The 72,089-nt window shown below is 35.0% G+C and overlaps 3 protein-coding genes across 5 annotated transcripts; 2 read left to right on the top strand and 1 right to left on the bottom strand.

Moving 5' to 3' along the window:
- The first annotated feature begins 10,525 nt into the window (after positions 1 to 10,525).
- LOC133301287 (zeaxanthin epoxidase, chloroplastic-like) lies at positions 10,526 to 15,272 on the top strand. Of its 3 annotated transcripts, none has more exons than XM_061500909.1 (10): positions 10,526 to 10,947; positions 11,737 to 11,899; positions 11,983 to 12,057; positions 12,155 to 12,255; positions 12,473 to 12,588; positions 12,667 to 12,878; positions 13,365 to 13,447; positions 14,192 to 14,306; positions 14,420 to 14,523; positions 15,085 to 15,272. In XM_061500909.1, the coding sequence occupies exons 1-10, from the start codon at positions 10,526 to 10,528 to the stop codon at positions 15,092 to 15,094; spliced, it is 1,401 nt and encodes a 466-aa protein (XP_061356893.1). In that variant the 3' UTR covers positions 15,095 to 15,272. The 3 variants fall into 3 exon arrangements, with proteins under 3 accessions (XP_061356893.1, XP_061356895.1, XP_061356894.1); XM_061500911.1 differs by having other exon boundaries at positions 10,528 to 10,947; positions 12,479 to 12,588; positions 14,417 to 14,523; XM_061500910.1 differs by having other exon boundaries at positions 10,528 to 10,947; positions 14,417 to 14,523.
- Positions 15,273 to 21,157: 5,885 nt separating this feature from the next.
- LOC133301280 (uncharacterized mitochondrial protein AtMg00810-like) lies at positions 21,158 to 22,424 on the top strand. Its single transcript, XM_061500899.1, has 2 exons — positions 21,158 to 21,427; positions 21,516 to 22,424. Exons 1-2 carry the CDS (start codon positions 21,158 to 21,160, stop codon positions 22,422 to 22,424), a joined length of 1,179 nt encoding a protein of 392 aa, XP_061356883.1.
- Positions 22,425 to 50,410: 27,986 nt separating this feature from the next.
- LOC133301277 (probable 2' cyclic ADP-D-ribose synthase BdTIR) lies at positions 50,411 to 51,485 on the bottom strand. The gene is made up of 3 exons (XM_061500895.1): positions 51,037 to 51,485; positions 50,528 to 50,585; positions 50,411 to 50,440 (listed from the first exon to the last, which is right to left on the bottom strand). The coding sequence occupies exons 1-3, from the start codon at positions 51,483 to 51,485 to the stop codon at positions 50,411 to 50,413; spliced, it is 537 nt and encodes a 178-aa protein (XP_061356879.1).
- Between the last annotated feature and the right edge of the window lie 20,604 nt (positions 51,486 to 72,089).

Here is a 72,089-nt window from a genome sequence, read left to right as displayed (position 1 = left end):
ATCATCATCCTTGTTATATCAGAATGATTGTGCTATTCACCAAGAAAATAAAACAAAAATGTTATCATTTTCAGCAGATAAAAGTAAATAGGAAATATATATTGGGGTACGATATTGTAACAATCAATTAGTGTTATTACCAACGTTACTACCAATCAATTTCACCGTTAGATCAATTATGTTGATTCAACGGTTATATACTTATTTTATTTCCATCGTTGTATGATTATGATTTCCCATATATAATATGAAAACATTAAATATGAAAAATCATAACCATACAAAGGTAAAAATAAATATAAAGTATTGAATATGAGAATCATAACTATATAAAGATAAAAATAAATATAATCATTGGATCAACATAATTGATCTAATAGTGAAATTTGATTGATAGTAACATTGATAATAATATTAATTGATTGTTACAATATCCATTTCCAGCATATATTTCCTTATACAAGCATCAACGGTAATTTATACCGACATTTACTAATAATTTATCAACAAGCAAAAATTGAACCCTATAATTGAGTCAATCTTTTATTTATTTATTTTTTTAGACAACCTTTATTTTTACTTTGCTATTGTGCCATTAAACTTTTTCTATTTTTTCCCTGACCCAATTTACTTTCAAAACAAATGATACCTATATGGTATAGTAGTTGGTCTTACTCGAACTGAGATTTTAGATTTTCAAAAGGAACCAATATATATCCAGCTAATCTAAATCATAAATTGATAATAATGGTTTATCATTTACATGAATACTCTGGCAAAACCATTGACCTAGGTTAAAAAGTTTAGTATTTTTCGATTTTTGATATTGCAGTTAAGAAATATTCAAATTAACTTGTCGCAACTCATTCATGCTTGAATTAAAAAATTCACAAAAATATTTTTTTATAACTTTAAGTATTTAAATAGAGAGAAAAATATTTCTGTTTTTGTTGTAAATTTTTTTTTGTCACACTCACATAAAAATAAATAAATTCCATTATTAGAAAAAAAAATTAATGGAAACCAAACCACTCACTTTTTATGTGAGTGTAATAAAAAAAAAAAATTCTGCAATAAAAACAAAAAGATTAAACTCTTATATTGAGAATGAAAGCTAAATAAATCTCTTTCGGTTACCTCAAATCCTCAATTAAAAGGTTGCGTCATTTTCACTTTTTATTTGGTCTGCAATATTAACACTTTTGAGAAACATTTTAGATATTGTTCTTATAGAACTTTATTTTTACACCTCAACATTAAGTATATCATGTATCCAAAAAAAAAAAAAAATCATTAAGTATATCATATTGGCTTTTTTACAAAAATAAATTTTGATATATTGACGATACATTTAAATTAATTTTTTCTAATTGATTAAACTCTGTGACTATTATATTATATAAAAGGGTTATGTTTGTATCATGTTACAGAAAACAAGAGTAATTTTCCTACAGACTAAGCAAATAAGAGAGAGAAAGTGAGATAAGAAAAGTAAAAAAAAAAAACTTGTGGGGCCCATGATTTCATTGTGTGTGCAAGTAATTACAGTAATTTTTCTGTAACATTATCTTTGCATTTCTCTATATAAAATTAGGGTAAAATATTTCTTCAGTCACCGGAGATAAAATTATTTCCAGTGAGTTCAAAATGACGTCGTTTTGGAACGAAAATCAATGTGTTTTTGTAATTATAATATATTGCAGGGTTATATTAGTCTTTGTGATTATAATTTTTTAATCTTATAACCCAAAACGACGTCGTTTTGAGCTCACTAAAGATAACTTTATCTCCGATAACTGGAAAAATACTTTTCCCATAAAAATAATTGGGGAAAATTACATTGAACCACCCTATATTTAGAGTCATTTTCAAAAAATCACCTTACATTTTCAATTCCAACAATTACCCCCTTCCACTATTAAATGATAACAATTAAACATATTTAATAAATTTAAGACAAAAATACCCTTATACATACCCCAACACCAACCCATTTGCTTTACGTCATCAATTTATTATCTTCTGCACGGGGCAGCATAAAGGCGCAATAGTGCAGCAAAATGGAATTAATGCAATTGATAACTATGCAAACTAGGGAGATGATAGAATATCTATTAATTTGTTTTACCGAAAGTAAACTCGATATGTTGCATCTTAGAGCTGAGGGCCTAAACTATTTCTTATACTTAATTAACGTTTCCTTTGACCCGAGCCTTTTCAATTAGAATGGGTGTTGGAACCCTGTCTCAAAGTAAGCCGTTGCAAATGTGGATATTTTTCTACAATGAAATAAACCAAAGAAAAGAACATACATTTACTCAAAATTCTAACATCGTGGTTTATTTTTAACCCTTTTAAATGAACACAAGAACCCTTTTCAAAATAAAGGGGCAAATTGAAGATTCACCAGGCTCGCCAACCTTATTCCAAACAAATTAATTGGGTCATTGTTTCAATTCCAAACTCATGCTGCATATATTTCCTTTAAATGCAGATTTCCTAAATGCAAATTAACCAGGTTTCTTTAAATCTTCATAACTGTACTGGTGATGGTGTAGGATAGGGATATTTTCGTCTTATTATTATTAAATATGTTTAATTGTTCTGATTTAATAGTATAATGGGGTTAATTATTTGGATTGAAAGTATCGGGTGGTACCCAATGGGTGCAGCTCAGTTGATAATTTGGCGCTGAGTTAGTGGGGTTGGATATGTGTTCGATTCTCGCTGAATGCATTCTTGGAGAAGGGGCTGAACCTTTAACCATCACTGTTCCCCCGCACTCCGGATTAGTCCTATAGCCGGCTCAAAGAGTCGAAGCTCGTGAGGATACCGGAGGGAGCCAACTCGTCTCAAAGAGATAATTAGGATTAGATAACTCCAACAAAAAAGTATCGGTGGTCTTTTGAAAATAATCATAACTATAAGGTGGTTTTATGGAATTTAGCCAAATAATTGTATTAGATTAAGGACAAAAATCTTTAAAGAAGATTTTTTTTCATAAAAGTATCATGCTTTTCTCCACTGTAAAACTGTCTCCTTTCCCTAATTATCCAAACTTTCACGCGGTTTAGCTATCCCAGTTTTAGTAATTGAACTTTTCTCACGTAATAAAATAAAAAAGTGTTGAATACCCACAAAAAAAAAAAAAAGTGTTGGGAATGGAAAGAATAAGTTAAGCATAGCAATATAGCATAAGGAAAAAAAATCATAAACCCAGTCCTTTAAGATTTTGAGTTGAGATTTGATTTTTTACCACTTTATTATGTGTTTGTTGCTTAGACCCATTTGATGTGTGAGCAAAGGCGTACCTGCGCTGCTGCCACTGTATGCAAGTGCAGACACAAATCTTAGGAAAAAAGAGAGAGTAAAGTACTTTTTGGGTCCTCAACAAAAAATTACGAGATCCAATTTAATTCTTTAGAAAAAAATCTATTCGTGGTCTCCTTGAAATTCAAAATAGACCCAAAAATCTCAAAGGGACCACTTATTTATATTCTTTTATTTTTTAATACATTTAAAACTTTTTTTTTTAAATTTTTTTTTTGAGGCCTGCCCTATATGTGCAGACATAAATTGTGGCCTTTGCCTATATTAGAGTCCGTACTCATCTAAGGTTAAATTGTGGTACCACAGCTGATTGGTTATTAATTACTATTCATGTTGTGGTGCTGTTCTTTTATAGTATTGTTAATGTATACTGAATTTGTTCTAGTATATGATATTATTTGTATGCTGTTCTTTTATAGTATTGTTAATGTATATTATTTGTATGTTAGTATACGATATATATTTGTATGTAGGGGTGAAAGTGGGCTGGGCTGAGCCAAGCTTTGCCCCGAAAAGTCCAAGCCTACGCCAAAATTTTTTAATTTGGCCTGGCCCAAGCCTAGTATAAGTCTAATTGTTAGCATGCCTTGGTCCGTTTATAAAAAACAAATGGCGTGTCCTATCCCATTAGCCTGTTAATTTTTAAATTCCTAGCAGAACCATAATCAACTTTACAAAATACTCAAATTCTGTTGCTAATCCAAAAATCATAATTTCAACGTCTAAACAGAATCATGAATCACAGTAAAACTCATACAATCTGCATTTAAAAGGTTATCAAACAACCTATCGTTCAATGATACCACTGCTGTAATTCTTGAAGAAGAATCCAGAAGGAAGAATAAAGAGGACAAACAGGAAAATTCAAAGCAAGTAGAGGCTCTGACAATGACGAGAGGAAGACCAATGGAACGTGGCTAGAGTGGGAGTCAAAACCAGAGTAGATCAAAGTCAAGAATAAGGAATAATGTAAAATGCTACTAATGTGAAAATAAATGGCACTTCAAGAAAGATTGTTAGAACAATAAGAAGAGTACAAAGAAGTCTAATGAAGCAAGTACTTCTCAAGGATGTGTTGCTAGTACCTCTGGTGAAGGAAAAATCTTATACGATGAAGTAACAATCAGTTCTAAAGGAGAAAAATAGCTCACTAATGTTTGGATAGTAGATTTCGGAGCAACATGGCACATGACTCCACGACGAGACTGATTTTTCTCTCATGAACCTATCTCTGAAGGATCTGTGTTCATGGAAAATGATCATGCCTTAGAAATTGTTGGAATTGGTATTATCAAGATAAAAATGTATGTTAGTACTGTTCGCACAATTCAAGGGCTTAAAGAAAAATCTAATGTTCTATTAGACAATTAGATGACCTCGGATGCAAGACACGTTAAAGGAAGGATCTTGAAGGTTGTGAAAGGAGCTCTTGTGGTGATGAAAGCAGAGAATATCATATCAAATCTTTTCATGCTTACGGCTGATATGTTGTGAGAAGCAGAAGAATTAGTAGCTTTAGCCAGCCTATAAGAATTAACAACAATGTGGCATCTCAAACTAGGCCACATGTCAGAACGAGGCTTGAAGATTCTTGCAGAACGTAACCTTCTTCACGGGCTCAAGTCAGTAAACTTACCTTTCTATGAGCAGGGTGGTACAAGTAAGCAAAGTATATTGAAGTTTTCTTAGTCAACTACTTGGAGCAAACACATATTAGACTTGATTCATTCTGATATGTGGGAGACACCAGAAATATTCGTAAGAGGAGTGAAATATTTTGTATCATTCATTGATGGTTACTATAGGAGATTATGGGTGTACTCAATAAAGAAGAAGTTAGATGTGTTCCAAACCTTCAAAGACTTCAAAGCACAAGTAGAACTTGAATCTGGGAAAAAGATCAAGTGCTTGAGGATAGACAACGGAGGAGAATATACACATGGTGAATTTTTTTCATATTGCATGCAAAATTGTATTAAAAGGCAATTCACAACTGCACATATCTCTCAGCAAAATGGTATAGCAGAGCAAATGAACATAAGTCTTCTTGAAAGAACAAGAGCTATGTTGAGAATCACAGGTTTAGCCAAGTCTTTTTGGGCAGAAGCAGTTAAGATCGCTTGTTACGTGATAAACCAGTTATTATCATCATCAACCGGTTAAAGACGCCAATGGAGATGTGGCATGGTAAGCCACCAAAATTTTCCTCTCTACATAATTTTGGATTTCCTACATATGCGATGTACAGCTCCCAAGATAGAACCAAACTGAATCTGAAATTGAAGAAATGTATATTGTTGGGCTATGCTAACGGTGTAAAGGGGTATCACTTGTGGGATCCCACTACCCGCAAGGTAGTAGTCAGTAGAAATGTACTATTTGTAGAAAATGAAATGCAAAGGGAACAAGAAAATGACAATACTTCTAAGGAGACTACTACTGTTGAGATAAATAAAAATAGCGGAAAAGATGATTCCTATGAAGCTGAAACAAAACACGAAGAACAAGAACCAACTTAGGCTGATGATACAGAAGTTTGACGATCAATGTACTAAATAAGAGTACCTTCATGGCACTTAGACTATGTTGTGGCAAGACATGTTGCATATTTCCTTCTTATAGAAAAAAGAGAACCGTCAATGTTTCATGAAGCCATGACTAATCCAGATTCTTCTATGTGGATAGAAGCAATGCAAGAAGAAATGGAAGCCTTACATAGAAACAAGACATAAGAACTTGTTTCTTTTCTTGAAGATCGAAGGTATATAAGATCAAAAGAGATGGCAACGATCAAGTGGAACGTTATTGTGCAAGACTGGTGGTTAAATGGTATGCTCAAAAGGAAGGTATTGGTTTTAATGGGATATTTTTTTCGATTGTCAGAATTACCACTATTAGAGTAGTTCTATGTGTGCTACATTCAGTTTACATCTTGAGCAGTTAGATGTAAAATTTGTTTTTCTTCATGGAGAACTTGAAGAAGATATCTACATGTTTTAACCAGAAAGGTTTGAAGATAAAGGAAAAGAAAACTTGATTTTCCAGTTAACCAAATCTCTATACGGTCTAAAGCAGGCGCCAAGATGTTGGTACAAGATATTTGATTCCTTCATAGTTTTCCTTGGATACAATAGACTCTGTTTAGACTATTGTACGCATTACAAGAGGTTTGGTGATAATGATTACATCATTCTTTTATTGTATGTGGGTGACATGTTAGTGGTAAGCCCCAACAAAGGCTGGATCCAAGAATTGAACCACAATTGGCTAAGGAGTTCAATATGAAGGATTTAGGACCGACAAATAAGATTTAAGAGATGCAATTTTACCAAGACATAAAAGATAAGAAGATTTAGATTTCTCAAAAGAATTATCTGATGAAAATCTTGCGGTACTTCAACATGCAAGATTGTAAGTCAATTTCTACCCCACTTCCTATCAATTACAAATTATCATCAAGTATGTGTCCTAGCAATGAAGCGAAGATGATGGAAATATCTCGAGGATCGTATGCATCAACGGTGGGAAGTCTTATGTATGCAATTATCTGTACGAGATCAGATATTGCTCAAATAGTTGGTATGGTTAGTCGATTTATGGTAAATCTTGGTAAAGAGTATTGGAATGTTGTTAAGAGAACCCTAAGATACATAAAAGGAATCTCACATGCTACATTATGTTATGGAGGGTCAGATTTTACTGTTAGAGGATATTTAGACTTTGCAGGTGATCTTAATATAAGAAAATCTACTACAGTCTATGTGTTTACCCTTACAAGAGGAGCCATAAGTAAGTTATCCAAATTACAGACTGTGGTAGCTCTTTCTACTATAGAAGCTGAATAGATGGCAGCTACTCAAGCTTGCAAGGAAGCAATTTGGATTTAAAAGTTAATGGGAAAACTTGGGCACAAACAAAAGTCAATTATTGTGTATTGTGACAGTCAGAGTGTTTTGCACATTGCAAGAAATCTGGCCTTTCATTCAAGGATAAAGCACATAGGTATATAATACCACTTTGTCAGAGAAGTACTAGAGAAAAGGAGTGTGGATATGTAGAAGATACACACAAAAGAGAACCTAGTAGATGTCATGACAAAACCAATCAATGCTGACAAGTTCATATGATGTCGATTGTCCCGTGGTCTATAAAAAATGTAAGCAACATGGAACTGGCAAAAAAAAAAAAAGGAAAAAGATTTTGAAACCTCGCCAAAATAACTTTAAGTGAGAGCTTTAAGTGAGAGATTGACGTATAGAATGACATTTTTTTAAAGCCACTTTTGAGGCTGAAGTTTGTCAAACACTATTCATATGATGGAAAGTTAGAGTTGTTGTGAAAAAGTTGTTCTCCTATGCTGATTGCACACATAATTTGTGAAACTTTCTTGCATATAAATGGGCAACATTGCTCTACGTGTTATGCATCCCAAATCCCAAAGTTTAAGAGAGTGTTTTCTTAGCATCCTCATTTAGACAGAAAAACATCAAGTGTCCATAAGTGTTATTTTTGAATGATATACATTCTCCTAGTATAAAAGAGAGTGATATTAGTCTCTCCTTATATTTAGAAAGATTGTAATTTTTTTCACTTAGTGAAAATCTTCTTTGATCTTAATCATGAATTTTTTTAATTGAATTTTTGACATAAATTTTATATGTTACTTCAATTGATGTATTTGCTAATCTTTTGAATAGTGAAATTAAGATAAAATTAATTATACTGTTTGTGTCAAGGAAAATGAGTGATTATTTAATCACTCTGTAGCACGAAGAGACTCACATTAGTTTTCACTTATCTGACCAATTGATATGATTAATAATACCTAAAAATTTCAGTTTCTCTTCGCTCTATTTTAACTGCATGGTATCTGTCATTTAACATAAATTACTCTCAATTTTATGATATAGGATAAGTGGAAATCATATTGTCAATGGGGTGATTAGTGTCACACCTCCCACTCCATTGGCATTATTTTCCTTTAACATAACTTAATATTTCTAAAAGGAACCCAAATTTGACGTAAAAGAACAAGCAGCACGTATGTGCTTGAACCTATCCATTGTCCATTGTTTATTAAATGATAAGACCTGCACACGTCACTGTTCTCATTTTCAAGCCAGAAGGCAGAAATAAATAATAATGTTAAAACTCCACTATTCATGAAATGATGCGACATATAGGTGTCTCTGTCCTAGTTTGCGTGCTAGAAATTATGGGTGTTTATCAACCGATCCAAACCGATTCAAACCGCGGCGACCGAACCGAAAAACCGATAACCGAATAAACTGAAACCGAAAAACCGAAAAACCGAAAAAAAACCGCAAATTTCAATTGGATTGGATCGGTTTTTGGATGGGTTGATGAAAACCGATCCAATATATTAATTCTCCTCTACCTACTTGGGTCTTTCTCCAATCATAGCCCGAAAATTTCTAAACCCAAGACCCATTAACCCATTAACTAAACCCAAGAAAAAATCTAATCGCATCTCATTAACAAAATTTTATCTTTGTAGAGCTTCATATCTCCTTGTTCCAAAAAAAAAAACTATATTATAGTTTACTAATGCTTTTGTATTTTAAAAATTTTTTTTACAAAGTTAATATATAGAAAAGATATTATTTGCACAATAATCATGAAATAAATTTTAAGATTTTCAAAAAACCGAAAACCGATCCAATCCAAACCGAAAAAAATTGGATTGGATCGGATCGGATATAAAAAATAATTCAAACCGAATTGATGATTATATGATCAAATCGAAGGGATTGAATCAGATAATTTTTGCTTCTAAAATCGATCCAATCCAGACCGCGAACACCCCTACTAAAAATTATGATGGAATCTCAAAATATTCCGGTCTCTACGTGAGAAAGAGAAGAATTATATTTATAATTTTTTTTTAAGAATAGTATATTATGTGCTAAAATATATTATCTTTAATATATAATATAATCTATAAGAATTTATAAAAAAACTTTATAAATATAATTTTTTCTTGTCTGAAATAATAGTATAATTTTTACTATTCGTGAAACAATAGGACCTGCACGTGTCAATATTCCCATATGCAAAAGCCAAAAAAAATAGGGAATCATCCCTAAACAAGGAAGCAAATTCACCATATTTGTTTTGAATCCTCCATTAATACTCAACAAATTTTATTTTTCATTTGGTTTTTCGATTACTGTACGGAACTCATATTACCTCCTCAATTAATCTTTGCGTTAAATAAATTTATGTTTACTAATACTTTTAACTTTTTTATAAAGTCTTCAACAATGACTATTTTAAACCGCAAAGAAAATTATTCATGTAAAATTTTCTCAATATGAAAATTCAAGAATATCATTCAACTAGTGTTATAATTTAATGGGATTTTTATCATAATTTTAATTACTAAAAATCTTATTTTCTCAGAAAAAATTTAAAAATCTTTAAACCAAAAGTAAGTAATTGGGGTTCCGTGAGTTTAATGGGAATATAAAATGGGAAAAAAGTTTCTAATATTACTTTAGACAATTTTATCTAATATTTATCAAAATGATGTCGTTTTGGGGTTAAAAAATCAAAAAATTAGAATGATAAAGACTATTATAATCCTGAAATAAATTAAAATTATAAACACACCATGATTTTTGCCCCAAAACGACGTCGTTTCGATGAACATTAGACAAAGTTATCTAAAGTAACTTTAGAAAAAATAAACCCATATAAAATTTAGAGTATATAACCTTTTGTTTCTTACAAAAAAAAAAAATATTTCCACTTTAGTTTTTTCTAAAAAAAAATTAGTCAGTTAGTTCTTATAAAATTTAAAGTGAATTTATTTTAATTTTTTTGAAGGACTGAATATTTTTTAAATTTGTGAAGAATTACAATTTTAACTAAATGAATTCACTTATGAGATATCTCGAGACTAATTTTTTTTTTAAAAATCATATTTTTTTTAGAAAGCAAAAATGATATTTAGTCTAAAATTTATCCCCTCTCGTTGAAAAAGACCACTTGCAGCGCACTAATAGCAGAGTAAGAACTATTCTTTCGCCTTTTACTAAAAAAAAAAGCAGAGTAAGAACCTGGACAAGACACTTGCTGACTTAAGTCAATAAGTGATTGCAAATTCCACTATATCTGACAACATCAGGCATATGTTATTGGCTTCTTCTTCTTCAACATCCATTATTGGTCAATGGCTTCTGTGCAGATCCTGTGGTCATGTAGCCAGGTTAAGCATCCATGTTATATGAGATACCATCATGTGAAATCAGACAGGATCAGCAGGAAAAGCTATTCAGTTAGATTTGAAGGAGGGAAGGTTCCAAATTTAGAGGAAGGGGAAAGGAAGCTGAGAGTTTTAATAGCTGGAGGGGGCATTGGGGGGCTTGTTTTGGCTCTTGCTGCTAAGCATAGAGGGTATCAAGTGAATGTGTTTGAAAAGGATTTGAGTGCTGTTAGAGGGGAAGGTAGACACCGTGGCCCAATTCAACTCTTGAGTAGTGCTCTTGCTGTGTTGGAAGCCATTGACCAGAGTGTTGCAGAGCAGATTATGGAGGCTGGTTGTGTCACTGGCAATAGGATTAATGGCCTTGCTGATGGTTTATCTGGAGAGTGGTATGTTTGCTCTTTCTTGTCTCAAATTGGCTATATATATAAATAAGATTTTATAATTCTCATTCAACAACGTACGAATTAAAATTTTCCTTGATATCTTTCGATTTTCATGCTAACATGGATTTTACATATAATTTTTTCTAAACACATAAGTTCCATATATTTTTTATCTCTGCAACATAAGATTTTTATTCTCGTTCAATATGAAAATTATAAAACCATATATATATATATATATATATATATATATATATACACGAGAAAGTTATATTTATAAATCTTTTGTTTACAAATTATACATATTTATGGAAGTACACTAGATTACATTATATATTTTGCAGATTACTGGATATAATTTGCAAAAAAAAAGTTGTTAAAAAAAATTGTAACCAGATCATTCCTTATATATATTAATATAAATATCACCTCTAATATTAACCATTGATTCTTCTTATATTTAATGGTCTAACTATATGCAAGTGAATCAATCATAAAAATTTATCTCAATGTAATTTGATTATCCTTATATATATAGTGTTGAATGTGATTGAAGGAAACAATTGTGTAACTCAGTAACTCATATACTTGACATCAATTTTGGGGACTTATTAAGTTAATCAGCTTCCCCAAAACTTGTTGAAAAGATGTTTTGAGGTCTTGGATTCCTGCAAATTTCTGTATATTGCTCATGACCATCTTGGAAGGTGTAAGAATTTTGTTATACAAATTGCGGCTGAAGATTGAATCCCAGATAAATTTGATTGTCACTCTCTTTTGTTTTCTCTTCAGGTTCACTAAGTTTGATCTTTTGACTCCTGCTTCAAGTAAAGGGCTTCCTGCTACCCTAGTCATATGCAGAATGACACTGCAAGATATATTAGTCAATGCAATTGGTTCCAACATAGTTAGAAACAAATCTAAAGTAGTGGATTTTATTCAGGAACCTAGCAAGGTTTGAGTTTCTCTTTACAACTAATTTCTGGTTGCTTAAGAGAATAGTGTTCTAATTTTGAATCATTTTTCATTCACTATCAGGTCAGAGTGGTCCTTGAAAATGGGCAGCACTATGATGGTGATATTTTAATAGGGGCAGATGGAATATGGTCAGAAGTAAAATATACCATCCTTTCCTTCTAGTTTTATTTACAAATGAGTTCCTTTTTCTCCATGGTTTTGGCATTTAATCTCTTTTTGTTTATTTTCTTAGGTGCGTTCAAAACTCTTTGGGTGGCAGGAACCAAAGTACTCAGGATTCACATGCTATAGTGGATTAACAAACTATGTGCCCCCATATATCGATACTATTGGGTATGTACTTCACTCCTAATAACATTTTAGGACAGTCAAAGCCTCTATTGTTAAATAAAAAATGTACATTGGTCAACAAGGTTATAATACTTTGTCAAGAAATCAACATATCCAAAAAATTTAGCTTGAAAACCAAGAATTGCTTTTACCTCAAGTAAAAATGCTAAAAATGTTCCACTATTTTTAAGTTTTGCTAAATTGGTGTTCAAACTTGAAGGTATAGGGTGTTCTTGGGCTTGAACCAATACTTTGTTGCCTCAGATGTTGGCCATGGGAAGATGCAGTGGTATGCTTTCCATGGGGTACCCCATTCAAGTACCCCTTTCCCTGAAGGTATCTTTATACCTATATATCCATTTCTGATAAATTTGAAGGTAATTGAAACAAATAGATTTATATAAGTTACTGCAGGTAAGAAGAAGAGACTTTTGGATCTATTTGGTAACTGGTGCAATGAAGTGATCACACTCATATCAGAAACACCAGAGCATATGATTTTGCAGAGGGATATATATGATAGAGACATGATCAATGCTTGGGGAATTGGGAGAGTGACTTTGTTAGGTGATGCAGCACATCCAATGCAACCAAATCTTGGTCAGGGGGGATGTATGGCAATAGAGGTCGGTTATTTATAATTTTCAACTTCATAAATAAAAAGGTAGTTCATTGAATATCTTCAATCCTGGTAGCATTATTATATAGTACAACTTCATGGATAAGATTGAAATTATACCTAAAATGTTTATGCATTTTTTTTATTAATCTACCTTTATTTCGGAGCGAACCGGAGCATTGGTAAAGTTGTTCTTTCATGACTGAAAGGTTATGGGTTCGAATTCAGGAAACAACCTCTTTGCAATTATGCAAGGGTAAGGTTGCGTATAAGGATTACCTCCGCTCCACATTCGCTAGTCGGGTTTAACGAGGAGTGATTTTTGTTTTTTAATCTACCATTATTTCACTTTCATCCCTCTATGATACTTTAGCCATGCCAAAGTAGCTAAATAATTCAGGAATAAAATAAGAAAAGGAACCAAAAGTGTCACGTAGAGCTATTTTGAACAAATGGGAGAGATTATTACCAATTGTTGCAATCACATTTGCAGGATTGTTACCAACTGATACTTGAGCTTGACAAGGTTGCTAAACATGGTTCTGACGAGTCTGAGGTTATTTCAGCCCTTAGAAGGTATATTATTCGGAATATTTTTTTATTTATTTATTGGTTAACGTATCTTAATTTGTTATCTTCAGAGAAAATGGAATTTCCCTCTATATATTGTGAAATTTTTTTCATGTAACACGTTCTCTTTGCTCTTCAGTGAGCACCTAAATGTGTCATCAAAGAGTATATGATCACATACCATGTAGATAGAAAAGCTAATTTAAACCGTCTCTACGTCATGGCTAGGTCCAGATTACTCTTCCAATTTTAAATATGCTTATCTTTTCCTTAATTTTTACTTAACAAGGACAGAAAGCAATACTAGCATCTCTTGGAAATCTTTGAAAACAAAAACTTCTAGTTAGATATAATATAAATAGAGGCAGGATATTCTTACACCGGTGTAAGAGTTATAAGTCTTACACTCAATCTTGACCATTGATCCACTTGTATCCAATGACTCATATTACTAAAAAATTTGAGCCCTTAAATATAAGTGGGATTAACGGACAAGATTAAGAGTGTAACTTACACTGGTGTAAAATGATCCTATCCTAACCCATATAAATATGTTAGACATTTAATAAAACATTCATGAGTGTTGACTCAACACCTTTTAAGTTTTTGGAAAGTTGGTTTGGGACATGATAGTATAATGTGATATAGAGTTTGATCCGTGATGTTTTATTTTTTTTAATAAGAAAAAAGTTAAATTTTTTAGCACAAGATAAGTAATTTAGAGTTTAAAATTTGTTTGGCTTTTGTTAGATACGAGAAGAAGAGAATCCCACGAGTTAGGGTTTTCCACACAGCTAGCCGGATGGCATCAAAAATGCTAGTCAACTATCGACCTTATATTGAATTTAAATTTTGGCCTCTGTCGGTATGTTTTTCTTTCCACCTTCAATCTAGCTTAAATAGTGCAAAATCTTTACTTCCTTCTAGTCACAAAAAGAAGAAGAAAGATTGCAACACTTCGCGTTTATTCTTCAGCAGAATGTAACCAATATGAAGATAAAGCACCCTGGCATTCATGTAGCTCGAGCCCTTTTGAAGTTTACTTTTCCACAATTTGTTACTTGGATGATTGCAGGCCACGGGTGAGAGATAGATGTCTTGTACCTGAAAATTTAGTTATCATCACTATTATCTTTATGGTGTAGGATATGCTTACCACCAATTAAATTTACCATCTCTTACTATCAAATCTTAATCGTTGTTTTCTGCCACTCTGACGGTTATAATTTATTTGGAATTAATAATTAATTAATAAGTGTTATCTAATAAATTATAAACGTCAGATCGATAGAAATCAACGGTTAAGATTTGGTAATAAGAAGTGGTAAACTTCATTGGTGATAAGTGGATCTCTCCCTTATCTTTAAAGGATTTTGCATTCATCATTTAACATGACAAGAAAAAGTTTCCTACACACACAACATTCAACATTTTGTGAGGCACATATTTTTTGGAGCCAAAAAAAAAAAAAAAAACTACGGCACACAAAATGAATCTCTATAACATAACACAATCAATTCTCCTACAATATAACTTTTATAAAACCCATCTTTAAATACCAATTTGGCAGAATTTTCATTCAATGTTTTGCTCCTCTTGTTTTGCTTTTAAGTTTTGAATACTAATACTGGTCTCTTTTACAGGTTGTGGTGAACATATATATGTAACGCTTTGAAATAAAAATGCTTACCATTTTTTTTGGGGGTACGAAAAATGCTTACCATTTTAACATTGTGTGATTGTAGTTAAAGTAATCTTAGATTCTTTTCGTATACTCTCAATATTGTGACGAACAAATTAAAGTAATAAAGAAAAGAAAGTATAAAAGAAACATTGCAAGGGACATGGCAAACTTTCCCAAAGAGAAATAATAAGAAAAGAATACATTCACGTGTTTGGTTCATTTTATTTTATTTTATTTTATTTAAAATAACCATTTTACTACTTTTAAGAGTTTTTGAAAAAACAAAACAATTAATTTTTGGTTAAAATAAACATAGAGAATATTGCTAACATTTTTACAGGTAGAGTTGCATTAACAGGTTGTACATTACAACCTACATGGGTTAGGAGCAAGTATTTTACAAACAAGTTTATTACAAGCTTGTTTTATTTAACTTGTAGATTAAACGAGTTATGGCAAATGGGTTAATGATTGATTGGGCGTTAACATATTTAACAACTTTTGTTTTTGAAAAAAGAAAGTCAGTTGAGTGTGGCTTTCACCTATTCAAATTAAGCAGCCCAAATGCTTCTTAATACCCAAAAGAAATTTTTTGCATGATTTAAAAAAGAAAAAAAAAACACAACATTTGTCCGATGCAAGGCCAAGGTGAAGCGAACCTGAGCTATTATTTTTTGGCCCATTTCGTCAATCTGATTTGTCTTGTTTATCATCACTCGTCAGTGTCTTAAGGGACGTTTGGTATGCAGATTTTGTGTGGATTTTCAGGAATTGGGGGTGGGGAAAAAAACTTGCCAATGTTTGGTATGCAGATTTTAAAAATATTTTCAGCTATTTTTTTCTCATCATTTATTTTAACATTACACTTTTCAAAAGAAAAATACTGTACGACCCATCGTATATTTTTTTCCCCATCCCTTGGGAAACAATAAAGCAAATTGTTGGACGAAATTGCCCTGCCTTTGAGAAATAATTAAACAGATGATGTATTCAAACAAATGGATATTTTTGTTTACATTCAACATTTTCAGCAATATTTTACAATTAATATCAGTAAAATTAATTCAACTTTTTGAAAAAAGATTGGCTTAATTTTACTGATATTTTACAATTAATATCAGTAAAACAAATGGAAGTGTGCGAGTGAGGACAAAGCACACTGAAAAGTCTCGTGTTAGTGTGTGGGGACAGTCATTGATTCTTGCAAGTGGTCAGGCGTTACAAGTGGTATCAAAGCAGGGCATCTCTTCCAGTACGGTGTGGTTCGAGGACGAACCAGGCGGAAGCTGGTGGGCATGTAACATCCCAAGAGCTGGCAAGGGCAAAGAGTGATCGCCGGTGTGAAAGGGCACGAACAATAAGCGGCTCATGCCAAATCTTGCAACTTGGGGGTTCATGAATGAATCGAATCAACACTCGAAAGAGAGGGATTCCAGCGACTGTGCTGGTATGGGAACAAGATGCATCTACTTTTCGGTAGCCCGGATCAGAAGAACTCCACAGTTAAGCGTGCTTGACTTGGAGCAATTCTGGGATGGGTGATCTCCTGGGAAGTTTTCTCGGGAAGTGTGCGAGTGAGGACAAAGCACACTGAAAAGTCTCGTGTTAGTGTGTGGGGACAGTCATTGATTCTTGCAAGTGGCCGGGCGTTACACTTCCCATAAAGAATAACAGAGAAACATGATAATGTATAGGCCTTAAAATCTCATTACACAATGTTTCGGTTGTTAAGTTTGTCTTATACATGTCAAATACAATAATCGCTTGTGCTCGTATCTTTAAGCAGACATGTCATATTTATTCACCAAGGACAACATTGTTAATTTATAGAATTTCAGCATTGGTATGAAGCTGGCAAAAATACACTCTCTACCATGTAATATTTCACCATCTTTCTATCTACTATTAAATAAATTAGACCATATCTGACCGAATAATTACAGTTAAATGTACATGAAACAATATTCAATGCTTAAAACTAGACCATTTCAACAATATTGCATGAAAAAATAGCAACAAACCCACAAGTAGAACAAGAAAACTAGTTGCTATCTTTCATGTTTTGTGTCCTCATTCTGGTGCCCCATGATCCCCCTTTTTGTCCCATACGTCTACAAGACCTTTTCTTCAACTAAACCACTTGCTCGTACCACCTATTTCTCCATATGTCATCACTAACACACATTTTGATTCTCAACCCCAATTCAGAATCATACTTTGCTCGAAGCATAGGATTGGTCAAAGTCTTGTAAGCTACATTCAACTGAACAAACATGGCTGTTGACTCCTCTTTCATAGAAGGATCATAGCACACATCAGGATGATACTGAAGAGCCATTGATATGTAAGCTCTCTTTATTTCATCCATTGTAGCACTTCCGGGACTCAGACAACATCTTGTAGAACCTTTCATGTGTGGTCTCTTCCATGTACCCTTCAAAATGGACATACAGACAAAGACAAGTGAACAACAACCTGCTAATTAATTAATTTTTTTTTTTATAGAATCCATTACAAATAGCATCATATCAGACGTCCTTTGATCTCCAATGGGGTAAAAAAAACAAAGATTAAAACAAAAGATCATAAGATACTACTTGTCAAAAATGATTAGGCCATCAGACTTAACATAGAACACAAAATTAACTTATCAGAGCAAATCAGCAACATTTGGTGGAAGCTCCTCTACATTCACGTTGTAGAACTTCTGAATATCAGACAGCATTATAGCATCATCCAATAACTTTTTTCAAGGTTGATTGTTATGCTCCTGGCTTCTGGAAGCTATCAGCAGGGATAGTTGGCTCTGGATAGAGCCACCCATATGAACTTTGGCCATGTTGGTTCTCTTTTGCACTATTGACTATGGAGCTATTGTCATTAGTCAAATTCATCAGCACCTACAATGAGACAACATTAGTTAGTGCATAAATGTTTAGTGACTTCATCAGTGCTGCATGTGAAAAACCCTGATAGGAGCTTAAATGGAAAAAAATAAAAAATAAAACACAGGAACAGAGGGATATGGACATATCCTAGTTCTGCAGACAGGTCTATCAGATTACACGTTAAGAGATATAATAAACCATGTAAAGTTCTGCCCCAAGGCTGCTAGAGAACTAGAGTATGGTTTGGGTGTTTGTACTGATAGTGGTACATAGATGTCTCTCATGGAGGGTGAAGTATGTTGATATAGGGGTGTCCATAGTAGTCATGGTAGAGACCAAGGCACTAGTGGAGCTTCCCATGTATGTGCTAAATGGGGGAGTGTGTGTGTATGACAGCATATGAGAGGAGTGGGGAAGAAGAACCTTTCTCTCCATGTGTGAGAGGGGTATTTAGAGAGGAGAGTCCTCTCTTCATGGGGGCTTGAGCTGGTCAGCCCATGAGCTGTCTCATCAAGCTGCCCACTGTCAGTGTACAGGGGCAGCAGTGCAGGATGGGGAATGTCCCAGTGGTGAGCCTCTATGGCTTCTCATGGGTGCCCTCTAGAAGGTTCTAGAATGTGGGCTTTGACAGATTGGGCCCATCTGATGGGCCTAGTAAATAGCATCCGGAACAGGAGCCCCCCAGCTTGGTAGCTTGAAGGAGTCAAGGTGCCAAGATATATGGCAGCTTAGGCCGGATACCCGTAATGTGTAGTGTTCTAAGAAGGATATAATGTAACCGATCGATAATACGTCGGCCTTCATGAGTTGTTTATTTGTTGTCGTCGAGTATGAATTGTCTAACTGGCGATGCTTAAGTGCTTCAAGAGAGTCTTCTATTTGTGGCTTGCAATTGTGTTGAAGTTTGTTGTCTTCAAAGATGCGCCTTGTTATCGATGAAGGTCTTCAAATGTTGTTGAAGTAGTAATAATTTAATTGTAAGAATACGCTGGCGAGCTCATATTGATTCAAATAGCCTGAAGATGTTGACAACTGGAATAAGAATGTCTTGATGATCTAATAAAATAAAGTCGACAGGATTGCAGATCCGAACTTCGTGAGATAAATAAAGTAGTAGATGAGATCTTCTGGAGAGGATGATGTGTTCCAAAATAGAGAGTGATGATTCTCATGATAAATAAATATACTCCCTTCTTCAGAAATTAAACTTGCTGGTGACAAATAATGTCGTAGATAAGAATAATGCGTTCCAAGAGAGAAAGAGGTTGGTAGTCTTCATAAATGATAAATGTGTATATTCCTTTCTTTAACAACAAAGCTCGGCGATATGAATGCATAATAAGTAATGCCCAGTGACTTGGGTCTTTGATGTCCGGTTGCTCAAATATGTTGCTCCATGATCATGTTTAATAACTGAAATAAAGATGTCTTCCACGTTTGATAATAATGAAATAATGTGGTAGATGAAAGCTTCTGAGGAGGATAATTGCTCCAAGAGAGATGTGATGAAGATCCTGACGATAAATATATATGCTCATTTCTTCAGAAATAAAACTCGCTGATGACAAATAATGTAGCGGATGAAAGCTTCTCGAGAAGAGAATGTGTTCCAAAAGAGAAAGAGACTGAGATTCTTCATAGATGATAAATATGTATGTTTCTTTCTTTGACGACAAAGCACGGCGATACGAACATATAGTAAATAATGCCCAGTGACTTGGGTCTTTGATGTCCGGTTGCTCCAATTTAAATCCTGCAACAACTAGTATAATAGTGTATGAATGACGATAAAAATGTGCCTAGGTGGGGCGTTGGCCAGACGCCGACCATCTAGGACTTTTGCCGAGGGGTAGCACATCTCGGACTTTGTTTACCGGGGGTGAGAACCATCCTGGCCTTCATAATTAATTACCGGGGGTGAGAACCATCCCGGCCTTCATACGTTTTTGTCCCGGGCTACCGGTCTTCATTGTATACCGGGGGTGAGAACCATCCCGGCCTTCATACGTTTTGTCGACTCACATGAAATTTATAATCATATGAAATTAATACTGATGCGGTAGAGAGAAACATGTATATGCTAGTGAAGAGATATTGTTGCCTAGTGTTGAAAATAAAACCTGACCATGTGAGTCTCGCCGGACGCTTTGACATGTAAGTGCTGATCAGATAGCTTTGAGTATGTTAATGAATGTTGGCCTTCCTGATGGCGGAATGGAATGCTAGCCTCCCTGTTGGGCGGGATGAGAGCTTGGTCTCCATGTTGGGAGAGCTGAAATGCTGGTCTTCCTGTTGGGCGTGATGAAATGCTGGCCTCCCTGTTGGGCGTTATGAAATGCTGGCCTTCCTGTTGGGCGTGAGAACCATCCTGACATGCATAATTAGTTACCGGGGGTGAAAACTCTCCCGACCTTCATAATTAATTAACGGGGGTGAAAACCATCCCGACCTTCATAAATAATTACCGGGCGTGAGAACCATCCCAACCTTCATAAATATTTACCGAGCGTGAGAACTGTCCCGGCCTTCGCAAATAAATACCGGGCGTGAGAGCCGTCCCGGCCTTCAGAAATAATTACCGGGCGTAAGAGCCGTCCCGGCCTTCAGAATTAATTACCGGGGGGGAGAGCCATCCCGGCCTTCGTAAATAATTACCGAAGATGAGAGCCGCCCTGGCCTTCATAATTAAATACCGGGCGTGAGAGCCGCCCCGACCTTCTTAAATAAATATCGGGCGTGAGAGCCGTCTCGGCCTTCTTAAATAAATTCCGGGCGTTAGAGCCGTCTTGACCTTCATAAATAAATACCGGACGTGAAAGTCGTCCCGGTCTTCTTAAATAATTACCGGGGGTAAGAGCCCTCCCAGCCTTCGTAAATAATTACCGGCGTGAGAACCATCCCGACCTTCACAAATAATTAATTACCGGAGGTGAGAGCCCACCCGGCCTTCATAATTGGCAAGTCACTTCTCTACCTCATGGCAAACCAATTGTTGGTTGTAAATGGGTGTTTCGAGTAAAATACCATTCTGATGGTTCACTTGAACGTTTTAAGGCTAGACTTGTTGTCAAAGGTTTCAATCAACAAGAAGGTATAGATTTTTTTGAAACCTTTTCCCCTATTGCCAAAATCACCACTGTCCGAATGCTTCTTGCACTTGCTGCTTGTCATGGTTGGCATCTTACACAATTAGATGTCAACAATGCCTTTTTACATGGCGATTTGTTTGAGGAGGTCTACATGCAACTCCCACCTGGTTATTCTGGTAAGGGGGAGCTTCCTTCCAATGCTGTTTGCAAGCTCAACAAGTCCTTATATGGTTTGAAGCAAGCTTCTAGGCAATGGTTTGCCAAATTTTCTTCTACTCTGACATCTCTTGGTTTTGTTCAATCTCATGATGACAATTCCTTATTTGTTAAGAAGACCACTACCTTTTTTTATAGTAATATTAGTTTATGTTGATGACATTATCATTGCTTCTAATGATGTTCATGAGGTGCAGCTCCTTACTTCAATTCTGGACAGTAAGTTTAAACTCAAGAACTTGGGTGCTCTCAAGTATTTTCTTGGTTTGGAAATTGCACGGTCGCCCAAAGGAATTTCCCTCTGTCAGCGCAAATATACTCTCCAAATCCTTGAGGATACTGGTCTTCTTGGTTGTAAACCTCATTCCTCACCAATGGACGCTAATCTCAAATTATCTTTACATGAAGGTGACATGCTTCCTGATCCTACAATTTATAGAAGACTTATTGGTCAGCTTCTCTACTTGACCGTTTCTCGCCCAGACATCTATTTTGTGGTTAATCATCTCAGTCAATTCATGTCCTCTCCAAGAGTTCCTCACTTCCATGCTGCTCAACGTGTGTTAGCATATTTGAAGTCTACTGCTGGCCAAGGTCTATTTTTCTCCTCTGCCTCTAAGCTGCAGTTACATGCGTTTTGTGATTCTGACTGGGCCTCTTGTCCTGATAGTAGGAAGTCAGTGTTCGATTTTTGTATATTTCTTGGTGATTCCTTGATCTCCTGGAAATCCAAGAAACAACAAACGGTTTCTCGTTCTTCTGCTGAGGCGGAATACCGTGCTATGGCAGTGACCACTTGTGAGATATTGTGGTTATTCTCCTTGCTTCGAGATTTACATGCTCCTCACAATGGACCTGCTCACTTATTCTGTGACAGTAATGCAGCTCTCCATATTGCTGCTAACTCTGTTTTTCATGAGCGTACCAAGCACATTGACATTGATTGTCACTTGGTTCGTGAGAACATCATCAAAGGCACACTGCACACTTTTCATATTCCATCCTCTAGACAACTTGCTGATCTACTGACAAAAGCTTTTCATCATTCACATTTTCATGCTCTTCTCTCCAAGATGGGAGTTCTCAACATATACTCTCCATCTTGAGGGGGAGTATTAGAGTATTAGTATTTTCATTCCTTTATTGTATTTCTTTTTCCTTATTATTCTCCACGTCAACTGGTTTGTTGTAACAGCTAGTTTGTTGTAACAAACTTGCCTTGCTTTCCTTTCCCTTGATACTCTTGTATAAAGATGGTTACTGTTCAGATGAATAAACACACGAGAATATTTTCCAGTTATGGTTTTCTTTCTTCGTTCTTATTCTTCCTGTATCTTTACTAATAGCGACTTAAGCAAGTTTACAAGTCATATTATACCCCAAATAACATAGTATAAAAATGCATACCCATGTGAAGACAAAGTAAAAGACCCTCTGAGTTTATGACAGTGATGAAGAGCAAAGTAGAAAGAGAAGAGAATGCCATATCGTGAACACGTATGAGTGAGAAATCGTGGAGACAACTCGTACGAGTGAGAGGGAGCATAGGAAGAGAATTCACTGTGGAGACAACTCAAATGTGGTGTCAAACACAACGATGAACATTGGATAAGCAAAGGCAAGTTTTAGTCGAGCAAATTGATTTTGTTTCACACAATGCAAAGTTAGGGCACGATATATAAAGGGTATATTTGTCTGAAAAATGATGCAACATTTTCCCACCGTCCAGGATTCCTAAAATACCACAAGTTGGATGGCATTGTTGGTTGTCATTTTCATGTGTAATCTAAAATCCTGGGAATGTAATTTTTCCAAGAAAAGTTTTACTCCTCCTTGTACTAAACATGGAAAAATCATATTGCCAGTGTCACTTTTCCGGGAAAATAAAATTTTTCCATGAACCAAAACCTCCTAAAGGAACTAAGTCCATCCTGCATATAAATCATGGGCATCTTGCCTACTTGACTGACAAGCCAAGTAGACTTAGTAAGGAAAGAAACATCATTGCCGAGATCAGCACCTCAGGGCAACTTGAACTCCACATGAACCTAATGAATAAATGGAAACACCATCTTACCACTATATTTACCAGGGCTAGCCTAACTCTAGGCTTCTCACCTAAGAAATAGCTTGTGAAAGGTCATCATTCTCCATCAATGAGAATTGACACAGCCATTGAAAGGTGGCATGAAGCAAGGCACCATTCAACTATAAATACAGAGGCACTCAGCCCAGGTAAGATCATCTATCCTTGAATACTTGAACTACATTCAATACTGAACTGACTTAAACGTTAGAGTGCCTTCCAGGTACCCCTTCCAGTCTCCTTAAACTGCTTAGACATCAGGCTTTAAAATCAGTCATCTCGCTAAGTAGTATATCATCTTAGCAACCTTCTATTCATCAACATCCTTTACCTCCAACCATGTGTGATCAGGTCCAGCCCAATATCTGTTGGACTCATCATTGGCATCGTTTGTGGGGACGATAAATTTCGACTCCCACTCCATATAAATTAAAAACATGATTGATACCCGCAACGAGATGAAAAAATCTCAAAACACATCCAAGAATAAGAAATAGAGAGGCCAAACATCTCACAAGAGAACAACATCATCTATGTCTCCAACCTTTCCTCAGCAAAATATCCTGCCATCAATCCAATAGGTTGCTGCAACAAATCAACAAATCCTTGAGCTTCTCAGGCAAAAAAGCTAAAGGCTTGAGGAACAATAGAAAGAATTGTTAGAATTGAAAAGATTGCAATTTGATCATGAAAGAAATTCAAATATAGAGTGAAAATCCGATGAGAATGAAGAGCGAAATGAGAATGAAGAAGGAAATGAGAATGAAGAAAAAAATGAGAATGAGCAAAATGAAAATGAACAAGTGCATTCTCAAAATGATCCTGGTCCTTCACAAAAAAAGGAAAAGCAAAAAAAGAAAACCACCAACCTCACATTAGCCATGTCGCTAACCACTATATCGACCAAAATTCTCATTAGAATCCAAAGACAACTTCCATGGTGGCCCTTCCCTTCACATCACAAATCATGGACTTGCCAATCCCCAAAGATATTAAGATTACTACTGAAAACTATAATGGCAAGGGAGACCCACAGGAGCATCTGGAGCAATTCCAGACAAATATGATGGCTCAGGACATTCCTGATGCAGTAAGCTGCCTCCTTTTCACAACAACGTTTAAAAAAGTGGCTTTAAGAAGGTATTTTGCCTTGCCACCGAACTCCATCAATAATTGGGAGGATCTTGCTAATCAATTTTTGGTGAGATTTGGAATCAGCAATGCTCAATGCAAGTCGACCCGTGCATTGAAAATAGTTAAGAAGGGAGCTAGAGAATCCCTGCATGATTATGTGAACAAGTTTTTTGATGAAGTTCTCCTTGTTAAAGATCTTGATCCATAAATTTCTTTACATCTTGTTAAAAATGGTCTCCAGGATGGACCATCCTCCACATCTTTGGCCAAGCAAAGGCCAAAGACCATCGAAGAATTGCGCGAGATCTGAATTTTTTTTTAAGTTTAGAAGATTTCAATGATCTTGCGATGATCCAATCCAAACACTTATGACCAACGACTCTAAGCGAGACTTTAGGAGGAAGATTAAAGACATTAGAAAGTTTGGTGAATATACACCATTGAACACATCCAAATCTCGCATAATGAAAGAGGTTTTTCAAGCTGGCTTTGTTAATGTCGTCAGGCTAGCACCTATAAAGAAAAGGGACAATTTGGATAAAATCAAATTCTATGAATTCCATGAAGACGTAGGATTTTCCACTGAGGAATGCTATGATCTAAAAAATACCAATGAAGCTTTGATTCGTGAAGGCAAACTCAAAGAGTTTGTTGCTGATTGTGTAACACCCCGTGTTAACCCGGTTTGTTAACATGTCATCGTATTAAGCCACGCTTAATTAAAAATTGTGGAATATCTTTTTCTTTTCAATTATGACGTCATTATACTTAGCCAAGTTGATTACTTAATCATTTTCATAAAAACAACGCCTGTATATGTATTGCTAACACAACTAACTGAAATATCTCATAACATAGATTAACTGTGAGTATCTAAGTCACGGATCTACAACACGTAGTGCGGACAATATCTTGATACATTATTACAACTTCAAACCAAAAATAAGACATAATCAAGTCAACGTGGCATGGACAATCCCCATGCTCACCAAATAGACAGCATAATCAGTAGAGTCTCAACAAAGACAACATAACACTAGCAGACTAAAAGCATATCATTATCAGATATAATCCAGCATCCAAACATGTCAGCATATAAACAACAATATAAGCTAAGCTCCGGCCTCCTGCCGCTAGAGGTCTCAACCCCCGCATTACCTGAACCTGAAATGGTGCCCCAAACGTGGGGTGAGATCTCTAAACAGAAATCTCAGTAAGACAAGGGGTCCTCAAGGATCTTCCACCCCACGCTCACTTACATGTGCAATGTAAGTTCAAAAGAAGTAATTCAATATAATTTCCAAAATAAGTGCAATGCATCAGATAAACATGTCATGTGTATGAATAATATTCTACTGATCAGAGAAGTGCAAGAATACGTCTATTACCCACACAGTACCAGCCCATGCTATACTTGCCTACGGAATCACCCCATGGCTTACCGATAGGCAACACACCACATCTATATCATAAGAAATTGCACGTAAAAGTTTCATAACATTTCAATAATCAAAACATGAAAACAACATCATGCATATAAACCATCCCCCCATGGGACATGGTGGAACCAACAATGGCTAAACTGAGGACATGAAAGCTTACCTTGCAAGCTAACAATCCAATGGCAAGACTCCAATCAAAGCTCAAAGCCCAAACGCAGCAGATCACAATCTGATTTAGGACCAGCAAACATATCAATAAACATAGCTCATAAGCATAAACATAAAGACAACACCTTTCCTTTACGTTTTACGTCTTAAGGCTTCTCACCAAGCCATAAGCCCTTAATCACTTGATTCTGACTTAGTTCAATCATTACAGAAGTTCAACTTCATCAATCTAGGGTCCACAAACCCCCATTAGCCTACTGTATGAACAATGCAGCTACTGTTCTTCGAAATCCCAGAATATCCGGAAAAATGTCGGGGACATATCCGGATATACCATATCGGGATATGCATATCCGGATATCCACATTCGGATATCAGAAGACCCCATATCTGGATATCAATATCCGGATATCATATCCGGATATCCCATATCCGGATATCCGCGATAGAATGCAGTTCTGTATTTCGCGAGATATCCTTCCCAAAGGTGACTCATTTCATGATTCCAGAAGCTTAAACATGCATTTAATAGTGTGTTTAACATTACCCAACGTTAAGTTATGATCTTTAATCCATTACATGCATCAAGGCTTCATCTTTAACCACTAAACTCAAGATCAAAGGTTGGTGAAGCTTACCCAAGGTTCAAACAGCAACCATAGGTGCTCTTGGAGGTCACAAGTCAGCTCCAAGGTACTGACTTCAAGGGTGCATGAAAATGCACTTCAAAGTGGGTTCTTTCTTCACAAAGATGACCACTTGAAGCCCTCACCACCAAGACAAAGCTCCAACCACCAAACCAGCACTCTCCCTTCCCCAAAACAGAAGCACAAACTCAGTATGTGGCTGACTCAACCCTCCCAAACCACTCTACCAAGTGTTTACAAAGAAAGAAGGAGAAGAATCAAAGGAAAAGAGAAGACTTTGGAGGTTTTTCATGCAAAAACACTAAGGGAGAAGATGGCCAGCAAGAAGGCTCACTCCCAGCAGCCAACTCATGCATACAAGGCTGGAGGATCAGCCTAGGGTTGTGTGCAACCCTCAATTTATGGGCAGTTTAGAAATAAACACACAGTATTAACTTTAATTGCTACGCTTAGCATTTAATCCCAAACTCAGGATTCTGAACCTACTCAATTTTACAAGAATTATCATATTTTTCTTATATTTTTCGCAGCACCTTTCCGGTACGCGCTTTTCCATAGCCAGTATCAGTTCTGGCACCAGTTCTCGTTATTTTAACTTGAAACTTGTTTTACAAGTCCTAAATATTATTCTAAGAATATTCATGCACTTATTATATTTTTTCGGGATACTTTATCGGTACGCATTTATACCGAGTAGCAGAACCGATATCTGCACTTTTTGTCAGAAAAGCGACTTTCAACATTATAACTCACTTACCATAATTATTTAAGCCTCATAATAATTATTAGGGTCAATTATGGAATTATTTCCTGATTTCACATAATTAATTTCCTTAATTAACAGTGCAGGTTCTTACATTCACCCCACCTTTTTAGAATTTTGCTCTCAAAATTAGAAACATGCCTGTCTCGAAGCGCGGGATATTGTCGGAGAAGCTCATCCTCTCGCTCCTAGAATTCCCCTTCCGAAAATCGTCCCGTTCATCGTATTTTGACCATCGAAATGATCTTGCTCCTCAGCTATTTCTCGCCACGATCGAGAATCTTAGGTGGTACGACGGGAGATCTCAAGTCCTCCTGAACCTCTACAACATTCAGTTGCACCACGTACGAAGGATCCGTTACAAACTTGCGGAGTTGAGACACATGAAACACGTCGTGGGTGTTGGCCAAGTTCGGAGGCAAGGCAAACCGGTAGGCAACAGGTCCTACTCTACCACGTAACTGGTATGGCCCAAAGAATCGCGGGCTCAGTTTCCTCACTCTGAGTGCCCAAACAACATCGGTGACAGTGAAAGTTTCACAAACACGTGCTCACTCTTACTGAACTCCAGTGGACGATGCTTTACATCGTAGTAACTCTTCTGGCGGTTCTGCGCCGGCCTCAGCTTCTCTCTGATCATCTGAATCTGCTGGGTGGTAAATTGGACAAAGTCCAAGACAAACAACGCTTTATCTCCAACCTCAGACAAACAGGTAGGATTTCTGCACCTCCTACCAAACAGCGTCTTGCAGGGTTCCATGCCCAGGCTAGCAAGGAAAAACACAATTGCCCAGAAATTTAACCGATGACAGGTACCTATCCCATACTGAGCCCTTCCCCCAAGTGCAAACTCTCAGCATGTTCTCCATGACTTGGATGGTCCGCTCAGTCTGTCCAATAGTCTGAGGGTGATAGGCTGTACTCAGTCTCAACTGAGTTCCAAAAGCTCTCCGCAGTGCCTCCCAGAACCGAGATGTGAACTTCGGGTCCCTATCACTAAAGATACTCTCGGGCACCCCGTAAAGCCTCACGATCTCGCGAACACATAGTTAGGCCAACTGCTCTGAAGAAAAGCTCACCTTTACCAGAAGACAGTGGGCAGACTTTGACAATCTGTCCACGATGACCCAAAAGAGTCACAGCCAGCCTGAGACTTAGGCAATCCCACAACGAAGTCCATGGAAATACTTTCCCACTTCCACTGTGGTACCTCGAGAGGTTGAAGCTTACCAAACGGCTTCTGGTGTTCTATCTTCACCTTTTGACAAAACAAACACTTGGACACATACACAACTATGTCCTTCTTCATTCCTGGGCACCAGAAATTCTGCTTTAAGTCTTGATACATCTTTGTCGCACCAGGGTGGACAGTAAACTGGCCCTTATGGGCCTCTGCCATAACCTCTTCGGTCAAGAGACCTCGAGGAATCAAAATCCGCTTCTGAAACAACAGAAGTCCATCCTCATTCCTGGATATACCATCCTGATTCTTCACATAAACAAGGCACTCTCTCTGCACTTGCGGATCTTTGATCGTTTCCATTAGCTCGTTCTCGACTCTCACAGTCTCAATCTTGAGAAGTGCACCCCCAACAAAGAGGTCACAGACAAAACTCAAAGTTTCACAATGACATCAAAAACGTCATTCAATTCTCTGGGATCTCCAGTCACTCTCTCAATAGAGGTGACCTAACCCCACAACTCATGAATCCACACAAAACTCGAGTGAGTTTGGTCCTATTCCATGACTCTAACATCGACTAGTCTCACAATTTGATAAATCATTATTTTCAAAATAGATTCTTATTCATTTCTCAGTACGAAATCATATCATGTTCATTTCAACCCATACATGTTAGTTATCATGCTAATTCACATAGTAACATACCTTAGTTCACGTACACCTGCAAAATTGTCAATCTTAGTAACATAATAATTTGAATACTAAATGCAATAGTATACCTCAATCTCCATGGCCTCTGCAAAATCAAAAATCAATAACGGTGAAATAACATCGATACATTACCACGAATTATCATAATTACTTCATGTTCAATGTTGGGTGGTTTGCTGATGGTGGAAAAATATAAGTTCTGATAGGGGACGTTGTTCTGTTCTTGCAGAACACAGATTCGTCCCTCAGTTCCAACCCAAGTGCGCAGGTGCACGCATCAAGTAATAAAGGGAGTATTAATGCCCAAATTATCGTTCCCACGAGGATAGAGTGCTAATTATTGTTTTATCACTGTTTATAAAGAGTGAAAATGAGAAGAAAAGTTAGTAAATGAACTGTCTGGTCAAACGTTCCCTACTGTCTTGACAACGTTCCTCAGGAACAGTAGGTTCAACCTGATGGCAAACAGTTGCTCGCTGTGTTATGTATGTGATCCTTCCTGTTTAGAAGAAGGTGAGATAACAATCATTGGATTTTTTATAAGTACTAAATAAAATAAAATAAAATTACTAAAACAGAAACAACTATAATCAAGAGACAACATGGTGGTGGTTAAAACAGTTTAACAGAAGGAACGGATTCACTGCTTCACTCTTAAAGGGGCTGTTTTCTCTGCTCAAGACTTAACACCTTTTGGCTTTGTCCCAGTTTCTTTGCCTGCCAACTCTGATTCCTCAGCTCATGGTCTAGATGGCTCACAAGTTTTCATATTCCTATGGCTCCCTTGACTCCAACAGGTACTTAGTTCAGAACCTTAAAATGGACGAGTTGGCCCCTTATTCCTAAGATGACCAGTAGCGTTTTTGCCATGACATCTACCTTCCTCCGATGGCTAAGCTGTCTGAAATCCCTTCCTTATGAAAGTTCCTTTCTCAGTATGTACCCAATTTCCATTGGCGCACAATGAATATAGCTTACTTAGCCAAAGAAATACAAAAAGCGTCGGTAAAGAGTTTTGATAACAGTTCTTTAAGAGTTTCACAGTTTGCCCGTTCCACAAATAGTTTAGCTCATGGCTGATAGTTTAAACATTAGGATTTAAAGTCCTAACTCGCTGAAATGAATGTTGACTTAGGATTTAAAGTCCTAACTCGGTACCTACGGCCTAAACCTTAGGTAATAATGAGTGAAATTTGAAGACACGAAACCTATTCTAAAGGTTGAAACCTTAGATTATACACATAAGGCCTGAACCTTGGTCATGAAATTTCAATGAACGCTGGTTTTCAGGGTCCGAATCCATAAAACCAGTACCTAAGGCTTGAACCTTATGCTTTGAACAAAAGGAACAGATCATCTCGTATCCAGATTATCATGGCATCTCGCAAATAAACATAAAGACAAAAGGTATACCATACATTATAAAAACTAGAAATATCATACATGATGAAATGACTACCATATATAATGAAATCATATAGAAATAAATTGTACTGAAGCATGAAACCTTCAAATAGGTATAGACCATAATGTCAAAGAGGGAAAATAAGTACAAACCATGATATCAAAAAGGAAAAACGAAAAAAATGAAACAGACTAGATTGTCATAACAATTCTTCCCGCAACAGCACCCTCACCGACTGCATCAGTGCCATCTTCACCTCCCTTATCAATTATTGTGGTGTGCTTAAGAGCCGCAACTTATCATAGAGCAATATCTGTATCCATTGGGTTGTCCAACTCGTCAGGTCCACATCCTCGTCTACATATGTTATTTCATTACTACGCATCAAGACCCCATCTTGCAAAAAATGATTGTTGTGAAGATCGTGAAAATTAACTCTAGGATTGAATAGGTGAACTTGCTTAAGAATATTTTGGTAGGTATCCTTAGTCTGATTTGCACAGTTTTGTTGATACTTGGTGACATCCTTTGCCAAGTTTCCATCAGACTTTTTCAAAGATTCCATTGAAGCTTTAAGGCCAGTGACCTCCTTGGCAAGCTCGTCCTTGTCCTTCTGAACTTTCTTATGATTTTTCTTAAGTAAAGAAAAGGGCATTCTCTTTATCTCCGAATTGTTAACCGTATCAGACTCAAGTTTGGCCTTCTCTAAATTAGCATAAGCCACTTTTCCTTCATCCAAAATTGCTTGTAATGCAATACAACAAGATTTGCAGAAAGCAACAGCACCAACCATTGAAGCAGATTGCCTCACTCAGACATATATTTTCTCTACCTCATATTCCTTTTCTTCTGTAGTGAAATTTTCCAGCAAAAGACCCTAGTATTTACCTTTTTGAATCAAATTAGGTTGGGATTCCCCCCAGTTATCTCCCTATCTCGCGATGTTTGTAGGGGAGAGAGAAATGTAAACAATTAAAGGCTGAGGAGTTTTCTTCTTACTAATAGTTTTTTTTCCTCTTGAGTGGTTGAGGTTCTGAAATTGTTTGTTCAGATTTCGTGAAATGGTAAAATTGAACCGGATCTTGCCCAGGGGTAGGAGATGACACTATCGAAACGGTAGACTTAGACTGGCGAGATGCTTGAGATAAGATGAAACCTAGGTTACTGGTGCCTCCAGCCATGGGCTGTTGAATCTTCATCATCTCAACGTGCTTTTGTCTTTCTTTCATTTGGCCATCTACAAAAAGAAAAATGAATTGCATCAAACATGAGACAAATAGGAGAATTGAAGAAAGTGCGAGATGAAAGCAACTCAAAGTTCCTACCCATAAAAGTTTGGATATTTTCATAAAAGTATTCAGAAAAAATATTGGAAGGGTTAAATCCATGAGATGAAGTTTATTTTACGACCATGTAGCGAAATCTGGGACCAGTACAAAGGAAAAGTTGGGACTTGAGCATCATCAAGGAAAAATTGATGAAAATATTTTTTGTTAGAATCCTCGATGAGATAGATTTCAAAGCATTCCTCTTCCTACTCACAAATTTTGTTTGAAAAGGCATCGCAGAAGCAATATCGCGAGTTTATCTGGAAAGAGATCCAACTATTGCTAGAACCATACATATTAAATAAACAAAAGAATGAATTACTGAAGGATTGAGTTCATAAACATGACATAACATCTCGTACATGCGAATAAATCCCCAGGCATTTGGATGTAATAACAGAAATAACAAATGAGGAAAAAGGTAAATGAACACCTAATAACAGAAAGAATAAAGAATACATCATCAGAAAATGAATTGAACTCTCATCAGTGTGAGATGTTCATACATGCTCATCTAAAAGAGCAAGATAAATTCATCACTCATGGTTAGTGGCTTTGTCCTTAGTCATGTGGACAACTGCAGCAATTTCAACAACAGATTCAATGGAGTTGTATTTTGATACAGAGTTCAACACATCCTGATCTACCCAAGTGAGATTAGCCACATCTTGCACACAAAATTTGTTGAGCCCTTCTCTCTGGCAACTTTCTAGAGCGACCCATGACTGCCATGAGGGAGGAAAATGTGGAACTTGAATAAGATGAATCAGGAGAAGAAGAAGAAAAAATGTTAACTGGCATCTCGCTAACTTTACGTTTCTTGAACGGATATCCCACAAGATAAATGACATTCAAAGGCAGAGGACTAGGGCTGCTAGATACCCTGGGAGGTGCGGCTCGAGGAATAGACTTCAATTCTGAACCACTAGAAATGATAATGAGTTCCTTAGACTTAGAAGGAACAAAAGTGCTTGGTCCAGCTCTTTCCTGAATATTGCTCTGTTAGAATGGAGCTCTAGACATCCCTCGAGATCCATGACCTTGGTAAGATAAAGCTATAGGTCTTTTAGAGCCACGAGATGTTGAACCACCTTCATGACCCCTTAGTATGGGAGGAAAAGTCCCAAGCAGATGGGCTTGCTCCCAAGGAGATACTCATAGACGGAACTGGCCTAGATTCTGGGCTGGTGGAATCAGATCTCTCTACCATTCTAAAATAAGCAGAAAAGTGATGTTCAGAGGACATTTTTTACAAACAGTTGGAGTTCTACTCTAGAAACCCAAAAATGTGAAAAAAGAAAAGACAACCTGACACCCACTAGAAAAGATGAACAAAGCCAATGTAGGACGAAGGAATCCAAACTCAAGTCTAGACAAAAGCCTAGAAAAACCAACATGCAAAGTTTTTCCAGAAATGCAAACATGAAAAGTAACATAGATGAAAATAAAGAAAGCATACTTGTTATATATGAGAAAAACTTGAACTTTGAAATGTAAAGCAGATAGCTTAGTCACTACGAATGTGTCAAAAGAGGAAATCAGCAATGGAACAGGGATGACTGTGGGAAAAAATGAAGTTTTGTGTTTTCAGAGATGAAGAACGAGGAAGGAAAATGAAGTGGCAATGGGAAATGAATTGTTCCCTCCAAAAACCTTGAAAGATAAAAACTAGAAAAGAAACAGAGGGTTTTGGGTAAATAACTACAAAAGTGAAAAGAGCATTAAATGTGGCTAACAGATCAAAGTCACACAAACCGTTTCTTAAGCGGTGAAATAGATAATTAACAACGCCCACTCAAGTGCAAAAAAACAAATGTGGCATCACCTCGCCACAAGTGAACTTATATGAATGACAAAATACACATCTCGCATGGATATACATCTCGCTACTCACGCTTCCATCATAGGCAGCAAGCTGGGGAACTTTTGATATGGACCTAATATATGTGAGATGAAAGCCCAAGAACTATAAAACTTAACCCTAAAGGAACCAAGTTCATCTTGCGTATGAACCGTGGGCATCTCACCTACTTGGCTGACAAGCCAAAATGACTTAATAAGCAAGGAAACATCATTGCAAAGATCAGAAACTCAGTGAAAATTGACCTCCCATGAACCCAATGAATGTATAGCAACACTAACTTGCCACTACATCTACTAGGGCTAGCCTGAATCTAGGCTTCTCTCCAAATAAATAAACTATAAAAGGCCCACCATTCTCCATCAATGGGAATCGACACGGCCATTGAAATGCAGTATAAAGCAAGGCACCCTTCCACTATAAATACAGAGGCACTTAGCCCAGGAAAGATCAGCTATCCTTGAATACTTGAACTAAATTGAATATTGAACTAACTTGAGCATCAAAATGCCTTGTAGGTATCACCCCTCTAGTCTCCTCAAACTGCTCAGACATTAGGCTTTCAAATCAACCATGTCACCAAGCAATATATCATCTCGGTAACCCTCTCTTCAACAACACTTCTCTTCATCAACATCCTTTACCTCTAATCGCGTGTAATCAGGCCAGTCCAATATCTATTGGATTGAACAGGTGGTATTATAATATGCTTTTAATTTAAAAACAAATAGAGGAGCTCATAAGCAAATTATGGACATTGCTAGTACGCAATCACAAGCAAATCAATGTCAAATAATGATATTATTAGTGATAAGACTAAATCCTATTGTGATACTAGTTATAAACATAAATTCAGGATAAATTTTTGATTATTTTATGTAAACATATCTTAGATTTGGCATATTCATTGATTCTCTCAAGTAGTTCGTTGTCATTGCAAAAGTATATCTTTTGAACTTTCACTGCAAAATTTTTAATTTGTAAGAACAGACTACACATTAATAAAGTTAAAGACCACTTCACATAATTTACCGCTCCACGGAGTAAGACAAGAGTCAATAATGGTTAGAAAATGGGAATATTGCTTTATTTCATAAAGCAAATGACATAAGCCTGTTATAGACAAAATATAAAACCAAAAGAGAAAATGAAAAGACATGTGACACTAACAGACATATTACCCAAATAAAGATTCATTTCATCGCCAATAATAATTAATAATGATATCATTTAATTTTGTCGATAAAAACTCATCACAACACCTATTAAATTCTATAACTGAAATACCAGACAAAAAGACAACAAAAGTACTTACGAAGATTTCTTTCATTAATCATAGTTCTAGCAAGCTCTTCTAAGACTCTATTCTTCCTTTCAACCACCCCATTTTTTTGAGGTGTTCTATGAGAAGAGAGATTATGACTTTTCACAAAACTTTTCAAATTTGTGATTTTCAAATTCACCATCATTGTCACTCCTAATATGCACAATTTTCATACTCATCTCATTCATAATAAGCTTAGCTAACTTCTTAAATGCTTTGTATTCTTCATTCTTGTGTGGCAAGAATAATGTCCATGTAAACCTATAATAGTCATTAATGACCACAAGAGCATAGTAATTGCCACCAAAACTCATTGTCCTAGTGGGACCAAAGAAATCCATATGCAATAACTCAAGTGGCCTATAAGTAGAAACAACATTCTTACTCTTAAATGAAGTTTTAACTTGTTTCCCTTTTGGCAAACATCACACATTCTATCTTTTTCAAACTTGAGTTTAGGCAATCCAATAACTATTTCTTTTTAACTATCTTGTTTAGATTACTCATTCCTATATGATCTATGTGATGTGATCGTTTCAAATGTTTTCGCAACCTTTACGGTCGCTTCATCATATAAATTCATCGCAAATTTGTGACAAGATCGTTTAGAATGCTATCGCAAATTTGACAATGCAGTTGCGAAGGATTTGAGAAGGAGCTCTATCGCCGTTTGTAGGGGTGTGCATGGAGCGGTTCGGTTCGGTTATTGTCAAAAACCGAATCAAACCACTTTTAAACGGTTTGGATTTTAAACCGAACCACTTTTTAAAAAAAAAAACCGGTTTTTAATTTGTCCAAAGCGGTTTAAAAACGGTTTTAAAACCGGTTTGTGGTTCATAACCGGATTTGATTTAAAACCGATTTTAATTCAAAACTGGTTTTAAATCAAAACCGGTTATGAACCACAAACCGGTTATCAAGATTAAAACCGATCTTATAACAATTTTTTTTGAATGAATATTGGTATTAATAATGTTATTATATTAAAATCAAGTTATCGCAATGCAGACGAACACTGTTGGCTTTTAATGACTAAATTATTTTCATGCAAAATCATCCGTCTGAAGACTAATTTAATGTCACTATTCTTTTGAGAATCAAATTAATCTTTTAAAACATTATGAAAACTAAATTGCAGGAGTTTTTACTCTTAATTTAAAATAACAGTAGCTACTTGTGATATTCTTAATTGATGAGATAGAAGAGCTGAAGAAAACTGCGTCGTATTGTGGTATCAACAAAACAGAGTCATTGGAGAGTAACGATCACGTGAACGAGCACGAGCACTTTTCTTCTTTGCAGAGGTTCCAGGGGCTTGTGGAGGTTTCTGTGAGGTCCAATCTCATCAAAAGCTTGAAGAAAACGGCGTCGGATCATGGAACTGTTAACTTGAAGCACATTGAAGTTGCAGATTTGAAAAGAGATGTTGCAGAAGCTGAAAGGCCACGTCACTCGCGCTCTAACTCGGAGGAACTCTCTGATTCCACTGACTCAGTTCTAACCGTTTTCGTCAGATCTCGCGGGCCTCGAGTTCCCAACCCGCCACCGAGACCGTCTTCTTCTTCACCGCCGTCATCGTCGAGTGGTCTATAGTGTGATCATCACTAAAAATGGTTTAAACCAAAACAAATGAATATTCAATTATTTTTTGTGGATCAGTAACTAAACAGATGTAAAATATAAAAAATGGTTTTACATCAAACCAATTTTTAAAAAAAATCGGTTTTTTAAATGTGGTTCGATTTGGTTATGGATCGGATTGGATATTTTGGACATTTTGCACATCCCTAGCCGTTTGTGGCAGTATACAATGTCAATTCTCGATTTCCATTTCAACCATTTGAGACAGAAATGGACGACTTTGCAACGGTCTGATTATGTCGCAAGTTGCAACGAACCTATTTTTTCGTCGCAAATGAAAATTTGCAACAAAGGATTCATCGACAACCATTTTCCAATTACAAATTCGGTGACAAACCCAATTTGAAACGGAATTTTGCTCGTTTGAGATGGATGTTGCCCGTCGCAAATAAGCTATTGTTTAGTAGTGTTAGCTATGTTGGGTCTCATAGCTTCTCTAATTTTAATGATAACAAACAAGAGAAGCCAAGTTATCTAATTGTTTGTTTAGTTTTTGCATATTTACTGTAGAATTTCACGTGTGATTTGCTTGAAGGATTAAAGTCTCGGAAGAATAAGGATTGAATGAAGATATCATATATTTTATGTAGAAGAGATTTTGATTCCTCTCCACCGCCTTTAATTGCCAAAGTATTTAGGGATTGAATTAAAATTAGTTTTGATTTTCTATCCTGAACAATTAAATCATTTTTTAATTAGAAAAATCTTCTTTAATCAAATTTGTTTTTATTTAGAAAATTAATTTTTAACCAAATCCTTTTTGTTAAGATAAAGTTTTTTGATTCGGATAAGATAAAGTTGAAAAAAGAAAGAATTCTACTTTAACCAAAAAAATATAATAGCTTTGGTATTGATATAAATGGAAAAATTTGGAAATCAAAGGCCTAAGCTGGACCTGAATCTCTAATAGTGCAACTATGTACCTATTTGCTTATTGATTAGAAGCATGTAAGATAACTGAAAAATTATTCATTTATTATAGTTATTATTGGAGTAAGCAATAGGTGAGCAAGTATCTATTGATAATTGGGGACTTATACTTTTGGCTTAAAGTTAAACTAAAAGTGTGTAAGCAATTATCAAGGGTTTGACAAGGTGCAATTTACTATAGTAAATTGGGGTGCCTGAATCTACAAGTAGGGGTGAATTTTTGTATAAGGGTAGAATAACTTATACTCTTGTACTTTGTATTGAGTTTGACTCAGTATTAGTGGATTTGTCTCCCAATTGTATAGAGCTATCCGGTTTGGGATCATGGATTTTTTTCCTCTTTTTGAAAATTTTCCCATATAATTACAATATTATCTCTTTGTTATTTCCTTATGTGATAGGAGATAATTTTATTTTTTTTGATAACAAGGAGATAATTTTTATCTTCTACACATACATACAAATATGTGAGACCCAGTGGCGTAGCCACCTTAGTGGTAGGTGGAGCCTAGGCCCTATCTAAATTTTAATTTTTTTTACTTAATATGGATAGGTTATTATGGAAGATGGATTATTATGGATCTTGGCCCTAGCTAGGTCTTGGCCCTATCTAAAAATTAAAATATATTGAAGATGCATTATTATGCACCTTTTAATGATTGAAAACGTATATGTAACAACCCCCGGTACATCGCCCTTTATAGATTGAAAATGTATATTTTAACAGCCCACACTGCGCAACAATTCTTGCTACAAAAAAGAAAGGAAAGTGAAACTTCTCGGCCATTAAGCCATAATAATCATGTAAGGTCTATTCTTAAAAGGGTACCCTTCTTGTTTTCAAGCTTTTCTTCTTTTCAACGTTGTGTCTTCTTCATGCGTTTGCTGCCAACGCCATCGATATTCACTATTGTGGTTACTCTCCTTAACCCCTTTCATCTGTTTGTGTAGATATCTACTAAAGTTTTGATTTTCAATTTATTTTTGTTATCTAGTTGGTTGAATGTTGATCCTTTGATTGAGGATTTGAAAAGGTGTTTTAAAGTTTTAATCTTTCGCTAGAAAATTGTAGCTTTTGTTGATTAAATAATTGAGTTTCTATCCACAGAATATATTTTATTTTATTTTATTTATTGTTTTTTGGTTTATTACTTGTTATACTGTGGGAGAAAAGTGAGATTCTTTTATTTGGGATGCTTACCGGAAATGTTAGTGCAATTTTTATGTGTTTGTTTTGATATACAATCATTGACTATTGTTTATTTGAATTTTCAAAGTTATTTGACATTATTTAGTAAATAATTTGGATAAGTATGCTAAAATTCATGGTAAAGTTTTTTCCTAATAGATTTGTGTAATTATAATAAATATTTTGATAATTTGATGTCAAATTTTTTGGCCCCGACTAAAATTAAATCCCGGTTTCGCCACTGGGGAGACCCATATTTTCTCTTTCTTTCTCTTCTCCTCACACATTTTTATATATGTGGATCTCACATATTTTTATATATGTGTAGAAGCAGTGGCGGATCCAGAAAAATAACGAAGGGTAGGCACTCAATAAGGTCTGATCTTGAACGCGATTTACGAGCAGCTGTCAGCTGACTGGGTCTGGTTTAGATCTAGATCTATATTAGGTTTGGATAATGAAGATGGAGGAGAAAAAAAACTCACAGGAAAATAAATTAAAAGGAGAGAAATTAAAGGTGTAGGATATTGTAACAACCAACTAAGGTTATTTTACCAATCAATTTCACCGTTAGATCGATTATATTGATCCAACGGTTATATTTATTTGTATCTTTATAGGGTTATGATCCAAAAAACATTAAATATAGGAAATCATAACCATACAAATGTGAAAATAAATATAAAGTATTAAATATGGGGAATCATAACTACACAAATATGAAAATAAAAATAACCGTTGGATCAGCATAATCGATCTAACTGTAAAATTGATTGGTAGTAACTCTAATTGGTTGTTATAATATCCTACCCCAAAATTAAATTGGAAAAACTTGAATTTTAAAAAAAAACATTTATATTTTTAGATCATATTTAAGGGTGGGCACTTGCCCCCCTTCTCCCCTAACTGAATCTGCCTCTGTGTAGAAGATAAATTTATTTCCATGAGAAATATTAAACCCAAAAATGTATTATGATCAAACTTTGGGAATACTATAGACCAGCCTAGGTTCGGACTATTAATTTATGCCGGCAGGGTGAATACATTTTAAGACTGAGCAAACTTTTTTGCATACTATTACTACTAATTTATTAGTTAAATTCAGATGCAGATTACCAAATCCCACTCTTTTTAAAACCTAAATAAAACTTCAATCGACATGATGTGAAAAGAACGTCATTTGTTTTATGTACAAATGACGGCTGTTTCTTACTTTATTTTATGTACAAATCCAAAGCCAGCATATACCTCAGTGAACGGAATATCCAGCGGTAAGCCCGTAATAAATAAATGGATATTCATTTTAGGCCTAAATAATTATAAAAATATATTTTGAACCAAGTTACAATGATATACAGTGTTTAGTCCCGTTTACTGAAATCATTGTTAAAAAAATAATCCTAAATTTACCACATGCTCAGAAAGGTAGCAAAACTAATGATACATTATCTAAATTTGATTCTAAAAATTAAAAAATTAATTATAATTGTTATAACTAATTTTATAAATCAGGTCTTATCAAACATTTTTTTTCTAAAAATAAAAAATATTTTTGAAAATAGAATTCAAACAGATTCTATATTTTTTAACTTTCAAAATAAGAAAATACAAAAAATACTTATTTTTTTTTTTTATTTTTTTTATTTTTTTTGGTACATTGCCCGGAGGTATCCCCATTCAACCTTCTCCGGGCACCATGCCCTCGGGGTACGGCCCGTTTGGGCTAGCCCCTCATTGTAACAGTGGGTGCACTAAGCTTCGCAACCGGAGAAAGGACGAGACTAATCCCCCAACCGAAGATTTGTTGGCTTATCCTCTGGCCCCCAAAGATTTTCCAAGAAACTGCTTGAGGCAGGGTTTGATCCCTGCACCAAGCAATCCCTTGGGAGCTCAGCTGCCAACTGAGCTACCCTTGGGGGTTAAAAATACTTATTTTATTAACTATTGCTACAAAACAAAAATAGAACACAATCAAACAGAACTTCCATTCCATCTCCCTCAATTCAATTCTCTGGATTAAGAAAAATAGTTTCCCTCATCTATTCAGTTTATCGGGAAAACACTTTAAGCTTTGCGTCTTAAACTAAAATCCTTAAGTATAAATGAAGCTTAACTCCTTTCTCGTTTTTTCTCTCAAGCCTTAGCTTTTTTTTTTATAGCCAACATGGCGAGAGCTCCAAAAACAAAAACAAATAAAATAAACACAGAACACCAAAACAGAAACAGAAGCTACTGGATCGAGGTCGCAGTCTTCATACTCCAGTAAGATCAGCTAGATAAATAACGTGAATGCCAGGTGTGGATCTTCACAAAAAAGATATTGCACAGCCTCATCATGCTCCAAGATAAATTTGTCATCCAATCTGCACAAGCATTTCCTTCCCTGAACGTGTGATTGAAACTAATCGACCAATCTTTCTGAATCCATACTCGTATACGAGAAATCAACTGACTCTCACGAGCTGCTGCACCCTGGGAGGTGAGCACAATGATAACAAAAGTTGAATCACTTTCAATTATAATATTACATTGACAAGAATTCCAAGCTAATTCTAGCCCGCGAAGCACACCCCACAACTCTACTCTAAAAGAACTACAAATCCCAAGTCCATAAGCAAATCCTGTTAATGAAGACAGTGGGTGATATTAAATCACTAAAAGGCTTGAACCCATGAATAAACCAGAAGAGAGTAGATGATCAGAATTATCACTGTGCAATTAAAAATATTAAAAAAACAAACTTACTTGATATGTATGAAACAGACAAAATTAGAAGAACGAAAAAATGCAGTATCAGAGGAATAAAATCCGAGCCCACAGAACGTGTCTCCTTAAGACAATTTGCCCCCTCACTGATGCCCAAGGTTGATGGACACTTGTCTCGCAGGATAGAACGGATTTCGTCTGAAGAATGGTGGCACTACCAATCAACAGCCCAAACGAACACAACTGAATGCCAGAGGAAATCACACCGGAGTATGAAAAGGAACATGCAAAATCGGAAGGAGAAAAATTCCGGCAGAGTTTCGGTGCAGAAAAAATTGGATCCATTTTCTGAAGGTGTCAGTGTCTATTTATAGACAACGTAAAGTCACGTTCCAAAAGGCACCTATTCGACGACGAAACAACACATCCGTTGGACATAAAAAGACACATTCGTTCGACACGAAAAGACACATTTGTTCAACACGAAAAGACACCCATTCAAGGATGAAACAACATGTCCGTTAGGATGAAACAACACATCCTTTAGGATGAAAAGATACATCTGTTTGTCGACGAAAAGGCACACCTTTTCACTACCAAACTTCTCATTCATAACCAATAGATTGTCTACACAATTTATATATATATAAATTCCAACAATCCCCCACATGGATAAGAAGTCAAATCATCGTGACAAAAAATGCACAAGAGTATAAATGCAAAGAGTAATTTCCTGAGCGAGAAACAACTGCATCGAGATAGGTAGAGTTACCTTTGAACCTTCTCTAGTGAAAACCTATCGGATATACTCGGTCAATCGGTGGTCTAGGTCGACTTGAACCGTCAACCTTTAGTGTATACCTAGACAATAGGAGTCACACAATTGCTTCTCTAGCATTGTTGGTCCTTTGTTGCGCCCATTTTGGCCGTGGGACACCTGCCTGGTTCTGCGAGTGTTTTAGAGAATCGACCTTTGAAAAATTCTCATAGAAGCGGCCCTCACTTCACACTCACATATGTGATTTCTTATGATGTAACTCACTATACATCATCTGAACACAACAGATTAAGAAATCATTAAAAGCCTAAGTGCTTACCCTCATAAATACACTGTCTTGTCTTAGGAATGAGTATGAGTTTAAAAACTCCACAGTGTTTAAACAGTCGACCATCACTTAGTTGTCTCTTTGAACCTAGTTCATGGGATCTCCACTCTTCTAGGTAGAGTTACCGCAATGCTCAACAATTGATAGGCCTTAAACCCATTCCTTTCGACAAATTTTCAACCAACTCTCTAGGAATCCCTTTGGTTAACGGATCCGCTATGTTTTCCTTAGACTTAACATAGTCAATTGAAATGATTCCATTCGAGAGTAGTTGTCTTACGGTATCATGTCTACGACGTATGTGTCTAGACTTACCGTTATACATGACGTTCTTGGCCCTTCCAATAGCTGCTTGGCTATCACAATGTATGCATACAGATGGTACCGATCTTGGCAATTAGGAACATCCTCAATAAAATTACGAAGCCATTCGGCTTCTTCACCGGCCTTATCTAAAGCAATAAATTCTGCTTCCATGGTTGACCTTACAATGCAGGTTTGCTTGGACGATTTCCAAGACACAACACCTCCACCAAGGGTGAACACATATCCACTTGTGGATCTAGTGTCGTTAGAGCCGGTGATCCAATTTGCATCACAATACCCTTCTATAACCGCGGGGTATTTCTCGTAATGCAAAACATAATTCTGAGTATACTTCAAGTATCCCAAAACTCTTACCATAGCTTTACAATGATTCTCATTTGGATTACTGGTAAAGCGACTTAACAGACTTACTGCATAAGCAATATCAGGTCTGGTGCAGTTCATAACATACATAAGGCTTCCCAACACTTGAGCATATAGCTTTTGTGATGTAGCTTTACCAGTGTTCTTTAATAAACTCAGATTAGAATCTACAGGGTTCCTCACAGGAGTTATTTTCAAACTCTTGAATTTCTCAAGAACCTTAGCTACATAGTGAGCCTGTGATAAGGCCAACCCTGTAGATGTTCTATGGATTTTAATACCTAGGATAACGTCTGCTATCCCGTTATCTTTCATATCAAACTTACTTTTAAGTAATTGTTTAGTAGCATTAATCATTTGATTATTACTACCCATGATTAACATGTCGTCTACATAAAGACAAACAATGGCAAAACCATTTTCAGTATTTCGAACATAGACACATTTGTCACATTCATTAATTCGAAATCCATTTGACAACATAACTTTGTCAAATTTCTCATGCCATTGCTTTGGAGCTTGCTTTAACCCGTAAAGGGATTTTATTAAGCGACAAACTTTCCGTTCTTGTCCTGGAACAACAAAACCTTTAGGTTGTTTTAAATATATCTCTTCTTCCAGGTCGCCATTTAAGAAGGCGGTTTTAACATCCATTTGATGTATTTCTAATCAATTTAATGTAGCTACCGCGATCAACATCCTGATGGATGTGATCCTTGTAACAGGTGAATAAGTATCGAAATAGTCGAGACCTTCACGTTGCTTGTAGCCTTTTACTACAAGCCTAGCTTTATATTTATCAATAGTGCCATTTCCATTCACTTTCCTTTTGAACACCCACTTACTTCCTAAAGGCTTATTGCCAGGAGGAAGGTTTACCATTTCCCAAGTGTGGTTGGACAAGATAGACTCTATCTCACTATTGATAGCCTCTTCCCAGAATGGTCCTTCCGGGGACGTTATAGCTTCCTTATACGTCCAAGGCTCATTTTATAATTATGTCATAAAATCAGGTCCAAAGGATGTGGCGGTCCTTTGCCTCTTGCTACGTCTAGGTTCATCTTCTATATCCTCTACAGGATCAGTATCAGTTGTAGCATCTCGAGGTATCACAACCTGGTCATCATTATTACCATTTGATTCTTGTATTTTCTTATACGGAAATACGTCTTCAAAGAAAGTAACTTCCCTTGACTCAATAACCGTATTAACTTGTATGTCTGAGACATCAGATTTATAAACTAGAAACCGATAAGCACTACTATTAAGTGCATAACCGATGAATACACAATCCACGATTTTAGGTCTGATTTTTAACTTCTTAGGTTTAGGAACCGCAACCTTAGCCAAGCACCCCCACACTCTAAAATATTTCAGGGATGACTTCTTTCCTTTCCATATGTCGTATGGTATGCTCTTTGTCAAACACCCCCACACTTCAAGATAATTTAAGGTAGGCTCCCTACCTTTCCATATTTCATAGGGGGTGTTCTTAATTTTTCTTGTGGGGTACTTTATTGATTGTACACTTTATCATTAAAATGATTTTCCCCCACAAACCAGACGTCAACAACATCATTTCATTTAATGTCTGGTTCTTTCTCTCAGCAATACTATTGGATTCTGAAGCATAAGGAGCCATCTTTTGGTATGTAATACCAAACTTTAAACAAAATTTCTCGAAGGGGCATCATACTCTCCCCACTAGATTGCTCCTTATGCCTTTAATTTTCTTACTGAACATTACCATAAAATAATATACAATTATTATGTCATTGACAACATTTAAAGCCATCACATTGACTTTGATCATGCCATGACTAAGATAGCTCTTTCCACGTTCATATAATAAAGAATATTTCATTGGACATAAAACTTTTATATCCATCTTTAACACAGTGGAATTAAGAAAGAATTATCACTGGCTATCATAAAATCAAAATCGTTAAACATATATGGAGAGACTTTATGACTCTACAAAAATTGAATATATCTCACCATAAACTTCATGTTAACCATAAAATAATACACAACCAGCATATCATTTATGACATCCAAATCATAGGTAATTGAATCCAATGCAATACATAATTAATTTCCACATTTAAATCACATCTCAATTAATATAATTAATCACAATGCATTCATACACATAAACGAGTAATGACACTCATTAGTTGCTTCATATATATTCATTCAAAGAAATCGAGAGATTTCCCACGAAATAAATGTATTAATTCTCCAATGGATCATCATCACGATATCCATTCGATGCATCATTATCAACGTATTATAGATATTAAAACGCATCCATTTGTCCTCAGATTACTTGAATGACAACAAGCAATGCTAATTCACTTGACATATTCTAAAATGCCAAAAACTTAGTATACCACCTACAGTGGCGTGGTGGTTACATTCACATAAGAAATAAAATCACACTCCAATGGCCAAAAGGTTTCTAACCTTGGTTCCTCAAAAGATGATAGTACATCACACTTGCCACTAGGACACCCATAACGTTGGGTGTAATAATTATCACCTTTATAAATGATGTTTGTCCATATCCCAACATAGTTGGATTCATATCATGTAAGAAAACCCAATAACCGATTACATGATGGAGGCTACGTAATAACTGTCACAACTTAAATTTAAATAATGAAGTATCAAACCAAGATAAAACAAGGAAAATGCTCAAGCAGCAAGTTATAAAATAGATAGTTAATAAACTGCCATTTTTTTTTCCTTTAAATTCAAAAGATGCAATGTTTCAAAGAAACATTTTCAATCTGCAAGAGGTTGACACCAAATCAAGGTTTGAAATTTAATTTCCAATCATAAATTCAATGCCATAAATGCATTTACTATTTCGAAGTTGAGTTTGTCAAATCCGTAAATGTTACAGATGCCATGTATAAAAGAATAGAACCAGAATTTCCATTTTTTTTTTAAAAAGGCAACTTCCTTCGACCTTAAAGGTATTGAAACAGGCCATATAAACATATATATAAATTGCCAGCCATGCATGGAATTGATAACCGAGACTCATTCAATGGTTATTATTAACCGTAAACCTTCATAATATAATAATATATGCATAGAATTCTTCGGTTGCAATAAATTGCTCTGCACAAGCATTTAATAAAGTCACTTGGCTTTCATATATATAGATAGATATGAAAACCGTTTCATTGTTTACAGTACGAAAGAAAAAGAAAAAACAAAGATGCCTTAATACAAGGCATACGATAAAGTAGCATAACACTTCCATGGAGAGTAATTTCCATGCACAATAATCAAGGTTCGTAAATTTAATAAATAGAAATTGCACCGTATGAATTTCCGCAAAGCAAAATGTTAAACACAGATTAAATTCCACTTTTGTTACTCAAACAGAAATTTCGATTAATCACACAAATTAATCTTTTAATTACTCAGTAAATAATATTAACAGTATATTAAAGCAGAAATATAAAATATACTGATCACAGGTTCAAAACACCAAATTGTCTTAAGATTGTTAATGAAGACAGTGGGTGATATTAAATCACTAAGAGGCTTGAACCCATGAATAAACCAGAAAAGAGTAGATGATCAGAATTATCACTGTGCAATTAAAAATATTAAAAAAACAAACTTACTTGATATGTATGAAACAAACAAAATCAGAAGAATGAAAAAATGCAGTATCAGAGGAATAAAATCCGAGCCCACAGAACGTGTCTCCTTAAGACAATTTGCCCCCTCACTGATGCCCAAGGTTGATGGACACTTGTCTCCCAGGATAGAACGGATTTCGTCTGAAGAATGGTGGCACTACCAATCAACAGCCCAAACGAACACAACTGAATGCCAGAGGAAATCACACCGGAGTATGAAAAGGAACATGCAAAATCGGAAGGAGAAAAATTCCGGCAGAGTTTCGGTGTAGAAAAAATTGGATCCATTTTTTGAAGGTGTCAGTGTCTATTTATAGACAACGTAAAGTCACGTTCCAAAAGGCACCTATTCGACGACGAAACAACACATCCGTTGGACATAAAAAGACACATTCGTTAGACACGAAAAGACACATTCGTTCAACACGAAAAGACACCCATTCAAGGATGAAACAACATGTCCGTTAGGATGAAACAACACATCCTTTAGGATGAAAAGATACATCTGTTTGTCGACGAAAAGGCACACCTTTTCACTACCAAACTTCTTATTCATAACCAATAGATTGTCTACACAATTTATATATATATATAAATTCCAACAAATCCACCCCGCCATCTCCTTTGAGAATCTCTCATAACCCCACCACAAGCAGCTTATGCCAGGAGCTCCACGAGCAGCACCATCGGTGTTAACCTTAACAAATCCCAAAGAAGAAAATTGCCAAGAAATGTCAACATATATTTTTTTGCGTACAGCTGAATGCTCATTTTCTCTCCCCACAGCCATCTCAACATCATAAACAAGCTTCTGAATTAGAACCTCTCTCGACCTGAAAGGAGGGATACCAGTGCCATGCATCTTCTCATTTCTCCATTGTCACATTTTTCAGCAAGTCAAGAAAAACAAAGAATATCAGTTCCCACAATTATATTTTTTGAAAACCACTCATCCAAACCTTGATGATAAAAATCAGAATTTCCATCAATGGAAACCAGACTTAACCAAAGTTGTTTCGTCTCCAAACAGTCCCTCAAAGCATGCAACATTGTCTCACGTTCAGAGTTACAAATGGGGCTCATATCATTCCCCCATACCATTGAGAAACTTTATTCATAGTTAATAACCCATAATGAATCACTTCCCACATAAAAAATTTAACTTTGTGTGGCCCCTTTCATCCCTAGATATTTTTCCAAATTTTTGATTCATTTCCCCCCACACCTCTCAACTCACTAAGAGTATTATAAAGAGCCTTTACATAAACCACATTTTCACCTAAAAGATCCCACATCTTCCTGTCAGTGCCATCAAGACTATTCGGAGGCAAAGTATTCTTAAATACATTAATTATATTTTCTGGAAGCTCAAGCCTTAGCTTTAAATCCTTCATTCTGTGTCAGTGTCAGAGAAATTTAATATAATATTATTAATGTGACATTTACCTAAAATTTTAATCTTTTGAGTTTAATTGTTTTTTATATAATATCAAAGTCTTCCTAATCAAGTCGTCCTAAATTTGATCCTCCCCTAACAAAATCTCCGAGGACTCTTCCATTTTTTAGATCTATGCATCTCTTTATATTCTCCCTTTTAACGGTTCCTCAATTTGTGTCTAACTATGTTTCTTATATCTCTCTCCATATAATGTATGAGAATATAATGATGAGTGAAATGGATAAGAATATAACCATGAGCATACTTGGAAAGTTTTTATTTTTAGTTCTTCAAAATTATATGTAATGATTATTCAGGTATTAAGAATATAAGATTCTAATGCAAACAGTTTCCGATTCGTACGATTCTCTCTTAGTCGGTGACTCTAAATGGAAATCGATTTTTCGGAGTACTTAGAGCGTCACGAAGACGACTCATTTGTAACTCGCGGGTAGAATGTTCCAGCGTGCAAAGAGAATTAAATGAACAAAAAATATCATGACACTAATTACCTTCACGTCTACATGAACAAGAATCACGTACCAGTCACGTTAAGTTTTTGAATTCCTTCTCAATAAAATAAAGAGTCTGATGTTTATCATTCTAAATGACATAAGTTATGTCATTTTAGGAGAAAGATAGACACAGAAAATGGAATTATAGGAAAGAGAAAGTGAATGATTTTTTTAATTTAAATTTTAAATAAAAAAATAAAATTTTGTGTCTATCTTCTTAAAATGACGTAAGTTTATGTCATTTAAAATGACAAATATTTCCGCCATAAAATATACCCCTAAACATTAAAAGTTGAAGAACCGTTGTTGACTAAGTGGAATGCTCTAGAAGAGTCTGTTTCCGCACAAAGAGCACACCCATAATCCCAAACCAAAGGTAAACCAACCGTTGTAGAGTCTGTTTCCGCACAAACAGCATACCCCTAATCCCAAACCAAAGGTAAAAACCAGTTCTAAGGGCACAAAGTTAGTTTAAGTTCAGGTTTAGAGTCGAAATAAATTTAAACGGATCAAATTTAATTAGGTTGGTTCGATTTGATTTTGAAAAAAATTTCAGCAATTCCGAACCAAATCAAACTAATTGGATTTTTTGTGTGTGGATAAATCACAGGTATACTCCATAGAAGGCAATTCTGTTCAGGGCGGGTTCAGTATCAAAGTTTTAAATCCGACCCAAATATAATATATGCTTTCACCCCACCTGCTTAACTTTCATGCGCCAACTGAGCTACATCATTTGTATCAAACTAATTCGATTAATATCAAGTTAGTTCAGTTTGGGTTGTTAGATTAAAATAAAAATACAATTTTATTTTTGATTTTCAGTTTTGTCCTCACAAATCACAACATGATGTGAGACAGCTTTCAAACTAATTACAAAAATTGATATTACATGTTGGATTTGATTCCTTAGACTTTTTTTTTTGTAGATAATTATTTTAGATATTTTAACTTGTAGATCCCTCTACCCGCTAGAATTGATATAGTAATGAGTGGTTTGAGTAGAGTCTGCATAAAGTTATACTTTGGAACCTCAATACCAGTATTGTATCCAATAAAAAAAATAAAAAAATTTCTACATCCCACGTAAACACTCCTTTATTCATAGCAAATTAAGTTGCGTACCAATAATAACTAAAGACAACTCCAGATTCTAAATGAAATCAAACAGCCTTTTCTTCATGTATTGAAACCTAATAGAATCATTATATATTTTTATTCAGTTATAAGAAGTGACATGCAACATGGCGGTATCATCATAGATTCTCCTCGTCACCTACCTCCAGCAAGTTCATAAGGACTGCATCTGAAGCCTTCCTTAGCAGTTCCGACCAGTCCCTAAAACCATCAAAATCAACGTTCAGCTATAACTACATTATATATTCAAATATACTAACCAATATATATATATATATATATATATATATATATATATATGGGAAAAATATTGTAACAATTAATTAATGTTAGTACCAATCAATTTTCACTGTTAGATCGATTATGTTGATGGTTATATTTATTTTCATTTTTGTATGGTTATGATTCTCTATATTTAATACTTTATATTTATTTTTACCTTTGTATGGTTATGATTTCTCATATTTATTGCTTTCACATTAAATATGGAGAATCATAACCATACAAAAATAGAAATAAATACAACCGTTGGATCAACATAATCGATTTAACGATGAAATTGATTGGTAATAACATTGATAATAACAGTAATTGGTTGTTACAATATCTTAAAAAAAGAAAGAAAAAAGAAACAAAGAATCAAGAAATGCACCCTTTTGATGAGTCGAAGGTTAATCCAACAGTGTACTTAGTTTCCTCAAGTGCTGAGCTAAACCTCCGAAGCACGTTATGAGGATAACATGCACTGTCCTTAACCAGAAGCTCTGAGGGCTTGATGTCATAAAAGATTGGGACAACTCTTTTTTTGTACTCACTAAGAAGGGCAAGTTCATGGAGACAAAAGTATGAATCACAATAACCAGGTGAGAGGACAGCAACCCCAACCTTACACCCATGTATGGCCTCATCAATATGATCGAATAACCTATGCCCAGGTTTCATGTCAATGGTGTCCATGAAGGGTTTGACATCAAGGTTCACAAGATACTCATGAAGCAAAGGAGCAATTGTTTTTTGGCTATCAATCCTGCGATAGTTTATGAAAACATCGTACGCCGAATTGGCAATTTTAGAGAACCGGTTGGCTGAAAACCGCTGCATGGCTCTTATTTGCTGTTTTGTATATGGGTTTGAATTCTGTGTACTAACACTTTCTACTTCTATACATTTTGTCTATAAATATATAAAAAGGTATGCTTCTATAGTAGAATTTTCTATTAATTAATGACTAATTACACAAGTCTTGTTGTTTGTGGTGTCAGGTGTGGTCGTAATTAGTGGGAACTGTCTATGTTTTAGTTGACAAAAAGGCTACCCGGTCTATATATATATATATATCTATTTACGCGGAAAATTTACCAAACCGCGAACACTCTCATATTTAAATAATTTTGTAGGTCCTCCCCTCGGAAATTGGAAATTATATATTAGCTTTCTTTTTAGATTCTTTGCGTTAATTTATGAAAATATATTTATCATATTGTATGATATAATTTCATCTCATACAACACATGAAAAATAGGTGAGATTCATTTTTTCTTTCTCTCTTTTCTCTTTAGTGGGTCCCACCTACTTTTTTTGTGTTGCATGCTATAATTTGTTTTTCATGCTATATGATAATTAAACATATTTCCCTTAATTTATATACACTCTCATTTTGGATATTTAGTATAAAAATTAGGATATGTTATTCTTTTCATTTAATTATGAGGGAATCTTAATCTTGATTCTATAACTTAGGGTAAATACAGTCTCACTTTACAAGTGCGGGTATATTCTAAATTTTGTGATAATAGGTATACTATAGACTGATCACTCAAGAAATTTTGTTATAACTAATGGCCAAAAGACGTCGATAATGTGAATAAAGATTCGCTTGGATGAGTTTGAAAAAAATATTTTTAATACATTTATTAAAAAATATTCAAAAGCTAGAGTGATTTTGTGTTTGGATCAATTTTTAAAAAGCACTTTTAAGTATTAAGCAGTATTTTAGTTCTTTCAAAAATCAGAAATCGTGGTTTCCAAAAATTTTAAGTCATTGTGTACACAGTTATATGAAAAAAGAATGTCGAAATAATAGTTGAAGAATTTAAATAGATCTTACATCATACTACTATATATGCAATGTTATTAAACCCAGCTCGGTCGAGGTACTAAGTCACTGGTTCAACCAGTAGATCATTGGTTCAACTAGTGAGTGACTGGTTCAACTGCATGACCCGATAAGTATATACAAATCTATAATTTATATTAAAAATTATAAATATATTCAAATACCTATGAAAAAATAATACCAATTTTTAATATTTTAATATGAAACATAATAAATCACACATTATTATCCAACAAATGATCAAACAAACATATAATGCTTGTGATCCTGGTGCTTCGGGATCAGTAGAAGACATTTCTAGCTATAAATTAAATCAAAATTTCTTGCATAGTGCATAATCAAGATAATATTAGTGTTGTAGCTAGGTACATAAATTATGTAGGTCAGCAAGCAACAAATCATTCAAATATTTCAAAAGAAAATAAATTATTTGTGAATTTAAAAAAAAATAACATCCTTTATTTTATTTTTTTAGATTTTTTTTTTTTACGAACTGGGTCGGGTCACCAATTTTTACCAAAACCGGCCAGGTTGCACCGGTTAGCAACGGTTCTAATGCTTGGCTGATCCGCTGCTTCACCTGAACCGGTTATATAACCGGTTTACCAGTTTTCGGGTCAACCCAGCAGGGCCGATCCGGGTTTATCAACACTAATACAATGTATATAAAATCCAACCAATGGCAAATAAATATAATCGATATAGTAAAAAAAATAATTATTTGCATGTATAGTGTTCTTATCTGAGTCATCTGCTCAACCTCCTTATAATTAGGGTATGATGCAAGCGGAGTCTTCATAGACCATTGTTGCTAGTACTACGTTAATAATTGTAACTATTGTTGCATGGCAGCAAGAGAGCCAATAAACTGTGAGGGTGCCCTTCATTTGGGTTAGTGCTCTCTCTTCCCTCCTCACTGCATTTGCTCAATGTGTTGCTGCATTTGACCAAAGGAGAAACCATATTGTGACTGGATGCAAGAGACATTGGGTTAGAGAGTTCTATGTCATCGATTCCATATATAGGCCCTGGCTCTTGACTAATTAAGTCAATCGACAATTACACGAAGGATGCATGAATATTCAGGAATTAAAGTGTAATAGGTGAAGTCCCATGTTGGTTAAATATGGAATAAGTGAGGGTCTTATAAGTGGTAGGACATATGAATTCAAATCCTTAAGATTTTTGGTTGAGACTTGTTGTCGAAACCACTTTTTGTGGTAGATTATACTTTAGCTTATTGATGGTGATCTCCCCACCATAGACTTTCCTTACCCGCATAACAGTGGTATTAGATTCGAGTTCGGTTGGGCCAGTCATGAGTTTGGCTAGGGTGAGTATGTGGAGATGATGGTTGGTGCAGTTCGGTTTTGTTAATCTCCCCAGACCCATGTTGATAAGCCAAGTGTTGATTCATAGTGTAACCCCATAAATAATCAAACAAGTTTTTGCTTGAAGGGGAGCATATGTTGGGCTTGGAACTCATACTTGTTAGTGGTGAAATCTCACATTAGTTAGGAATGAACTAAATGTCCAGGACCATATAAGTGAAAGGATCCATGAACACAATGTCTTGAGGTTGAAGGTTGACACATGTTAAACCCACTTATTATGGAGGATTGTTTCTTAACCCATTGATGGTGGTCTCCCCACCATGATGCTCCCCTTTGCCATGTAACAATGGTATCAAAGTTAATCGTTTGGCTGGGCTAACTAGGTAAATTTGGCTGGGATGAGTATTTGAAGATAGTGATTGGTGTAGTTTGGGTTTTCAATCACTCCATACCCATGTTGCAAAGCCAAGTTTTTATTCATTGTCTAACTCCACAAATACTCTATTAACCTGTTAGAAATGTAGCTTTCATACTTCAGAAAGTGGTGAATTGAGTATGTCAAAGTTAGAAATGTCTCTATTCTTGTTTCTAAAATACATTCTTATACAAACTTTGATATATGAAAGACTTATCAATACATTCAGCCAACTCATGATACATACAACATCACAATTGTACAAATACTAGCATATATAAGAAATTAAAGAATAATTAAAGAGATATAATAAAAGAGCATTGTCGGATCCTAAGCGAGGGTGGCTCTCCCAAGACCATTTTTTCCATTCCCAGGGCTCAAACTCGAGACCTCTAGTAAGGGACCCAAGCCCCTTACCATCTGTGTCAATGGTGTTTGGTGTTAAGGATTTAAAAGATCGCAAACATAATTTATCGTGGTTCGTTCACCACGACTAGTAACCTATGTCCAGTTTGCACGTTGATAAAAAATGTCTTCCATTATTGGTTAAGCGTCATGGGTTCTTGATGCACCGCTACAACCTCCATGTTTTCGGTTATTTGGAAACTTTACAATCCACTAAGCTTCTTGGGTGCTTAATATCATCTCAACCATCAAGCTTCTCAGATGCTTGGCAACCTTACAATCTTTCCCAAATTTTCATATGCAATGGGTTACCTCACAATCTCTTAGAGTCTCACTACCCTTTAAATCAAGAATACAATGAGGAATGAGTTTGGAATTGAATAAACAATCTGAAAGTATGGATAATACAAATTGAATATGGGTGCATGCTTTTTTATAAAAAAATGGGCTTAAAGACTTTAAATGACTAAGAATGAGTTATGCAAGTGTAAAAGAAATAAATCTATCAAAAAAGGCTCAAATAATGATTCAATAGTGTCTGAGAAGGTTTAGAACTATTGGGGTGATTATTTATGAGTTTTCAACAAAATATAATCACTCATAGCTATTGGAACACTTTCTAAGCAGTGAATATAAAGAACAAACTCAACCCAAATTAGGTAAGGCAACATTAATAATTTTATATATCTCTAATACACACCCTCACACGAGAGCCCACTAGGCTTGATGGGTGGACAAATGCATAGGCCACCTATCTGTGCTAAGAAACTCCAGACGACTTAATTAATTATTAACTAAATGGGGGAGAAGGGAGTGAGGATCGAAACCGTGACACCGAAGCTCTGAATTGGTTCTTTACATGGTACCAAAGCCTCAGTGTCATTGGTTCGATTCTCACTACCCCCTATTTAATTAATAATTAATTAAGTATTGTGAAGTTTCTTAGCACGGATAGGAGGATCTGTGCATTTGTCCATCCTTCAAGCCTAGTAAGCTCTCGTGTTAAAGATATATAAAAACCATTAATGTAACCTCACCCATCAGCTTAAGCTTTTAAGTTGAATTAGTTCTTTTTGATCCTCACCGCCATTCATTTAGTTAATAATTAATTAAGTCTTGTGGAGTTTTTTAGTAAAGGTATGTGGGCATGTGCATTGTTCACCCTTCAAGCCCAGTGGGCTATTGTGTGGGGGACGTGTTAGAGATATATAAAATTAGTAGTATAGCCTCACCTAAAGCTTAACCCGGTGAGTTGAATTGGTTGCTTATCATGGTATAATAGTTAAGGTAACCACAAGGTCATGAGTTCGATCCTTACTGCTCCCTACTTTCTAGTGAAATTACAGCCCATTTGTTTTGCCTTCTCAAAAAAGTAACTTTTATCTCTTTCTTATTTTAGAAGTGTTTTTTACAAAAGTTAAAGCTATTTATATTTTTATAAAAATATTTAGTTTTTGAAAAAAAATATTTGGCTTATGACTTCTGCTTTTTTTAAAAGTTAAAATTTTTAGCTTCTAAAAAAGTAGGTTTTTGGCTTTTTTTGTGACTTCTACTTGTTTTAAAAGCAGACATCCAAACGAACTAAAAATGAGAAGAGTTTTTTTTCAAGGAAAAATAACTTTTGGAGAAAAAAGTCCATCCAAACGGGCCCTTAAGTCAGCACAAGGTAGAATTAAAAAAATGAATCTGTGGATTATCCATGCTTCAAGCCCAAAGGGGTCTTGCGTGAGGGGATGTACGTGTTAGAGAGATGTAATATAAAACTAAGTGTTTGAGTGCAGCTACATTAATAGTTTTATACTTCTTTAACACGCCTCCTTCACACTAGAGCTCACTCGGTTTGAAGGATGGACAATGCATAGGTCCACCTACCTGTGCTTAACAAACTCCACTATACTTAATTATTTAATAATTAATAAGGGCGGTGAAAATCGAACACGTAATACCGAGGCTCTAATACCATATAAAAAATTAATTCAACCCAAAAACTTGGTTGAATTAGTTCTTTACAGTGAATATCCGAATTTATATCGAGGCATATCTAGATATAACACCCCACATATTCGGTTATATGATAAGGTCATATTTTTATATTTCATTTCACATATCCGGATATATCATGATAAAAAGCATATTTTACTCCAAAAATGTATTCCTTTCCATTTAAATTTTTTTCTAACATTGTAGGCACATATAATTTACCCATAAAAAGTTAATAAGTTCAAAACATGTTAAACCACTTTCCATCTATTTTTGAAAGATTTGTCCAAGGATTTCATGCACTTTGAAAATATGTCATTTGAAAAACACTTTGAGCTTATTAAAAGCAATTCAACATATATCCTTACAATTAAATCTAAGTCCTAAATCACAATCAAATAAGGACCATGACTTAGCTATATACCTTGATATTTGGATCTCGAATCTTGTTGTAAACTTGATGTTGGACTTGTTGAATTTGACAATGCTTTGAAACTTTGTTGGACTTGACCACTCTTTTAGCATGGCTGGTGACATTAAACTTCTCTTTAGGATTGTCAATGGTTTATTGACTTTGATATTAGTTTTGCTTTTTAATTTTTTTTATTGCTCTTGATACATTGCTAGCTTTCTTTAAGGCTCATCCATGTTCTTGCTACTTTAAATTTAATTATCCTTCTTATGTGGCTCCATTATATATCTTCAATCTTAACACAAGATTGGTGCTTTTTGCTTTTAAGCAAAACTCTTCTCTTTTTTGTTATTGCCTCTTTATTATAATCAAAATATATCTTCTATCTACATAAGCTTCCACTTGAGGGAGAGCATATATTAGGCTTTAGACTCACATTGTAGGTGAAGAATGTTTAAAATTCAAGTGTGAGTGGTGAAGTCCCTCATTCATTAGGAATGGACTAAGAAATCAGGACCATATAAGTAGAAGCATCAATTAACTCAAAGCCTTAAGGTTTTTGATAAAATATGATGTCAAACTCACTTGTCTTGATAGATTCATCGCTTAACCCATTGATGATAGTCTTCCCAACATGCAGTACCCTTGGATCCGTAAAACATCACATAGGTCACATCCTACAATTATTTGCTATTACAAGCACCCTTTCCAACTGACCCAATCAGGGCTAAGGCTCTTAAAGCCTTTGCTGAAACTTTATCGAGATATATTGGTCATTGGTATTGTTAGACAAATGAATTATAGGTATTCATCAAGAAAGTACAAAAAGTTAACTTACATATAAGATATCTTAAACTATTGGTCAATCCATGTCTTATCCTACTTCATGTGGGTTGCCAAGGAGATCTCATTCACCATTAGAAATGTTTCAGTTTCTCGCATGAATAATATGTACATATCGTAAAATATAATGATATATTATACGAAATAACAACAAAGTTAAATTTGAGAAACACATAAGAGTTTTAAAATACCATCATCCCGATATGTTTAGTAATGCTGATAATCTGCCTGTTGGGGAGAGATGTCTTTCTCTTAAGTTCTATTCTTCCTGCCTTATGTTGAGACTTTTTGAAAGATAACAGAGACCTAATGATTAATAGCTCTAAGTTTTTTTCTGATCTAGTTATAGTGACTTTTCTTTAGCCTAACATATTTGAGTATTTCATAAAGATGTTTTGAGCCTTTATTGTCAAAATTATTCTAAATCTTATACTCATATTCATCCCCAACATATCAAGTAACATGAACTAGCATAAAAAAAGTAAAATGTTAAATAATAAAACATATATATCTCCATGGCTATAACTTAGGATATTCCAAATGACTCGGACATTAATGGATGTTAGGGGTATAAATGGCTGGACTTTGACCTTTATAAGCTAGGCTTATGTATAATATTTTGAACCTGACTTGCCATGTTAGCCTGATGGAGGCTAAATTATAGGCTTGACCTCGAAGACCTACTAGGTCTATTATAATTTAAATTACAGTAAATCAAAGATGGATTGTTTGAAAAATTAAAATACAAGAATAATCAGGAAAAACTCTTATGACTACCAATTAATCTTTTTAAAATACTTCTTAAATTAGGGAAAGATAGATCATCTATGTAAATTTGAGTATTCAACATAAAACATTAGAGATTATTTTAAATAACAAAAAATCCAACATGAACAATAGCAATGGTTGCACTTATAATCCTAGGCTATAGCTCAACACAGTTCTTGCAAATTTGATCAATGATAGCAAAATCTACAATTGCAAGTGACATCGAATTAATATCATACCAAACAAATAAAACTTATAAAACCATTTATAAATACAGGACGGCCAAACTATATAGACAAAAAAAAAAAAAAAAAAAAACCAACAAGGCACGTTTTGAGGAAGGTGTCATGTATAAGAAATGGATATAAAAAAATGTTATTTTATTTTAAAATTATAAATAAGTCGGCCTATAGGCTGGCGTTGAATTAATAATTATATAGTTGTTTCGCTGTCTCACAATAGATTAACAGCTTATTTATAATTATTTACTTGTCTGCTGGCGATTTATTTTCCAATTTGTCGGAAATGGTAGAAAAACCATAACTACATTGTGAGCGCACCGACACAACGTAACTGACTTTGCTGAGGTCTGCTGCATATTTTGGTAAGCGCACACACTACAATTTCGCAGCTTTTCGATTTGTCAAACAAATGAAGTTTATTTTTTTGGAAAAAAAACATCTGATGTCACTGCCTCCTCATGGGACAGACTCAAAAAATAAAATAAAAATCATTTATTTATTTTTTCTTTTAAAACATCGTTGGTCGCACTATATTTTTGTTTCAGCCGAAGAACGCAAAATTTTGCGGTCATAAGAGAGATACAAAGCCCTTATTCTTTATATATAAATACTTTTGAAATATTGAGGAAATATGATCCCTTAAACTCAAAGTGATGTGGAGAGCTTCTTGGTGAAATGATATATTTTTTTAATTGAAATAGTTCTAAATGTAACAAAAATTTTAGCACGTGATATATATCTTCTTTTATTGAAAAACAATAATATATATCCTTGTTATATATAAAAAAGCACAAAAATATATAAAATAAAAGTATAACGTTACTTATAATTTTAATAAGAAAATATACCACATAATTTTACGCATTATTAGAGCTTTGTACCTTACAAGGGTGTCTCATTGCCTCATCTTATCTATTTTTAGACCTCATAATTGTCTAAGGCTTTGTTTGAGAGTTTGGAGCAGTGTTTTAAAACTCGACTCTGACCGGCCGGGTCGACTCGGGACTCGGTGACCCGGTGGGTTCCCCGGTCCGAGCGGATAGTTGTGTAGATACAAGATATGCTTTGATGATAACAAAGTGGCAACAACAAAAAAGCAAGATCATTGGATCAAGAGCAACAAGGAATATTTAGAAGAGCAATAACAAGATCAAAGACAACTAACCATGGACATCATCTAAGAGAAGCTCAATATCATAATCATGGTGAAAAATTGTCAAAACCAACAAAGTGTCAAGCATTGTCATATCCAACAAGTCAAAGCATCAAGTTCAAGTAAAGATCCAAGACACAAGACATAAAGCTAAGTCTAAAATCATATTTAGAATATATCTCTATGACTTAGAATATATGTGAGGGTATATGATAGATTGCATTGCATGAGCTCAAAGTTTTTCTGAAAGTAAACATGTTTTTCAAATTGCATAATCATAACTTTTATATACTTGAAAGAAATTTGAAAAATCCATGAAAAATATTCTTGACATATTTTATAACTTAAAAAAATATTTATCAAGTCAAGGTATTTCACAAAAAATAGTTGGAAGCAAGCTATAACACATTTGAACTTAAAATTTATTGCTTAATTTTGTTGCTACATACCAGACACTTTTTCGTATCTAATATGATTGATTTGGATCTTGTGTTCTTCATAAAAGTTGTAGATCTCTCTTTTATCTTTCTAACGAGACCAAGATCACATCAATCCGACAAGTATAACTCAAATTATAGCCGAAATATGAAACAGTGTTCTTGCTGTCAAGTTGGGAATCGACTACCACTGCAATAGATCCCAACAGCTAGATTTTCAAAAGTGGTCCCAACGGCTATAAACAGCTATAAAATGGCTATTTTTTCAAATGAGATCCCAACGGCTATAAACGGCTAGTTTTCCAACGGCTAGTTTTCTAACGGCTAGTTTTCAATGAAAACACTATATATGCATTCACAATGACTCAAAAACATTGGGCATCATTCCTACACATATTAAACATATTTTGAGAGCTTCTACACTATCACTTGCATATTCTTTCATATCTTTCAAAGATCAAACATATTTGAGCTCATATCTGGAAAATTCATATACCCATAGTGCTTCAAGTTGTATATCCACACTTTGAGAGAGTACATTCATTTCTAAATATTTCTCTCCATGTATTCTTGAGTTGAAAGGGTTGTGAGACCCATTGTTTGAGAGGTGGCCAAATACCTAAGTAAATTTGGAGTGAATTGTAAGGTTGCCAAGTACCCGTAAACTTGGAGATTGAAAGGTATCTAAGAACCCGAAGTCTTGGAAGATTGTAAAGGTTTGTCAAACACCCATGAAGCTTGACCATTAGTGAAATAGGTTATCGAGCGGCTTCAGTTTGGACGTAGGTCACAAGTGGTGGTGACTGAACCAGGATATATTGTGTTTGCAATTCTCTAAACTCTAAACTCTTTATTTCTAGCACTTTAATTGCTTCTTTGATATCTTGTATGTGCTAGTATAAGTTCTATAATTGTGACATATTATATATTATGGACTGTCTGAATGTATTGATTAGCTTTGCACATATCAAAGTTTACTTGAAATGATTATTTAGAAACTAGAAGGGGGCTTTTGCGAAAATCTTGTAATATTCAATTCACCCCCCCTTGAGTATGGAAGCCACATTCCTAACAAGTTGGACCGTTTTTGCAGTCAACCCGGATTGGACCGGTTGACCCGGCCGAAACCCGACGACCCGGGTTAGATCAATTATTCCTTTTTTTTTGGTAATTTTTTTTTTGTTGATAAGAACTCTTGAATTAAATCATATTCATATTTTATGATGAATATGATTAAAAGCAAGGTGAAAATAACAAGGTATATTTCATGCATACTATTTGTTATCATGATAACGGTGACACTTTTTTCTTAGTGTATATTTCATGCATACTATTTGTTATCATGATAACGGTGACACTTTTTTCTTAGTGTATATTTCATGCATACTATTTGTTATCATGATTTAATTTAGCTGTATCATATCAATCACAAAAGGTACATTTAACTTATGTTGTAATTTTAATCCAATATTAAGATATGGTCTAGAGCTAGAAGCTTAGAAGTATATAATATTTGCTTTCATTGAAAATCAATTTATTTTTTGAAGCTCATTAATAGTCTTCTTATGTGAATTTTTATTAATATAAGTAATATTTTTATATTTTTAATATGTGAACAGTAAATCCGGTTGAACCAGTGACCCAATGACCCATTACCTCGACCGATTTGATGACCGTTCCGAGTTTTAAAACACTGGTTTGGAGGAAAAGAAAATGAAGAGGATCCAAGGGGAAGAAAGGAAAGGAAATTGAAGGGTATTCTTTTCCCTTGTTTGAGGGGGCTTTGGTACAAGGTATTTTCCAGGATTCCCGGGAAATTAAATTTTTCTAAATTTTTAATTTTCGGATATTATCGTAAACTGAATGTTTTAATCATATTTTTGAAAATCGAGATTCCCGGATAAACAAAAATTTCTCCTCTACCAAACGCTCAGTTAAAAAAATGGTAAGAAAGATAATTTTACAATTTTACCCTTTTTTAAAAATTAATATATTTAATATATTTTACAAATTAAATTAAATTTAAAATTTCTAACCAAAATTATTTATGTATTTTTCACATTACTAAAAAAGATCATATTTTCGATGAAATCTCTACGTTGCAAACGACGAATCTTCTGTCAAAAAATTATTTTTTCGTCCGAATACTTTTCGTCGAAAAGCGACTGAGTTTTTATCTGATGAAATTTTTTACAGAAATAAATTTTATGTTGAAATGTTCGACGAAATTTAGTTTTCGTGTAAAAATTTGACAAAAATAATTTCTTAAATATTTTTGACGGAAAAAAGAATTCCGTCAAAAAATTTAACATCATGTTTTTTCTCCACGATGGAATTGTGTTCTATTGAAAATTTTGAGGGAAATTTTTTTGTCAAAAATTTTGAGGGAAATGTTTTGATCGAATTTAGATTCTTTAAAGAATTTTTACGAAAAAAAATTTTCGTCAAAAATTATAGACGAAAATATATTCCGTTGAAAATTTTGATAGAAGTATTTTTTATCGAAAATTTTGACTGAAATGTTTTTCGTCGAAATTTTTTGACGAAATTTAAATTCGTTCAAGAAATTTGACAAAATTATTTTTCCATTAAATTTTTTTAGAGAAATAGTTTTCGTCAAAAAATTTTATGCAAAATTTTTCGTAGAATTTTTTTGATGGAAATGTGTTTCGTAAAAATTTTGACGAATATATTATTTTGTCAAATATTTCGAGGGAAATGTTTTCACGGAATTTAGATTCCGTAAATAATTTTGACAAAAAAATATTTTCGACTAAATTTTTTACATAAATATTTTTCGTCAAAAATATTTATAGAAATGTTTTTCATCGAAAATTTTCGCTAAAAATGTGTTTAATTGAAAATTTTGAAGGAAATATTTTTTGTAAAAAATTTTGACGGAATTGATTTGCGTCTAAAATTTTCTATGGAAATGTGTTTCATCGAAATTTTTGACAAAAATATTTTTCGTGGAAAAGTTGGACGAAAATATTTCAATTGAAAGTTTCGACCGAATTTAGATTCTGTCACGAATTTTGACTGAATTTTTTTCCGCGAAAAATTTGTGCCAGTAATTATGGCCAAATCTTGTTCCGTCTCTAATTTCACCTTTAGTTTCGATGTAAAATATTTTACATCTCTATTTTCAACATAATATGAATTTTTTCAAAAATTTCTTCACTATTTTTAAAGAAATATTTTCCGTCGATAAATTCTGTCGGTATTTGAGAATTTTCTTATATTGTCACATTTAAAAATGATTCACCTTTACGTAATTTTCATATTTTAATGCTAAGGGTAGATAAGTGATTTCAAATACTTTCCCCTCAAATCCCCAAATTGGGAAAACTTTAATTTTAAGGGTGAGAAGAGTTTTGGAGAATTTTGCAAAAATCCCCAATTTCCTTCCCCCATTTTTTAAACTTACAAACAAGAGAAGAGATTTATAAAACCCTCCCTTTCCTCCTAAAACTAACTCCCAAACAAAGCCTAAGGAACCAAATTCCTTGATCCAAGAAACTTAGTTTATCGACCATGCATAATCTTGGATTACCTCCTCTAGGGGGTGTTTGGTACGCGGTATTCTTCAGGATTCTCGAGAAATTAAATTTTTCTAAATTTTTAATTTTCGGATATTATCATAAACTAAATGTAAAAATCATATTTCTGAAAATCGAGATTCCTGGATAAAAAAATTTTTCTCCTGTACCAAACGCCCTAAACTTTCCAGGCAGATAAATATATGGAGGAACAATGGTGGACCCACGTTGGGGCAAATGTCCGCACTTGCGGACATGAAAATTTTGATTTTTTTTTCTTCTTTTCTTCTTTGTTGCATGATGTTCCAGAGCACTCAGAGAGTTTTAGTGTTATGTTGTGTGAAAAGGGTGTTTTGTTTCTCATTGCAGAGAGTGAAAAATTGGAAGCCATTGAAACCCCACAATTCACAAAATGAAGTACGTGTTGGTGACTGGTGGAGTTGTTAGTGGCCTTGGCAAAGGTGTTACATCTAGTAGTATTGGTTTGTTTCTCAAAGCTTGTGGACTTCGAGTTACTGCTATCAAAACTGGTGTGTTTTTTTTCTCTTCATTTTCTTTGTCTTTTCACTTCTATTTTATTTTATCTTTTGGATAAAGCATGCATCTTAGTAACTTTTCATCCAACAAACTTTGTATAGTTTTCTTGTCTAGATTTGTGTCTTGTTCTCTAGTTCTTTGGTTTCTTTTTCTTTTATTGTTTATTTTTAACCAAAACACCCCATCCCCTTTTTGTTCAAAGTTAAAACTCTCCTCAAATCATGTTAAGCAAGAATCTTTGAAATGGTTGATGAGGTTATTAGTCCTCTTTCTTACCTTATCCTCTTTGAAGGGTTACATTCTGATTTTTTTTGTCTCACTGTTTTTTTTTTTATCATATGAGAAAAAAATTTATCCTTTTAAATGACACAACTCGTGTTATTTTATTCTTACAAAGAGATGTGATTTACATCTTCTATTTTATTTTTTGTCCACTCTTTCTCCCATGATCTATCTCTTTCTCTCACTTAAAATGACATAATTTTACGTCCTTTAAGATGACATATACTTTTTCTTTAATTTATACATCATCTTCTACTAGTTTATGTTTCTATCTGCCTAGAATTGATATTCACCCCATATATTTTTTCTGTATTAATAAGTTAACTCCTCTATGTCAAAGTTATATTAAAAAAAATTTTGGGGGCCCGACACAAAATGTGCGGACATGAATTAATTTTTCTGGGTCCGCCACTGATTCCTCCAATATAATCACTTAATCCTTTCAAAGAATATAGTTGATAAAATATCATTAATTTTTTTAAGAGTAAATACCATTTTCGGTCCTCAGCAAATTTTACGATGCCCTATTTAGTCCCTAGCAAATAAAAAGGCTATTCGTGGTCCCTAAAAAATTCAAAGTGGACCCGTTTTAGTCCTTTTGAGGGGCTAATTTGGATCTTTTTTGAATTTGTGAGGGATCATAATTTCAACTAGATGGGTACATTTTGAATTTCTTAGGAACCACAAATAGCCTTTTTATTTGTTAGGGACTAAAACGGGCATCGTAAAATTCGCTGAAGACCAAAAAAGATATTTACTCATTTTATAAATCTAAATCAAGATAAGGAAATAGAAACCACTACGGAAATAAAAATTATTGTACAAGATTTACTACACTAGATCAACCGCGCATACTGAATCTACTGTAATTAATTATTATTAAAGAAAAATTTTGGAGGATAAAATAGTTATTAAAAAAATTAAATATAAATATAACTACAATGAATAAAGTTAAATGATTTTGACATAATGTAGATTGAAACTCAACAAGATATGTGTACATTGTACAAAATTGCATAATTCATATAAAAAAAATCAAGAAATGTAACTTTGAGTTATTCAAAATGTAAGAACCCGCACCGTTAAATTAGAAATTTAATTAATTAATTATGAGATTAATGAAATAATTATATAATTGACCCTAATAATTATGAGAAGACTTAAATAATTATGGCAAGTAATTAATAAGGTTGAGAGTCACTTTTCTGACGAAAAGTGCAGATACTGGTTTTGCTCCACGGTATAAATGTGTACCGATGAAGTATCCTAGAAAATTATGAAAAATGTGTATATATTACTAGAATAATATATAAGACTAGTATAACAAGTTTGGAGTCAAAATAATGAGAACTGGTGTTAGAACTGATTAACGAGTCGGAGTGTCGTATCGTGTCGTGTCACGTTTCCCGTGTCGGTATCGGTGCTACATAGACTGATACTGGCTAAGTAAAAGTGCGTACCGGCAAAGTGCTGCGAAAAATAAAATAAAAAAATGACAAATCTTAGAAAAATGTCTAGGTTCAGAATCCTAAGTTTGGGATTAAAATGTTAAGTGTAGCTATTAACACTAATATTGTGCGATTAAAACTTAAGTGGGCTATTTAAGGGCTTGGCACATGATCCTAGGTCATTTTGGTGGCTGCCTACGTGAGTTTTTCTGAAGGCTCAGCTGCTGCCACCTTCTTCCTTGGTCACCTTTGCTTGAAAACTTCCTAAGTCTTCACCTTTCCTTTTATTTTCTCCATCTAAACACTTGGTTGGGTGTGGGTTAGCATTGTGAGGGAGAGGAGTGTTCCATTTCTGGTTTTCAGCCACTGTCTTGGGGAGGTGTGAGCTGAGTTTCCTTGGCTTGTGTTATTGAAGCCATTTTCTTAGTAGTGGATACTCCAAGAAGAAACCTTTGTGAAGAAAGGGCCAAACTTGCTACACATTTTCGTGCATCTTGAAGTCAGCACCTTGGGAGCTGAAGTGAGAGCTCCAAGAGCACCTCCTTGTTATGTTTTAAGCTTGGGTAAGCTTCACCAACTTTGATCATGAGTTCATTGGTTAAAAGTGGAGTCTTAGCATGTTTAATGAGTTGTTTAAGTAACCAACATGATCACTGAACCTAAAGGGGTATAAAATGCATGCTTGGACGTAGTAATGGGTTAAAAGTTGAACCTTTGAGTGATATCTTCGCGAAAATGCAGAAATGCATTCTGTCGCGAAATATCCGGATATGATATCCGGATATAGGGTTGTGGATATCCATATATGGATATCCGGATATGATATCCGGATATGGATATCTGGATATGATATCCGGATATGGATATCCGGATATGGCCCCGACAAATATCCGGATATTCTGGAAATTTCGAGACAATGATGGTTTTGTTCGGACAGAACTGTATTATGGGTTTATGGACCCATGATTGGTTAAGTTAAACCTCTGTAATAACTAACTAAGTCAGAATCAAAGTGATTAAGGGCTTATGCTTTGTGAGGAGCCTAAAGACATGAAACGTAGAAAGGAAAGCGTTGTCTTTATGTCATATGCTTGTAGATTATGATTGTTGATATGCTTGTTGGTATAAACAGACTGTGAGAGTGCTGTTTGAGGACCTTAGACTTGGTTGGATTGCTAGCTTGCGAGGTAAGCTTTTGTGTCCTCGGTTTAGCCATTGTTGGTTCCACCATACCCCATGGAGGAATGGTTTATATGCATGATGTGTTTTCATGTATTTATAGTTGAAATGTTGTTGAGCTGTTATGTGCAAGTGATTATAATATGCATGTGTTGTTCCTCCTAGACGGTAAGCCTGTGAATGTAGGAGATATACCATAGGGTGATTCTGTGGGTGGGTACAAGTAGTGACTTGCACTGATTGTAGGTAATAGACGTATGTAAATCCTGCATTTCTCTGGTGTAACAGCCCGTTGTACACCGGTATTGTTAACATTAATTATGATATTAAGCGCAGTTACAATCACAGCAGTTAATATATAAAAATGCGAGTAAACTTTTTTCGTTTATTACGCGAGCATTTAAAACAATAAAAAGCGTAATAATTAAAAGTCGTGACCGTAACTGTAAAATCTTTGCGAAATAATTATTTAAACTAATTTTAAAACATATATTACTTCTCTCAAGTCACTAAGGGGTTCCCATAAACCCACTTAGCTAAAATCTCACTTTTACGTTTTCTTCCTATCCGAACATGGTTTGGTCTTTAATTTTCTCCCATCTTTTAGTATGTTATTCTAGACTCAATTAAATTTCTAGGAAGCTATCACACGAGTCATAAAGTTCTCGTTTGCTCCGGATATCGTCGTTTGAATTGGACAAGCAATTCTGCCAGCCAACTCCAAAATAGCTCCAAACATTCCTCACTAAATCAATTACTGCAGAAAATCCACTCAACCAATTGCTCTCAAATTTTTATACAACAAACTAAACACCTCAAGCTTCAATTTGATATATCATACACCTAATTTGACCAAGAAACGAAGCAGGAATAAATTTCCCAATTTCGGTCCAAAACAGCCCCATGTGCAAGGACCAACAGGGCAGTCCGTGTTCTCTTCCTTCTACAAGCCGACGCCCAACCCAGAAAAATCCCAAATTTTGACACGATATAGAGGACATCTCAAGATTCAAAATGCCGTATGGCATGTCCCTATCGGACTCTTGTGGAGGGAGATATGCTCTCCCAAGGTTTGCCTAAATTCTGCCAATAATCTCCAAGTTTGCACAAGTGTTCTATGACCTCAAATTATACCTAATAATCATTGGGTGGCACACACAAGGACCAGCAATGCCTTGGGGCTCTTACAACCCATCACAGTTTATATCAATTACTCAATTTTCATCACTTTACTTATATTTTCCAACTTAACACATTTCAATCACCATAATCCATTTGCATGCATTCTTTACATCATAAAACATATATCAATCCTAGAATAGGCCTATTTCCCTTTCATCATATTTCATACTTCCATATTACATCAATTCATGTATAAATTCCAATTCTTTCAAATGACATATTACACTATACAATCATAACCTTCAAATGACATAATACATACTCCAAAATAAACATGATAAATAAACCTCAAAATGACATAACCCACATGTAACTAAACTTAGGCAAAAATGGCATGAACAAATATGACAATAAATCTCCTCCTACATCCATATGCAATGTTCATACCCTAAGTCTAGCCTAGGCCCAATGGCCACCAAAATGCAAAATAAATAATCCTATGTCTCAGTCATCCCATGGGCTTCTTGCCCACCGCTTCAGCACCACTGCTACCTCCTGAAATAAAGCCCCCAAGACGGGGTGAGATATACGAATATATCTCAGTAACCCAGAGGTTATGGAGAATACTCTGCCCAATGGCTCACTTCGATGCATATAAATAACATAACATAACATCCGAAAATGGGATAAAGCAAGGGATTTAGTGAAATAGGGGAGCATAGGGATACAAAATACGACGAAGCTGGAATGGTCGATGCCAAAACCACGCAACGTCCAGCCTATTCGCTCGGCATATAAGCCTACAGGTCTCAACCAAGGCATGTTCCCAGAACATCAAACCAAGGCACCATCCATCCATATCCACCCGAGACTTCCTAGTGTGCTCCTATCCGGATTACACACCACGACCCCAGGTCAACTGGAACTCCCTCCCGGAGACCTATCAAGTGGAAGTCCGTAACGCCCAAAGGCAAAACGTCTACTAGCCAGAGACACGGTACATCCTATGTACCAACACACATACAATATGAATGATCATGTTATCCTATATTATTTACATACACTTCCTACCATTACCCTCAACGGGCATGGTGGAACACACAAGGAGATCAAGCCCCAGTACCAAGAGGTTACCTTTATAATCCTCTCCACGTAGCTCCAATCCAATATATATTCTGAGCTCGTTACACAACCGAAATGCCTACACAGAGGACATTTCCAATTAATTACCATTCATACAAACACATGCAAGTTATTAACTCTACAAGCATGGTTCCATAATACTCACCACAATTCCACTTGGTTCAGGACCATGGGCGACCCACGAGCTCACGGTTCGGGGTTCAAATCCACGTACGGCAACCTACATTGATCATATATGGATCATTAATATACGGTAAACCTATCAAAATCCAAAAACGTCAAATTCCTCCCCTCCAGCTAGTGAGGTTCGGCCAAAACAGTGTAAAAATACCAAATATTTTTCTTTATTTTCTTTTCATTTTTCTTAAGCATCCCAAGGTTACCCCAATGTCATTTTAGGTGCCAATTTGCATCCTACATCATTCAAACATCATTTTGCCAATTAATTTGCTCTAGGATCAATTATACAATTCCACACTATCCAATATTTTTCCATTTATTTTCCAACCTTCCAACCATCACACAACCCTTCTAATTACCATTTAACACACAACACATCATCCAAATAATTTTACAACATCATATTCATCATTTTTCCCATTAAGGTCGAATTCACCATCGACATACACCAAGGGATTTTCAATCCAATTCAACTACTCCACACCTCATACAATCCTATTATTAACTCATACAACCATACAACAAACCAATTACACAATCCTAACAACAATCTCCAACACAAAGTCATGAAATTTCATCCAAAATTTCCTAAGTTATGAGCACATTTTCTCAATAATTTTTATTGCATTTATAGCTCCAACACATCATTCTAAGACATAATCATCTAATACCCAATCTCAATTTGAGCTCTTTAACTCCATGAATCAAACATAAAAGCTCTAGGTTTTCATGAAATTAAACTCATCAAATCAACCATGAAAGGTGTTAAAACTTACCCTCAATCAAGTCACAAGACTTCTCCTAGTGATCTCCAAGCAATGGCTTGAGCAATTAACTCCAAAATCACAAAATTCTTCAAAATTTTGTGGCTGACTTTGCCTTTTTCTCACAAATGAGAGGGTTTCAAGGGAAACTAATCGGTGGAATGTGTTCGGGGTGATGATTTCTAACAACTTTGCTCACAAACTTTTCTCGATTCGGAGTAGTATTGAAGGAGTTATGAGAGATTGAAAATTTGAGCAAAACTTCCCCATTTCATCAATGGAGGCCGTGGAATAGGAGAGAGAAGAGGGAGGAAGGTGAGTGAATAGTGACTAGGCCATGTTGTCATATTGTCACTTAAGTGGGGTGGGTCTCACCGCCACCTCACGCGTCTAAATTAATTCAAATCTTTCGCCTATTTCGCTAAACGTCCATAATTTCATTATCTATTTAGAAACTCTAATTTTTAACATTAACCATTGTCCTTTAATTACCTTTGATCAGATGAATCCGGAGTTTTCCGGTCGTTCGGAGAAATTGCAGTTTTAAGCTGTTACGCGCGTCGTAGGCACGTTTCCCCAAACTTACAATTTTTCATCAATTTTCATCAAAAATCATATTTGCTAGTCCTATATTCCATTTATAACTTATTTCCAAAACCTAGAGCTCAAAATTCAATAGGCACGCTTTACGGTGCAACTGTACCGCGATATTTTTACCCGGTAAAAACATTATTCACAGAATTTTCCGAAACTTGCCTATCCACTCAATTTTTCATTCTGAATCCATTTACAGGGTTATTTTTATCATCTGAGATCTCCTACTCAATTTTACCTTCCTAGGGTTGCATGTTTGGCTAATTACCGTTTTACCCTTCCTTTGTATTTTGACCTGATTTTCAGGATTTTCACTAATCTTTCCCTTTAATCCATGTTTAATATATTAATATATAATTTAGAAATGTGAGGTGTTATATTCACAACTCCTTTTTGAAATTTTGTCCGCAAAATTAGCATCGTACCGGTCCGCTGACTCGGGATATAGCCAGAGATTCTTGTCCTTCCACTCTCAAGTAGCCTCCTTAGGTGTTCATCTTTACCATTCTACTTTCGTCACAGGCATAACCTCATTTTTGTGGTATCCATCGTTCCACAATCTTTCATAAATACTTGTCTATTATGGTGCTATGACTTTTAAATTCACAATACTTTAAATTTTCCATGGTTCACGGTTGCACTTTCACTAATTTATAGGTAATAATATAGTTATGTTACAAATTCGTCTGCCTAACCTCCCTTCTTTTTCATCTTTATCTATTTATCCGACCCAAGGTCATGTACAACAACATCAGACAATCTCCAAATATATTTATCTGTCATTTCCTGAATATTTTAGCTCACACTTTCTT

Source organism: Gastrolobium bilobum, unplaced genomic scaffold (genome assembly GCF_033153095.1).
Source record: "Gastrolobium bilobum isolate Gb01-03AN ecotype WA unplaced genomic scaffold, APGP_CSIRO_Gbil_v1 utg6929, whole genome shotgun sequence".
Classification (NCBI taxonomy): Eukaryota; Viridiplantae; Streptophyta; class Magnoliopsida; order Fabales; family Fabaceae; genus Gastrolobium; species Gastrolobium bilobum.
The sequence above is the reverse complement of the archived record's forward strand: the minus strand, read 5'-3'. Positions and strand labels throughout refer to the sequence as shown.

Coding starts and splice junctions, on each gene's coding strand:
- LOC133301287 (XM_061500909.1), top strand. CDS start 10,526: ATGGCTTCTGTGCAGATCCTGTGGTCATGTAGCCAGGTTAAGCATCCA. Junction 12,879..13,364: donor GGGGATGTATGGCAATAGAG/GTCGGTTATTTA, acceptor TCACATTTGCAG/GATTGTTACCAACTGATACT. Junction 14,307..14,419: donor TTAAATTTTGGCCTCTGTCG/GTATGTTTTTCT, acceptor ATTCTTCAGCAG/AATGTAACCAATATGAAGAT.
- LOC133301280 (XM_061500899.1), top strand. CDS start 21,158: ATGCTTCTTGCACTTGCTGCTTGTCATGGTTGGCATCTTACACAATTA. Junction 21,428..21,515: donor ATGATGACAATTCCTTATTT/GTTAAGAAGACC, acceptor CATGAGGTGCAG/CTCCTTACTTCAATTCTGGA.
- LOC133301277 (XM_061500895.1), bottom strand. CDS start 51,485: ATGCAGCGGTTTTCAGCCAACCGGTTCTCTAAAATTGCCAATTCGGCG. Junction 50,586..51,036: donor ACCTTCGACTCATCAAAAGG/GTGCATTTCTTG, acceptor TGATGGTTTTAG/GGACTGGTCGGAACTGCTAA. Junction 50,441..50,527: donor TCCTTATGAACTTGCTGGAG/GTAGGTGACGAG, acceptor TGATTCTATTAG/GTTTCAATACATGAAGAAAA.